Consider the following 71,185-nt stretch of genomic DNA (forward strand, 5'->3'; position numbering starts at 1 on the left):
GAGTAAATGGAAAGCATGTAAAGTGACAGAGTTTTAGAGTGTGTAATGCTGGTTCATTGACCATGAATATCAAGGAATTAAGAACACGTGTCTTCCAGTCATTCAGGCTTTTGTTTGATAGCCTTTTCTGAGGGGGCCAAATCACAATATGCACAAGTCAAGTCCTCTGTGCATGGGGCTACTGAAGCCTTTTGTCTTTACACCATTAGTATTTAGCCATTAAAGAGCCATGGAGAAGCCAGCATTCATTGTGGTTTAACTCTTCTCTCTTGCCTTTCCTTACCAGGTGCTGTTGATGGGTAAAAGTGGGTCTGGAAAGACCAGCATGAGATCCATTATCTTTGCAAACTACATCGCCAGAGACACACGGCGCCTTGGTGCCACAAGTAAGAGCTTGGTTTCTTATTGACTCCTAAAGCATCTGCTCTTGAACTCGGGTTAACGTTTAAGACCATCTGCACAGAGATGCAAGGCAGTTATCCACTGAGACTCTCACCTTTCCTCTGTGGATGGAGTAATAGAGTGTCTCCTATGTCTGCTGGGCCCCTCCATGAGGGGTCTGGCTGAAAATCTGAGCCAAAGTACCTCGGATGTGGGTGAGGTGGAATGATTCTTCCCTTTAAGCTGTGGGCCAGAAGGGGACTAAATGTTGATGCAAATAGAGTTTGCAAGCTAATGCTTTTCCACTGACCCTGCCTGCTCACAAAGAAGTGTTCAGAATGGCTGATGAACCCTCCAGAGAAGACCTGACTTCTCTATGCCAACGAGATGATTTGGGGCAGTAATAAACTGCTTGCTAGAGAGTGGGACTCAGTGGTCTTAGCAGAGAGACCTCTGCATGGATGACTCTGCAATACTCCATATCCATTGACGGTAGGACATGGAGTCTTAATCTGCAGCAAGGGAGATTTAGGTTAGATATTAGGAAAAAGTTTCTAAATATAAAGGTAGTTAAGCTCTGGAATAGGTTTCCAAAGGAGATCCCATAATTGGAAGTTTTTAAAAGCATGTTGGACAAACACCTATCAGGGATGGTCTACGTTTACTTAGTCCTGCCACAGCACAGGGGGCTGGACTTAATGACATCATGAGGTCCCTTCCAGCCCTACATTTCTATGATTCTATATTCATCCATGGCAGAATATACCTAGTAAAGCTGAGTAGCTGGAATTCCACACTTACAGCTCTGGGCTTTAAATAGTCACCATGAATCATGTTTTCAACTGTGTTGGATGGTAACTTCCCAGTAGTCCCCCTTTTCAGTTGTTCTGTGTTTCATGTACATGTGGTACAGTTACTAGACTTCTCTTGTCTCTTTCCAGTTGACGTGGAGCACTCCCATGTTCGATTTTTGGGAAATCTGGTGCTGAACCTGTGGGACTGTGGAGGGTAGGTGTCTGTTCTTTTGCTTGTGAAACCCATGGAGGTGGCTGTGGCAACTAGGATGGTGGTGTGATACGTTAGGAGGCTGTGCTTTTAGCTACAGTGAGGTGGGAATGCTTTCTGTGTATCAAGTGAACTGTTGATGAAGGCTTATAGAACTGTAGATGGTACCATATAATTAATAAACCCCACATCATAAACTCAGACATGGGGGCTGGGTGAAGGGGGCTGACTTGATAATCATGGAGCCCAAAGTAACCTCTCCATGGGACAGGGGGAGTAGACTGCCTCTCCCTTCCCTCACTGCCTCTTTCTCCTGTCAAGACAATGTCTCTGAGCCTTGCAACATGGATGAGCTACCTCTAGGGCTGCAGAAATTATTGTTGGAAATGGATTACAGAACCTTTTGTTTTGGGGTCATTGCTTCAGATTGGACCAAAGTGGTAGTGTTGGACCATTGGTTTTTGTTAAATGAATTGGGGGTGGTACTATCATTCCTGGTGGGTAGCTGTCCATAGAAAAAGCCCTCTCATTGACACTCAGCAGAGATGGGAAAGGCATAAAGGCTGAACAGCCTTCTGATGAATGGACTTGGTTTCCTGTAAAAAGTTGATATACTCAAGTGGGGCAGGGATGAGGCTCATTTGGAAGAGTAAGCTTACACCGCCCATGCTGTACCTGTTCTGTGGCTAAGGAGAGGACTTCAGTCTCTACAGTTGCTGTATTGATAGCTCAGTCCTCATACATAATAGACTTTCTTAGCAATGCAGACATATGGGTAAACCACGCTGGTCTGATTGATCTAACTGGAGTCCCTTTGCCTTGCTGCTATGCCCCTTTTCAGACAAGACACCTTCATGGAGAACTACTTCACCAGCCAGCGGGACAACATTTTCCGCAATGTGGAAGTCCTGATCTACGTCTTCGACGTGGAGAGTCGCGAGTTGGAGAAGGACATGCACTACTACCAGTCGTGTCTGGAGGCTATCCTGCAGAACTCTCCTGATGCCAAGATCTTCTGCCTAGTGCACAAGATGGATCTAGTGCAGGAGGACCAGCGTGATCTGGTAAGGAGCTGAGCATTGCCTTATCAGTGTGGGCTCTGTAACAAAGAGCATACATAATGTTGTTGCCATCTTTCACTTTAAACATAGCCGCACCAGCACTTTCTCCAGAAAGCTTTTTTCAGATTTGTCTGTGGGGAAAATCTCTGAAAAGTTGAGTTGCTCCCAACCTCCAAACCTGTAGTCCCCATGCTACTCCTGGCCCATTTTGTATAATGCCTGTCTAATGGCCTACATAGAGAAGAGACTCTCTATGCCAAATTACCTGTAATCTTCTCCTTTATGGTGTCAGTTTTAGCATCGTTACCAATTTTTGGGATATGGGGGACAAAGGAAAACCCAAAAGGTTTAACCTCCCTGTTGTACTTCAAAGGATTAGGTGATCAACTCTGTCACTACTATGCTGCTGGTTCAAATCCAGCTCAGCTGTGTATTGAATAAAAATAGTTACCATGTGTCAGCTGTTTAGCCTGTGTTGTAAATTGGGGAAGTCTCAATTCCAATCCTAGTGCACTGATGTCCACATCACAGTTGGCACTAGCCAACACAGAGACTGACAGTTGTAAGCAAAGGGGCCATGGACTATGAACTGGCGTTGAGTCTGACCTACCTTCTTGCTCAGATGTAGTCTCTTTACGGGCTGACTGAAGTACAGCCAAGTATTTCCAGCACTCAGTGCAAAACCTGCAGCGACACTTAGGGATGGAGTTCCAAAGTGCCCAGCAGCTCCTGTTATTCCTAGGACGAGTGAGATTCCCCAATGTCCTCAGTGGGTGCTGTTGGCTGCTGAGCTCACTCTTCAATCTGGGCCATCGTAATCTTTAAGCCAGAAAGCTATACCCAGCTCCTGGTGTTGATGAGAAATTAACTTTGTGGGTTAGATACGTTTCTTTATGACACATGCAGTCCCCTAGCTCTGTGGTTCATCATCAACCTGGATCAGACCTGGAGATCACTTCTTTGGTCTAGTGCAGTGGTTCTCAAACTTTAGTAACCCGAAGACCCCCATTTTGATTTAAAAATTTTGCCACGGACCCCCAAGCCTGCTGCTCAGTCCCAGGTCCCGTCCCATCTCCACTCCATCCCCCAAAGCCCCACCCCACCTCTTCCTGCCCCTCCTCTTCCCTGCCTCTTTCTGCCCCCTCCCACAAGTGCCCCCATCTTCCCCCCCCCCTCCCAGCACCTCCTGCACCCTGGGAGGGAGGGGGAGGAGTTGATCAGTGGGGTCAGTGGCCCCGGACATGATTCTTCCCCCTCCCTCCCAGCGCCTCCTGCACGCCGGGAACAGTTTTTCCCCAGCATGCAGGAGGCACTGGGAGGGGAGGAGGAGTTGTTGATCAGCAGGGCCTGCGGACCTCCTGGAGTACCCTCACGGACCCCAGTTTGAGAAACGCTGGTCTAGCCTACTCAACACACTGAACTCTTTCTTGTCACTTCCAGCTTGATACATCCCTGTCCAGATGTGCAACGAAGGGCTCAGAAAAGAGCAAGGAGGCCACGTGGGTGAAGCCACAGGCTGGTCTTCCCTGGGTAGACAAACTTCAATGAAACAAATTGGCTCATAACTCAGCAGATACTGGCTAGTGTTCTGAGCCTCATTTTGTCACTCTAGCTCGATCTGGCTGTAACTTAAAGCATTTTCCTTCTGGAGCTTGTTTGAATATTACCTTCCATCCTCCCCAGGAAGGGGTCAGGAATGTCCTGGACTCTGCATAAGTTAAATGAAAGCTAGTTCCATAGGGCTGTGATGCTTGGTATTTCAGTTTGCTGTCCAGTAACTATTAACGTCAGTATCCATATGCAGTTGGTTGGTGTGAATTCTAAGCATTCCCTGAAATAAGGAAGGGCATGGAGGAGTGGAATCATGCAGTGACACAACTTGAAAGCATTGCAACCCCTCTAGTAGGAACTGCTTTGAGGTATCTGCTAGTCTCCTTTGAGTCAGGGATTCTGTCTGCTTGCTTGGGCCTAACTGTTGACCTGACTTGAAAGTAGTGCCAAATTGTGGACCTTGGCATCTTGTGTGTATTGGGTTACGTAGTCAGTCAGGAGGTTTCTATATGTTCCCTGCTTTCATGCTCCTGAAAACAGATTAAAAATAGCTTGTGGAAATCAGGAAGATAAACACTGTGACATGGGTCAGCTTTCACGTTGGGGTTCTTTAAGTGTACGAATCTCAAATGTCTTCTTAAGGTTGGGGTCTCTTGTGAATTGGAATATCAGAGAAAGAGAGGAGAAACCTCAAAGAAATCAAAATGCTGTTAATCTTCAGCATGTTGTTAACACAGTGGGCTGGGACAGAAATGATTTTTCCCTATCCCTGTTCATTCCTAATGTCCACTTCTGAGACTTCCTGCCTCATAGATGTGGGTGGAACAGACAGTCTGGATTTTGCTAGTGAATTTACTGTGAATAATTTATTTTTTCACACCAGGGGTTCACTGCTAGCTGTTTACCTTGCTTTTGTCATGATTTCTTAAGTTCTGATGTCTTGGAAAGTCTTATTTTGACCCATCTCAGCTATTTTTAAACCATAACCTATAAGAGCAGAGTAAGGAGTGGGACTGTGGGGTTATACAGTGACTGCTTAACCCATGGCAGCTTAGTTAATGCAGCACACTTCATTGTCGGGTTTTTTCCCCATCCTCTTTTAACCTCAACGCCTATTAAGTCCTTGTTCACATTCATAAGTCTATGCGCAGGGCCCTACCAAATTCACGGTCCATTTTCACAAATTTCACCGTCATAGCATTTTAAAAACCTTGAATTTCACAGTTTCAGATATTTAAATCTTAAATTTCACAGTGTTGGAACAAAGCATGAATATGTATTTAAAAACGGCAAAAGATAAACATGTAAAGCCCTGAAGTCAGCATTTCTCAAACTGGGGGGCCTGATCCAAAAGGGGGTCGCTGGGCGGGGGGAGTCGCAAGGCTTTTGTGGGGAGGTTGCAGCATTGCCACCCTTACTTCTGTGCTGCCTTCAGAGCTAGGTGGCTGGAGAGTGGTGGCTGCAGGCTGGGCGCCCAGCTCTGAAGGCAGCACTGCTGCCAGCCGCAGGGCAGAAGTGGAGCTGCTTTCAGAGCTGGGTGCCGAGCCAGCAGCCGCCCAGCTCTGAAAGCAGTGAAGAAGTAAGGGTGGCAATTCTGCGACCCTCCTACGATAGGCTTGAGACCCCCTTTTGGGTCAGGACCCTCAGTTTGAGAAATGCTGGTCTCCCCCGTGAAATCTATATAGTATAGGGTAAAAGTATACAAAAAACAGATTTCACGGCGGAGACTAGATTTCATGGTCCATGACGTGTTTTTCACAATAGGGTAGGGCCCTATCTATGAGTGAATTTAGAACTCATGACTAATGATCATTGCCAGAGCCAGGCATGTACAAGCAGCAATTGTGCACGCTTCTCCTGCACAGATCTGCCAGTTCACCTGGTTCCTAACCTGTAGCACCCACAATTTTTCAGTCCTGAGATCTCACCCAGCTCTGCTGATGTAACTCCGTCTTGATCTGCAGCCCCCTGTTCTTCCAGTCATGGGTCTCTCAGACAGCTCTGCTAGTGCACTTCCATCCTGGCCTGCAGCATCCTCAGCTGCTCTGGCACTGGAAAACATTGTGCACCCTTGAGTTCTGTTTTGAAATGCAAAGTTCTTACTATAAATGTGGTAAAATAACCCCAGCAGAAGCATTCACCAAAAACAGGAATGTGTGTGTTCATCTAGGACAGTGTTACTCAGACTGAGGCTCAGGAGCTGCAAGTGGCTCTTCAATGTGTCTCTTGTGGCTCTTTGCAGCACATGATATTAAAACACTGTGTGATTTTAATTATTAACCAATCTAAGCTATTAGCCAACCAGGATGCTTTCACTATGTTATTAAACAATTGTTGATAAAATAATACTTGGTCAGAATAACCAAGGAAAAAAAATAATTATATATATATATATATAATATAGTAAATGAAACAATGAATTCACACTACTGTTGCTCTTTTGGGTAATGTTAATCGCTGATTTGGCTCCTGAACCACTGAGATCTGAGTATCACTGATCTAAAAATATCAAACTTCTGTCTTCCAGATTTTTAAAGAGAGGGAGGAAGACCTGAGGCGACTGTCCCGCCCCCTGGAGTGTGCATGCTTTAGAACGTCCATCTGGGATGAAACACTTTATAAGGTTTGAATGGCTGCTTCTCTTCATGTATGGCATTTCCATTTGTCTTCCTCCTGCTCTACTGTTGTGTAAACTGCATTGGCAGTCGCTACAGAATTCCATAGCTTGACTGGACTCTCCTAGCCCTTTAACTTCGAAATGTTTTCTGAAACAGGTGGTTCCATTCTGGCTGTTCAAGGGGAGGACTGATGGCAGTTAAATTGCTGGCTTCATAAAATAAATCTACCTTTCCCTTCTCCCATCAGTATCATAGTCCTATATCTTCCTGTTAACATTGCCCACACTCTCTGCCTAATTCATTTAGAAGGAACCTCCACCCCACTTAACACAATAATGTGTACAGCCAAGTGCAGAATTGTCCATGTTATATTTTCTAGGACATTGTCAAGTATTCAGTGACTCAAGTGATTGGGCTTCCACATCTGACTGGGAGACTACTTCATACTCTCTAAGCTTGTCTTGATATCTAGCCTAAACTTTCCTTACCTTCATGCATCCCAGTTACCTATTAAGATCTCTCTCCAGATATTGGGGTGATGGATGTTAAATGGATCAGACTGAGAGCAAATTATGGTTCTCCAAGTGTCACAAATGTGCCACAACCATCTCAGTGGGCAAAGGTAGCGAGAGCCCATTAGCCTTCTTGTTAGACTGACATTCATAGGAGTTGATTTTCTGGCAATCCCTTTGACTTCAATGGGAGGTGAAGCTGGGCACGTTCTAAAATCTATCCATGAGTACAGAGAATGCCCCAGTCTACAGTATGTGGCTTCAGCCTGAATGAAGCTGGTCCAGGCTACACCCTCCTGAAAATAGTTTTTCTGTGTCTTTAGTGTGTACACTGGTCCCATACTGTAGGCAGTTAGCACGTTTCCTATTTGAGAGCCAACTAGGTACAGATTGGCTACAGGGATCCATTTAAGAAGAAAGGTTAGCCAGTCAGTCATTGTGAATGCTCTTGTTTATGCTTCATATTGACATGCCCAGAGGCAGAACTGCATCATTCTAGATACAGTCCCATAAGAGCTTGTATTGAAAATGAATATTTTGGACCTTCTGCCTTCAGACAAGGTGAAACCTCAACTGTTCCCTTGAGCACCAGAGAAATGCCTATTAAATGTATAAAAGCTTTGGTTTTGCCCAGTTTGCTTGTATGTTGGAGTTCTAATACACAAGCAAATCACTGCTTGGCATAGGCAGTGAGGTGAAGCCCCTACAAACTGAGGGCCTGATCCTGAGATGTGCTGAACTTCACCGGAGCCAACTGTAATTGAGTGCTCGGCACCTCTTGGGATCAGTCCCTGAGTTAATGCAGTGGTTCAGAGCCTTCTGCTGTTACTTCTATGGGTATACAGCAGAGATTTTCTTATTTACAAGCAAGAAAACGGAAAACTGTGAGGCTTTAGCTGGGAGCAGTAAACAAATGCTTCTCCTCTGGAAACATGGGTTCAAATTCAGCCCAGACATCACCTGGCAATTAGATGGTATCAGACTAGTCCCTGCAAGATTTTTGCCCGTGTCACAATTTGACGTGGCTGGTAGATTGTTCAAGAAAAAGTGTGTGACTGGAACACGAGTGGGGGCCATAACCATAATTGTAGTGTGTGGGCACAGAGAGATGGGAGAAGCTTGCATAACTCATGTCTCTGCTATCATTGACTGTAGCCTGAATTCGCTGACTCTTACAAGCACTTTGCATAACAAGAGAGGGAGCATGGGGACGCCCTTATGCAATCCTCATAGCACTCACTGTTCATTTTGTTTTCTGACAGGCTTGGTCCAGTATAGTCTATCAGCTGATTCCTAATGTCCAGCAACTAGAAATGAACCTGAGGAACTTTGCTCAGATTATAGAAGCAGATGAAGTTCTTCTGTTTGAGAGAGCCACTTTCCTGGTGAGAACTGTCATCCCTGCTCTTTGCTGGGTCCATTTGCTCCTCTGCCCTGTCCCTTAAGGGGGCAGATTCATGATTCTAAAATGCATAGGGATCCTTGTATGAAAAGCACTGTAGAGTGCAAAGGACTCAGATGGGGTTGATGACCATAGCGCATGCTAGGTGGAAGTTCCAGGTTGCAGAACTTTTCATTCAGTGCCTTTATGACAAAGAGAGTAAGGGCTTGCTTACACAGGGAAGCTATTCTGAAATAAGGTAGGATATGAATTTAAAGCACAATAGCTATTTATGTGGATTAAGCTAAACCAAACAAAGGTGCACTCAGTGTGGAATAAATGGGTCCACTTGAAAAAACGAGGAGTCCTTGTGGCACCTTAGAGATTAACAAATTTATTTGGGCATAAGCTTTCGTGGGCTAAAACCCCCTTCACCCATGGGTTTTAGCCCACAAAAGCTTATGCCCAAATACATTTGTTAATCTCTAAGGTGCCACAAGCACTCCTCGTTGTTTTTGATGATACAGACTAGCACGGCTACCACTCTGAAACCTGTGTCCCCATGGAGAGTTATGGTGGAATAGCTATTCAGGGCAAGTTCCCTGTGTAGACAAGGCCTAATTCTGTTGCTTTTGACATGAACCAGGTACTCCTGTGACATTCCTGAAACATCCTCTCAGAGCAGTTAGGCTGTGAGCAATGTTAAATGCATGATTCACCTTTGCCTCCTCCAGTCTGTAAGGAAGTTTCACATCCCCAATGCCTGGTCCATTCTTGGAATTTTCAGAGAATTTCCTTCTGTACTACACAAGGGTAAAACCTTATTCTGACTTGAAAAATCTGCAGATTTTCACTTCCTCCCAGGTGGTACTTTAACCGTTCAGGGTCCCTCTGTTGCTGAGTACCTGATCCAATATAAACCTAATCCTGAGAGCTGGGTGAAAACTTTCCTCAAAACTTTCTTCCTGACATAATGTCCTACTTTTAAAGGAAAACTTTTGTAGAAATTTATTTTGTTTGAAACTTTTCAACAAAGTTGTTTTTTTTTTTTTTGAGGGGAGGGTGGGAGTTGGGGTTTTTTTTGTTTTGTTTTGGGTTTTTGGGGGGTTTTTTTGTAATGGAAAATTTAGGGAACCACATCTGTCTCTTGAAAATTTTCTTAGTAAATACTTGCCATCTTCCACCATGCTCTACTAGTTTCTGAGGGGTTTTGTAAATTAGTATGGCATTAATGATCGATGTGATTGACAGCATTGTAATATTTTCATATAACAGCTATTTTTGGGACAGAAGCTTCTCATGCTCACAGCTTAAAAGTGTCTTTTTTACAAAAAATATAAATTTCTGGATTTTTAGATTCTCTTTTCTGCACTCTCATATCTTTATAACTTCCCTGTGGACTTAGTCCTCCTCGAGGAGAAATCCTTTTGACATATTTGAAGAAACTCTGTTCAAAAACATCATTATGCATATTTGGTAATCATACTGCACATGCATACAGTGTGAGGGTTTGCTGGGTCCACATACATGCACATTTGTTTGAATATGCAATCAGATTTTTTTAATTTAAACTATTTAAATTGCATTCTTGACAGCTTTCTAAAACACATTCTGCCTATTCTTTTGGGGGCATGTTGAAGCATGGGCAATTGCAGTGCGAGAAGAGGAGATCCTCGGGACTCATTAGGAGATGTGGTGGTGGGTGGGAACTTCTGCTTTGATTGCTGAGTTATAGTGATTTTCCTTGCAGGTTATTTCCCATTATCAGTGCAAAGAACAACGCGATATCCACAGATTTGAGAAAATCAGCAATATTATTAAACAGTTCAAGCTGAGCTGCAGGTGAGATGGATTATCTGTGTATTCACATTACTAAGAAATGGAAATCTTTAGACTGTGGGTGAGTGCCATCAGCCCGACTTGGCTGTGTTGATGTCCATCTACCCTGGCTAGACATAAATGATAACTCTGTGTTAACCAGACATGCCTTGTAAATTCTCTGTAGTGCATCCTGGCCTTGAAGTGAGTAATGGTTCTATGAATAATAGGCCACCAGAGAAGTTCTCTTATTCAGAGAGGTATTAGAATGTATCCTGTTTAATCATGACTCAGTTTTTCATGCCTTTCATCATTTTTTTTTTTTTTTTTTTTTTCTGGTGTTCATTGAAAGAGGTTTGTTCTGAAACATTTTTGCTCCCATCCATTTTCTTCTGGGTTCTGCAGAGAAGTTATAGTACTGAGCTTGTGACCTAATGGCAGTTAATGACGACACTTTGTGGCACTGCAAATCTAAGATAAGCACTTAGTTATGGGGGCGAGCTCCAAAAAGCTGGTTTGAGAGAGGAAGCACTTGCTCAAACAAATTTAGCAACAGTCACAAAAGAAAGGCAGAAGACTTAAGACAAAGTTAAACTTCGAAATAGGTGTTTTTTTCAAAATTGCTCCACTGTTGCCCTTCCATCTCTAATACTTGAAAAGATTTAGAACACTCATAGGGTAGGAGCAGCTGAATAGCTACATGCATGCTTTAGTAGGCTGTTTCCAGAGTCTTCAGTTTTCTACTCTCTTCTGTTGCTGGTCCCCAGAGTCATTCTGCTATTGTTGACTTTCTGTCTGTGCTGAATGGTTCCAGTGTGCACTGCTCAGGAGACACTGACTTTTGGGGTGTAGCAAACTCAAACAGGTGTCAGTCACTATTGTGCAGTGCAAAAGCTTTTTTTATTGAGTTAAGTGTAAAAAGAGAACACAAACCCACCGTGGCTAGTCCGTACTGAACAGAGGGCCTTGCTTAAATTGTATTCAAGTTTTGTAACCATGAAGTAAATCAAAAATATAGCCACAGATTTTGTATCTGTCAAAAACAAAAAACCTAGTGTCACATACTGGCTTAGTTCTTATTTTACAAACAAAGCTGTGCAGTTCTGAACACATGATGTGACTAAAGTGATCTCTAGATATGAGGTGCTATGTAAATAAAGCGCTTGCTTTTGAAATGGTCACATAACAGGAGTTAATTCACTTTTCTTTCCTCCTCACAGTAAGCTGGCTGCTTCTTTCCAGAGCATGGAAGTCAGGAACTCTAACTTTGCTGCTTTCATTGACATTTTCACATCGAATACATATGTGATGGTGGTCATGTCTGATCCTTCCATACGTAAGTTTAATAGAGCATAGGCATCTATTGTGTCGCTTTGACAGGGACCAAGAGCTAGTTAAACTTGCATTTGGCTCTTGATACCATAAATGAGCACCCATCTACATTGTACAATCAGCTAAGCCCCCAAGATAGTTGAAACAGTTTAATTCTGGAATTGTGGGTAGGACTAACATGTGTTAACTGTGATGCACCAGATGGGAACATGGGTTAAAAGATGGCTTGATCATGCAGTGCAAACAGCACCAGACTTTGCAAATCAAGTTCTTCTCTGCTGTTTCTCAACATGGTGATTAATACAGATGGGAGTTTATTCAGGCAATGTCAGTTAACGTGTCTATTCTAGTAGAGTTGAACGCAGTAAATGTTCTTTGCCAGATCTAATCTGGCAGCTGGGCAGTGAGTTTTGGGCCTAAATTTGAATTTGGGCATTTTCTAGGTGAATTGTTGTGCTTTGTTAGTGCTCCAATTATGGCTGCATTTTCCTTTTTAACTCAAGAAGCAATTGATGGATAAAATTACATTGCTTACAGCCAAAGAGTGCAGGCCCTTGTATGTTCTTTGGTAACATGTTTTCCTATTGCTCACTATGAAACTGCTTTTTGTATTACACCATTTGAGGATTTTAAGTGAGACAGACATACGGCACATGGGCCTAGTGCTGTGATTCCCTGAGAGCAGAAAATACCTTTTTAAAACTACTTTTCTGTATTTGGTTAGCCCCATGCGTTTAATCCTACCAGACTGGGGGCTTGCTACCAGCTGTGACATCCTTTGGAATTCCACAGATGGGAAGCTAAGAAAAAGCTAAAGCAACTTCCTTCCATAATCACAATTCCTGTTAACAAACTTGCATCAGTACAGTATACCTCCCTTTGGGTCTCAGACAGCACCATTCTGGGATCATCCAGCACAGCAACCCAATCTTGCCTGCTGTGCCCCTTACAATACATCCTCAGTGGCCTGGGAGTAGCAAAACAGATCTGGTAGAGCTCGCTGTTTAGAGTAGTGGTACTTTTTCATAAGCGCTAGGCCCTTTAGGAAGAGAGGTCCTGTTTCCGTATGTTAGTTTTCCTCTCAAGAGTTTGATCAGTGAAATCTGACATTGGTCAATGTAAAATATTCCCTTTTCAGTGCTACACAAGGTGGCAACTTGCCTTGTTTGTTTCACTCCTGGTGAAACCTATAGCTATGGAGCTTTAGGGGAAACACGAACCAAAACCACACAGAGCTTTGTGGCTTCAGTCCTGCTGCTGTGAACCAAAACTCCTGCGTTTTACACTACAGGGAACCTTCCTAGCTAACCTTTCCAGGCAGCTTTTAACTCCTGGTGATCTAATTACTCACATCCTTTGTTTTTTCCTCTCTTGCCCCTTCTTCCCACTAGCTTCTGCAGCTACACTGATCAACATCCGCAACGCTAGGAAACACTTTGAGAAGCTGGAGAGAGTGGATGGACCAAAGCACAGTCTGCTCATGCGCTGAACACTGGCCAAACCACATGGTCTTTGGGGGAGAAAAGTTGGAACTGCAGTTTTTTTAGGAGAATCTAACAATGTGGGTGTCTTTGTGGGCTTTAAAATGAGTGTGCTGCTTACCACTGCAATCTTCTTTATTTTTTTCTCCTTTTAACATTGGACACTAGTCACTTGGATGATGTCTGGATACACAGTGGACCTTTGAGAGAGACTTCCTGGCACACTAGGGGTTGGGGAAGATACAAGGGCAGGTGATTTGCACTTGGCCTGATAAGCCTAGTTGCCATAGTCATGCACATTGAAGCCTTTGTGGATGTTTTCCTGTATTCCAGATGATCATATAAATCACAAGGATGGAATATTACTATTTTATCAGCAAGTTGCTAGGATACATTTATAAATTTCTCCTTGTCTTCAGTCATGAAAATAAATTTTTGCTACCAGGGACTTTGATTCCCAGAGCTCTGGAAGTGGTTATTTTTTCCTTTTTAAAATGTTGTGAAGCTTTGCCATTGGACAGGCAAACAGGTACATAGCTGCATTTCTCCTTTCTTATTACCTGGGCCTTTTTTAACCAGATCCTCATTTGAGAGAGTTTCTACTGTGTAAAAATGCATTTAATTCAGAAGAGTTGTAGTCAGAATGACTGTTTATTAGTCATCTTAATCTTTTTTTCTTTTTTTCTCTATGATTTTAGGCTTGCCAGAATGAAGATCATCCTTGTTATATGGAAGTAGCTGAAAGTAATACTCCCACTTAACAAGATAGTAGTCCTTGCATTCAGGTCTTCCTCCTCCTGAGCAGGGAGATGCTGAGAAGGGCAAGGGACAACTGTATAGAAGTCAGATGATATAACCGATCTCATTGCCCCGCTGAAAATGTTGCACTCAGTCATCTGTGATCTCAAAAAGGCAGTCTGACAATATTAGACACCAATGTGACTCTATATTATGGTCTAATTTGTTTTACTGGACTTGTGCTTGATTCTCCATTAAACATAGGAAAACAAAAGCACTGTCAATTAGGAAAATCTATAACCTGTAAGAGTTGTTGAATGGGCTGATGTTCCTTTGAGCAATTATTTCTGCATACACAGTGATCTTACTCAAGGAAAAAGAGGACATATTGAGTCTAAAACAGGTGTGGCACTTGTCTTATATAATCCCTCACTCTATCATGTTGCCTCAAAGTCAAGCTAGTAGACGGTAAGTTTTTCATGAGGTGAGCACTAAAATTTGAAGTGCGTATCTTAGCTTAAGACAAGCTAATAGGATGCCCCCAAATTTTTATCATCTCTGAATCTTTGCATTATTTTATACTAGTGTCCCAAACAGCCTACTCAACAGGCATGTTTATATAAAGATCCTGTATGACTAGCGCTATCTTCAGTCAAAGAGCTATCAAGCCAGCATCCCAGCAAGAGTGGAATTGTGTATTACCCATGTGTATATTGAAGAGTCAGACATTTGAGTACCTGGGAGACTTATGACTGGACTATAAAAGTGTACAATAAGGTTCTTAGTTGTCTATAGTGCTTGTAGGAAGAAGGATATGGAGGACAGAGGCAGGAGGTGGAATGTGAAGTGTTTGTGCGGCATATACCAGCCACTACAAACTCAGTCTGGCTCCTACTTCTAGCAGCAAGCAGTGAAATTGCCACGCCTCCCTCCATCTTATTGACTACTATCTCTGTTCTAAATTCAATCAGTGGAGTTCTTCCTGCTTTTTTTTCCACCCAAGAACTATCCTCAGTGCTCTTCTGACAAAGCGGATGGACTCAGTGCTTATCTGCTATGCTAACATGCTGGCTGAGTTCAGGAAACTTCAACTAGTGAAACCTCCAAACAATTAGCAAGAAGGATTCTGACCCTGTACTTGAGAGCCTTCCTCCTGCAAACTTCAAATATTGCTGAGGAAGCAGAAAATGGCCTGTAGCTACAAATTCTGAACATTCTCCTCTGAAGGCTGAGACATCTGTCGTTCTGACTTAGATTTACTCTCACCATCCCCTGACGCAGCTAAACAGTACTTTCTTCTGGTTAGAGCAGGTTGGAGTTGGGTGTTTGGGAAAATGTTTGAATGCTGGACCTCTAAGGATGAAATATTATGAGATGGCAGCAGGAGTAGAAAGTCCCACAGTTACTTTTCCATGATTACTAAAATGAATGCTAAAAAATGGAAAAGTAGCTCTGAGTTTGAAAACTGTTTATCTCTGGTTCCCTCGCAGGAAAGCTTAATGAGGCTGTGGCTAGCATGTGAAAGCAGAACAATATTGAAAATGTTCTCTGTCCTGGAAGTGATCCTGTGATATAAGTTCTCTTCCTCATTCCACATACCTGTGTTTACTGTACAGATCAGTGTGAGCCTGAAATGAAGCCCAGTGCTCAGCTTGGCACACTGTAAACTCCTCAGGGCAGGTGTTACGGTAGAAACCCACAGTGGTGTTAGCTGCGGCACTGTAAATCATCTGAGGTGCATTTGTGCTTAGTAAGGGTCCTTTCAAACAGGCTGCTATTCTGTGGCTGCCAGGGCCGGCTCCAGGGTTTTGGCCGCCCCAAGCAGCCAAACAAAACAAAACAAAAAAAAGCCGTGATCGTGATCTGCGGCGGCAATTCGGCGGGAGGTCCTTCGCTCCGAGCAGGAGTGAGGGACAGTCCGCCGAATTGCTGCCGAACAGCTGGACGTGCCGCCCCTCTCCGAAGTGGCCGCCCCAAGCACCTGCTTGGTAAGCTGGTGCCTGGAGCCGGCCCTGGTGGCTGCCAGGCTACTGACGCATACACTTTTCATGCTAGTATGCCAAAGCAGCAGCATCTGGACATGGATCCTTCAGCTGGAAGGGCTTTTATGTCAGTTTAACAGGTGCAAATTGCACACTGAATTGTGATGAAAGTGGACTAAACTGTGGTGATTTTTCCTTTTCTGAATGGTGCCATCCCCCAGCTGCTCCAAAGGCTGAATTGCTACTGGATTACTCTACCTATCTGTCAGTACGTTAGATGGTATTTATTTCTGCATTTAGTCCAATAGCAACCATTAGTTTAAAATCTGTTGGCACCCTTACAGTCAGAGCTAGAAGTGCTGCTGGCAGGGGGCAGTGTTTAGCTTTGGCATCTGTGAGGCCCTGCCACATGATGGCTGAAATTCCGTTACAGAAGCTGTTACAGAAGCAGTGTTTCACAGACCTGGATCGGCTCCTCACACACAGCTGTTCTAACAGCATTTAAATCACCATTTCAGTACCTCTGTGGCTAGCCTGGCTCCACCTCGTGGATGGAACAGAAGTCTTGGTGAAAGATGTAAATGCAACTCATGTTGCAGGAACTAAATTTTACAGGGCTGTCTGCTAGGGTGACCAGATGTCCTGATTTTATAGGGACAGTCCCGATATTTGGGGCTTTGTCTTATATAGGTGCCTATTACGCTCCCCCCCCCCCTTCCCGATTTTTCACCCTTGCTATCTGGTCACCCTACTCTGCTGCCTTTGTGTCTCAGGTATATGCAGGATTTAACATTACTCTGTGATGCCTGTATGCTAAGGGAACAGGTTAAAGATGAATACCATGCTGCATTGGGTTAACCACTCAGATACCGTCTATATAAAAACACTCTTAATCCTCACTGTAAAACCCCAGTGTACCTGGGTAGCTAATAACTTTTTCCTTCTAAGCTGCTCCTCCTGACCCTTTCTTCCCACATTATCTCATCTCTATGGTCCTGTGCAACCTGTCTAGATTAAAGACAGTTTTGCAAGGGCTGGGGCAGGTGTCATAGGCTCAGCTGTTCCCTTCTAAATTTAAAAATACAGGTTATAATAATCTTTTGGTACAAGTCTTAGTGCTATCACTCTTTCTGTGTTCTGTAACCACTTGCTTCCCCCTGTGCTCTGAATTAGGCTACAGCATAGAGGAAAAGACTTATTATCCAAAGTAGAACTCTTACCCTTCTTTAAATGTGGCTTATAAAAATGAGTCTTCACTTCCTATAAGAATTTTGCAAGATCAACTGATCTGATGATCACAAAGGTGTCGGTGGTGGTGCTCAGAGAACCCCTTTTATTTTATAAAGCTTCTCCTGCAGCCCCTTGTCCCTGTATGGCATGAGGCTCTGGGCATTTAATGGATGTCAAAGACTGGTCATTGTCCTTGAAATGCGGCAAACACAGTTTGCAACTTTTTTTCCCATTAGTAGGTAGGGTGCATAAAATTCTAACTTGGTTCTTGCTCCCTACCTCCTGTGATGATCAGAAGTACAAAACACTGAAAGCAGCATCTCTGGTTGGGTGATAGTGCCTTGTTTCCTGATATAACCCACCCTTGCCATGGTCTTATTGAACAATTGGCATCTCCTCCTCTTCCCCACTGAGTGTACTTGGAGATTAGCAAGTTCTGTATGGGTTGGCCTCTCACTGGGCCATTAGAACTGGCATCGAGTTTGCTGATTTTGGATGTGTGGATGTGGGCCATCCAAAGACTTACTGGCCCAGGACATGCTCTCTGCTGAACTATCAAATGGTCACTATTGTAACAATAAACCACATTCAGACTTTCACCAGCAACTGTTGGGCCTAAACTAGTACCTGGTTAGACTTCTTATTTCAGGGCGTTACAAGCAGTAGACTCTGGGTGCATAGAAAAGAACAAGCTACTATTCAGTGGTGCTGCAGAAGGGCAAATGAACTATTACATGTTTGATGTAAAAAGTTCTAGGACTCAAAGAACCTGCAAGTACTCTACGTAAAGAACAACCTTATCATTCTGCCATCAGTGTTGATTCAGCCCTTTGTCCTTCCTGGAGTTCCATGCTGTACGTGGTTTGTGACTTTAATCAAGGACTCATCTATTCCACATGGTTCTGTGGCGGTTTGCTGTGGTATCCTTGCCCCAAATTCCTCCCATGTCCTTCTGTTGTACAGTGTGCTCTGTGCTGATGGGTTACTGTGCTCTATCCTAGAGGTGGCTGCATTTCTGTCTGTGTATGAAGTTTGTGAAGCACATTTGATTCAAAGATCTTGTATAATTAGTGTAAGGAGGAAATTTACAACCTCCTTGATAGTCAAATCAGGATTTCCATGTAGGGAACAATCCCATAGCAAAGTAAGAGGCTTTCAGTACAATAGGGCAGGAGGTGGGGAATCCTAGTGAGCGTATGGCTGTGACTTTTGTACCTGGGATGGTTATGCAAATAGTGGGGTGCTGAAGAGTGGCATGTAAGCACTGTTATCAGGAAGGCTGTATCTGTGCTGTATTTGTGCTGATTTTACGACTTGCATACATGCTCAGCACACCAAGAGTTATTAGCAACGTGCTGCAGTTGGCTGGGCTAGAAGGGTCTCTGACCTGCAGAACAATCCAGTTGGAGGGGCTGAGTGGCTGTACCATAAACTGAGTTTCAAATGGCCAAAAGTAATGGCCAAATCACAACTTCAATCCACAGGTTGTGGGGGGAGGAAAGAGTAATTTATGCTGAGTTGTCCTTTGCTGTATGTTCAGTGATGATCAGATCTGTGGTTGATGTTGAAACTGGAGGCATGGCAAATGCACGTGAGGCTAGAACTAACTTGACTGGGGGAGATTAGATCAGTGAGGGATGCAGGTAAGGAGGGAGGTTTGGCCCTATTAAGTCTGAAGCTCTGTGCCACAGGAGCGGCCATTAGCAGATGCACCTATTTTGGGGTGACTTGATTGTTTTCACTTACACAGCAAAGAGGAATAATGCTCTCCACTGCAGCAAATACTAGGGGAAATTCTCTGGCTTGTGTACTGCAGAGGGTCACAGTGGTGCCTTTATTGTCTTTTCAGCCTGGACTCTTTTAATACCCACCCAGTGTTACTACCTCATATAACCATGCACTCTCTTTTCCCCAGCAATGGTGTGCAGTCAGGACTGAGCTGCTGGAAGGAGTTGTCCAGTGAAGCACAGTTGTAAAAGTTGGACATTTTGGTTTAGGAGTTGGGAGACCTGAGTTCCATTCCCAGCTCGGACACTGCCTCTCTTTGTGACCTTAGGCAGGTCACATTGTCTCTTTATGCCTCAGGTTCCCCATCTGGAACATCCGATAAGGACAGCTCTCTCCCAGCAGTTTTGTGAGTGTGAATGAATTTCTGTGAAGCGCTCTGCCCTCCTCTATGTCCTTCTGCAGGAGGATCACAGTGTGGTGTTGGGTTTGGCACACAATGGAGTGAGGGAAATGGGTTGAGATGGCCATTGAAGGAGAGGCTTAGCTGTGTAACTGTGAATCTTTTGGGTTTGTGTTGCCGCCATGTGTGGCGTTTGAACCGACTTATCTGGGAAAATGCATATTTCTAAAAGGCTACAGGAACTATGCCAAGAGGCAGGGTGGTAGTATGGGTGGGGGCTGGGAAGGAGGGGACACATGCTCTTCTACTTAATAAAACGTTTCTACTTAATAAGCAATACTGAGATACTTGTCATGCTAGTATTCAACTGCCAAGATACAATTTGGGGGGCAAAAAATCATTTAGGAAAGGCTCATCTAGTTATTTTAAAAAAAAACCAACGCCTTAGGAAGCAGCCACGCTGACACCGCCTTTATACTGCCAAGACAGATGGGCACAGTGGAGTATTGAGGTATCAAGGCAAAATGATATATGCTCTGCAGAGATGGGCATTGGAAAATAGATGGCTCTGCTCTGGGACAAAAAAAATAAAGCTCAACCCAGTTTGGCATTGCTAGGTCCATCAATGGTTATTAGCCAGGATCGGCAGGGATGTAAAACCATCCTCTAAAGTGTTCCTAGCCTCTGTTGCCAGAAGCTGGGAATGAGTGACAGGGTATGGATTGCTTGATGATTACCTGTTCTGTTCATTTGCTCTGGGGCACCTGGCATTGGCTACTGTTGGGAAACAGGATACTGGGCTAGATGGACCATTGGTCTGACCCAGTATGGCCGTTCTTATGTTGCTGACTAGCAAAGGAAGATGGCATACAGGAAAACTGAACCTTGCCAACCGTTAACAGAAGGTGCTGGGTTATGATGCAACTCAGAGTTGAGATTCACACTTAACACCAAGGTCAATGATGCTTTGTTATTTGGCGACTTCCCTACACGAGCCCAAAGGTTTGCCCATAGGACCTTCCCCCTCTGTCTGGTAAGCAGAACTTTAGACAGTTTAACAAGCGTGTTCCTAGTTTGCTGAACCAGAATGACCCATACATCACTATTTGGATGTTTTCCACACAGCTAGAACTTCTTGAAGCACATGCTGGATTTTCTGAAGTGCTTGTCACCCTGATATGATGGCTCTGACCTGGTTATCTGCACTCTAAGTAGTTTTACCACCTTTATCACTGTGGTATCTGAGCAGAGATGTCCATTCATCTCATAAGCATGCATATCTTGTGTGTCACAAATAACATTGCATAAAATCCTCCTGGTATTGCTTTGGAAAGCAGGTAACCTGGCCCAGTCAGTGGCTGCCATTCAAAGTTAACTGGTTCAGCTGTTAGCAGTACCTAGGATCATGTGCCTCAAACAGGATTTTAAATCCCTTAGTGGAATTTGGGGCTTTTAGCTGTAGGTCAGTGGTCTGGACCTAGCCAAACAGAGTCTGTAACTAGTTGTTCTCAGTCCAGTTCCTAAAGGACAACAGCCTACATCACAAACAGACTAGTGTGGCCACAACCAGCTGCCTGCTGACCACTTCTTTAGGAGGCAGAGAGAGGCCATGCAGCCAGAATTCTCCCCTAACCAGGGGACTGTTCAGGGCAGGCTTGGGGAGGTTTGCCCTGCTGCTGACCATGCTTTTGCTTCCATTGTAGGTAAATAGCATCCATCTCCAGTGCTGTGGAGCTGGTTCCTAAATCCACAGCTGTTTTTTTTAAGGAAGGGAAGAACACGTCTTTGCTCTTGTATCTTACAAGCACATAGAAAGCAGAAGAAATGAAGACATTTGTATTTATTTTATTTATTTTTAATCACTTATATAAAGTACCAACTCTATGGGATCCAGGAGATTGGTTAAAATAAATAAAGGTAACAGTTGTCCCCAGTCCTTGCTGGCTGAGTTTGAGGCTGGAGTGGGGAGCTGCTGAAATCCCTTGAGAAATTGAAGCACTGAGAAACCCTTTGCTGGAGCAGCAGCTGCACTTGGAGGCATTGCTAGAATATAGGATGACTTACAGCTAAGGACTCAAGGTGGGGTGGGGTGAACCCTTTCCAGACTCTAGCATTACCCCCCCCCCCCCCAGTGTCCAAGGGCCTTTTGTTCTCAACACTCTTCTTGATGTGGTGGGCAATGTACGTGCTTCTTGTCAAGCTTTCCCTGCCCCAGAATTACTTGCAAGGTAGATTTAAGCAGGTGATGCCCGGGAGCAAGGTGAAGCTGCTTGGATGGCTCTAAGAGATGAGCTCCAATCCAAGCACAAACCTTCCATTCTTATTTCAGTAGCTTGGAGAAAAATAGGGAGGAAGCAAGTAAATTAACTTGGGCTTCTGCTCTATGGGGCTGCTGAAACCTCAAGCCCTGATTGGTCTGAGCTATAACCAATGGAAGGCGTGGCTGCTGAAAGCATCTATGGTGTTGAAAGCATCTCCTGATGGCCTCTGCAGGAGAGCAGTGCTGGTTCCTGTGGCTGGAGACATGCATCCAGCAACAGGTGACTGCTGGAGAGACCATGTATGTTAGCTTAAGAAGTGCTGCCTGGAAGATGTATGTCTCTCCTTCCTAGTAGTCTCTGCTGAATGGGGTGCCTATGCCTCAGCATCCTGCGAGTGGTGCTTGGCACACTCCCCCTGCTTGTGGCTGTGCTTCTCACAGTGCTTGCTGCAGTTGCCTCGCTTGGATGTGGAGGAAGTGGAGTGCGCAGGCAAGGCGGGTACCACTGGCCTCTCCTGGCTGTTGCAGCGATGAACAAGGATGGGCTCCTTGGGGCTGGCCTTGCTCTTCAGGAGGCGCTGAAGCAGTTGCTTGTCCGACCGCTCCTTCCTGAAGTCATCCTCAAAGATCTTAAGCTGCAGGGAAGGCAAAGGAAAAACAAAAATTCGCAGGGAGAGGCAGGTGAGTCCAGAGGTGGCTCTGGCCAACTCTGTGCAACTTGAGGCACTAGCTATTGTGCAGCTAAAACCATGAACACTTTTGAACATAGTTTAAACTGAGTCCATGCTGATTCGGGGAGGGAATAATTCCCATCTCCTCTTTTCTGATCTGCTTTTCCCAAGTGGCCAGTACTTTCCAAAGATCAGAATAACAATTCCAGCTACTCAGCTACCTAGCACTTGGCATGGTGATTGGGTACTATATAAATACATAGGCCAGGCCTGACCCCAACTCATTCCCCTGTAGCTGTGTTGGTCCACAAAACTGGGTGACTTGGCAACCAAATCACAGATGAAATTCAATGTTGATAAATGCAAAGGAATGCACATTGGAAAACATAGTCCAAACTGTACATACAAAATGATGGGGTCTAAATTAGCTGTTACCACTCAAGAAAGAGATCTTGGAGTCATGGAGCAGATGTTTTCAGAAAACTATCCACAATATGCAGCAGAAGTCAATAAAGCTAACAGTGTTAGGAACATTAGGAAAGGGATAGACAGTAAGATAGAAAGTATCATAATTCCATTATTTAAATCCATAGTACACCAACACCTGGAATATTGTGTACAGTTCTAGTCACCCCATCTCAAAAAAGATATATTAGAAATGGAAAAGGCACAGAGAAGGGCAAGGCAACAAAAATGAATCAGACTCTGAAACAGCTTCCATATGAGGAGAAATTAAAAGGACTGGGACTTTTCAGCTTGGAAAAGAGACAACTCAGGGGGGAATATGATTGAGGTCTATAAAATCAGGAATGGTGTGGAGAAAGTGAATAAGGAAGTGTTATTTACTCCGTCACATAACATAAGAACTGGGGTCACCCAATGAAATTAATAGGCGGCAGGTTTAAAACATAAGGAAGTACTTCTTCACAGTCAACTTGTGGAACTCGTTGCCAGGGATGTTGTGAAGGCTGAAGCTATAACTGGATTCAGAAAAGAACTAAAGTTCATGGAGGACAGGTCCATCAATGGCTATTAGCCAAGATGGTCAGGGACGCAACTCCATGCTCTAGGTGTCCCTAAACCTCTGACTACCTGATGCTGGGACTGGGCGACAGGGAACAGGTCACTTGATAATTGCCCTGTTTATTCCCTTTAAAGCATTTGGCATTGGCTGCTGTTGAAAGACAGGATACTGGGCTAGATGGACCACTGGTCTGACCCAGTATGGCCGTTCTTATGTTCTAGATTGCTAGATCTTCAGGGATTAGGAAATAATCCCCTTGTAGCATCCGCATCCCTGGTTAGTGAGAATCCTCTGGCTTCAAGAGAGTGTTTCAGGACAAGTGGGACAGGCAGCCTTGTGTCATTAAACTGCATGGAGCCTGGCAGTGCACTGCAGCAATGAACGGTTGGTGCAGACTCACTAAACCCTGAAGATTGGGGGAGGTTGCAGATGATAAGAAGAGACTGGCTGGAATGAGTTTCTTACATCGCTTTCAAAAACAACCCTCTTCATTTTTTAAGTAGCCCGGGGCTGAAAGGACACTGGGACTGTGGCTGGTTCCTCCATTTGACTGCTCACAAGGAAAGGGACGTCTTTCTAACTACCAGTTCAGCCTCGTGCTGGGATTGGAAAGTCAAGCAGGGTTCTCCTCTGCACCTGTTGTATTTCTTGGGAATATTCAGCTGTAGACTGAGGGCAGAGCATGTCACTTTAGAGGGACCTTAGCTAACAAAGTTGGTGATCCATGAGCCAGACCCGACCCGAGCTCGTTCCCCGGTAGCTGTGTCGGCTCCGCGGAGCCAGCAGTAAAGTTTTGTCATCAAAAGCAGCAGATCTAATCTCTACAGCACCAATCGCCATAATATCTCTGTGGTGGCTCTAAATACATCAGGAACAGATCTGTTGAGTGGGAAGGTGCTCTTCTATCTTCACCGCCCTATAAGAAAATGGGACCTGCTAACACTTGTAACTTGCAAACCAAGAGACAATATGGAGAATCACATATCATTCAGGTTTCAGAAAGGATTCCCTTGCACATACAGCTACACTAACTGGAGGCAGAAAAACTTGCAAGGTATATCAGGGAGGGTCTTCCCCATTTTCTTATGCTTGAGGCACTGGTCAATGCGAGAGACAGGAGGCTAAATCAGCAGGATCAGTGATCTGATTCAGTATGGCAAGCCCCATGTTCCTAAATCCGTTCTGCCCTCATTGAGAGAGCCTCAAATACAGCCTAGTTGCTGGCTGTTGCTTTTCCTTCCCTGCAACTGAGTTGCATTAACAGGCTGACCAGTGCACTCAGGGGACTCACCTGCTCTTGCAGAAGTGCCATCTGCTGCCTCATCTCCTCCTCCTTCTTCCGTAGCTTCTCATTCTCTGCTTTGATTCGCTCCCGGTCTTTGTGTTCCGTCCTGTAATCTGCCTCATAAATTTCTGTCTGTGAAAGCAGGAAGAGATGCCTGTCAGTAGGGGCTTGGAAGCTCTGTCACGGCTGGGTAACCGGCCAGTACGCTAGGGAGGGATGATCATTCTACAGTCTTATGCTGATTGTCATGCAAAAGTCATTGCCACCTTTTGGGGACTGGTCATGCTAATTTCTTCCCCTTGCTACTCCAATAATACTACCTCGTTCATATAGAGCCATCTCAAAGCACTTAGGGATCATTATCCCCAATTTACAGATGGGGAAAGTGAAGCAGAGAGACAGTGCCATGCCCAAGGTTACCCAGCAACCCAGTGGCAGAGCTGGGACTAAAACCCAGGTCTCACAAGTCCTGGTCCAGCGCGCTAGCAACTAAACAACATTGTTTGAACTCTAACAAGGTGGTGCTGGAAGAATGCTTCCAGGGTCGTTCCAAGCTGGGAGGATGGGGGATTAAAATGATGCAGCGGGGTGGTGTGAGCTGGTGAAGGAGCAGAGCACAGAGCCAATACTCAGTCCCTCCTGCGAAAGGTTGGAGAGGAGTAGTGCACCACTCTTGGATGTTCGCCTGAGACTAGCTCCCTCTCCCACCTGCCTGAGCAAACATTTCAGTGAGGTTCTCTTTTCTCCTCCCCCTCCCCCCAGCAGTCCCTTTCCCCATGAGCACCCATCCTTCATGACTGATGCTGAGTTACCTGCAGGGGTCGGCACCACCATGTTGCGTGACGGACACTTGACAAAATTACCGTACTTAGTGACGGACATGGGGGGGGGGGGGGGGGCATGTCATTGTCATTCAATTTTTTGAAAAATTACCACGGACTTCAAAATTTTTACCATGGACACATTGCTGACCCCTGGTTACCTGGCATTTCAAGGCCTCCAGCTGGTCCTTCAGGTCAGTCACCTCTTTCACAGGATCCGAGCTATTATTCACCTGGGCCAAGTGCTTGCACTTCCTGAGCTTGTAGGTCTCGCCCCCTTGCACTTTCTGACTGGCTTCTTCGTGCTTTTTGGGTGAATTCTCCTTCAGGCTCTTTCTGGGAAGCGGGAACTGGGCATCTACAAATTCCTCCCAGGGCACAGATGCCAATACTTCAGAGCCCTAAGGAAGGAAAGGCTTAAAGGTCAGCTGTTGGCATCATCTAGCGCATTGGTGACCAGCTTCTTAGAAATGCTAAATGGTCACTTGTACATTGGGCCCTGGGTGTTTCATTCTCTTCCTGGTCACAATACATTAGGATAAGGGACAGTAGTTTGGTCTCTAGGTGACAATAGGGGGAGGGGCTGGGTGGGGCTGTGTTTGACACTGAATCTGTTGCTTATAGCAAAGTCATTCTTGGGTAGCAGAGCCTCACAAGCCACCCTCTCATTCCTGTAGCACTGCTGCAGGAGCCAGCAAGACAGGCCAGTTCGGAGTGGCTGCATGTGGCACCATGATATGGAAACAGCTGAGAAGCCCTAAATTAGGTCATGCCCATGGTAGCAGATGGTACCATGCATGAGTCAGCAGGTAAGAAAAGCATGAAGGTAAATTTAAGGTCTCCAGGTGCCCAGCCTAACAAAGGGGTTCTGTGCTACCAGAGAAGCTTGCTCCTGAAGACCTGCATTTACTGTCAGTCTCTCCGGGGAGATTTGAATCTCCTCTGCATTTTTCAGTTTGTTTCCGATATAATTTTGGATCATGAGCCGTTCTAACTGGAGGGCAACTGAACTGTTCAAGACCACATCTCTCTGTTACCAGCAACTCCATCTAAGAGCCACCTGAAACAATGGGCTTAGCAAAATAAGGCTATTGTATGATATAAGGAAACAGTTGGACCGTGAATAGGTGTGGCCTGGAAGTTGGGAGATGTGGATTCTAGTCTCAGTTCTGCCACTGACCTGCTGTGTGACCGTGGGCAAGTCACTGCCCCACTCTGCCTCAGTTTCCCCTCCTGTTTAGAATCTAAACTCTCTTGTGTATGGCCAGAGCTTGGCAGAACAGGGACACAACCTGGGGCCCATAAACGTTACTCTAATACAAATAACAACAAAATAAGATGTCTGCACTGGCTCTCAAGCAGTGTTTGAAAGCTTCAGCATGTCTGTAGCTGAAATAATCTAGTACAGTTTGGCTGGCCAGTGTGGATGGGGCCAATCTATAGTGGAGCCTCGATCTAGCCTCGATTCCTAGCCAGGTTTGAGCACTGTTGTTTTAACACAGTTGGATCCCCATCCATGCTGGCCAGCCAAACTCTGGAGCACATTTGGGTGCAATTGTAGTAGGTGTGGTTATCTGTACTTCAAAGCCAGGATAGATGGAACCGGAGTCCTTCGGAAAGTCAGGGGAAGAAAGAGAAATTATAGGTGCTGACAAGCTGGTGAGGTCACATGATGAGGCATATACATTGTCAATAATTCTCCCACTCTTGTTCTAGCCCCACCCAGAGAATGCTGATGTAGAGTGGGTGTTCTGATCTCCATGTCTTCTAAACCTGCTCTGAGCACCAGGCCATCCCCAGTTGTTAGAGGACGGGATTGTGGTGGGAGCTGGACTCTTTGTGCTGCTGAGAATATTTCTTTGCTTCTTTCATTCTGATTTTTGCATCCCAAAGCTCAGTAATTTCGGCTGAGTCAAACTTGCTTAGGGTAACCAGACAGCAAGTGTGAAAAATCAGGACAGGGGTGGGGGGTAATAGGAGCCTATATAAGAAAAAGCCCCAAAAATCAGGACTGTCCCTATAAAATCGGGACATCTGGTCACCCTAAACTTGCTTAGTGCGTTGTTGTTAATAGAGTTGGCTACATGCTGCAGCAACTTGCATGGCTCCGGGACATTGTCAAAGCCATGGCTGTGCATCAGCACTGACCTGGTCTCTTTCACACCTAGCAATATGACAAATGCCAAGCACAGGTGGCCTTTGAGTCTACAGCTAGGAGCTGGTCTAAAGAGTGTGGGGTTCCTTGGCCTCCCTGAGTGAGAATGGAGGTGGTGGCTGTTTTCTATGCAATAACAAAGTTGGACTCTTCCAACCCAATGAATCACTTTCAGTTGTGTTTGTAACACTGCAGCTTTGGTACAGTCCCCGTTCTTAGACTCCTTTATGGGAGGAGGAGGAGGGTTTACAGTGAACTTACAGCTGAGGTCCTCTTCTCCCTGTCGTGGTGCTGTCTGCCTTCTAGCTGCCTCACGTACTCCTGTAAATGCTGGTTCTTCTTGAGCTCCTGGATGAGGGTTTGTTCGTAGTACTCCCTCTTGTTCTGCAATGGGGATGGACACCGTCAGAACAGCATCTAACATTCAAAGGAAGCAGACAGGCCCTGGATGCTACTTGCAGCATCCTAAATTCACATGTGGTAGGAAAGGGGTTTCTGTTCACTGATCTTTCTCCACCCAGCCTTACTGCACCACTTCCTGGAAATATATGCTAAGAAGGGAGCTGCAGTGTGTCTTTCGCAAGCAGCAAACCTATGTCCTTTACCTCCCCACCTCCCTCACAGTCAGCTAACTCATTGGTGTCTTTGGTGTCACCGAGGGGGTAGTACACTGGACGAGGCTCTAGCGGTGGCCAGCTTCATGACCTTAGGCAAGTTGCTCTGCTTCTCTGTGCCTCAGTTTCCCTAACAAGGAGATAATGATACTGACTTCCTTTGTAAAGTGCTAAATAAAAAGTGTCTTCAGTGGGCTCTGAATCAGGCTCGCTGGGCTTTTCTCTGTCCCTGTACAGTTCCTCTAGATGGTATGACTCCCTGATGAATTTGATATTAGAGATGAGGAGAGTAGGTTTGGAAAAGCGAGCTGGGTATTATGTATCCCTTCCTCCTGCCACCAGTATTTTTAGGACTAGGCAAAGGCCCATCAGATTCACTTCTCTAAGACAGATTTGAATCAGGGCTTTTCCCAGTGCAGTAACCCAGGGGCTCACCTACCGCTGTAGCTCTGACTGCAGGGGAGGCTGGTGCCTCTACCCCGGTGCTTCATTTCTACACCACGTAGTCTCTCTGCATGAACACAGCATGGCACTGCTCTGCTTGGAGTGGGGGGGGGGGGGAGTAGGGAAGAGCCCCTGAGGGAGGCAAGAGAATATTGCTACTCAACGGAAAAACTGACCTGCCAAGTAAGACTCGAGGGGAGGAGATTGGCTGACTTGAAGATCTACATGGAGCCACCGTCTCAGGATTTGCTGCCTTAGTCCCTTCCCTGTGCTGGCATGTGCTCTCAATACAAGCCTAGCCCTAGGCGCTCTGCTGCATGCCCAGAAAGTAGCAGGGGCTCCTTTGCTCACCTGTTCGTGCTCAAGCTTCATGGAGAGCCTCTCCGTCTGCTGCTTGAGGATAACCACCTCCTGCTGCAGGGCCCCCATCTTCTGCTGCAGCCCCAGGGTAGTGGTATGGTAAATTTGGTCCCACTCCTGATTTAGCTTCATGAGCTGCAAGAATGGGGCAGAAAAGCCACGGGTGCGTTTAATTGCCCTTCTGGCCGCACAGGAAGCGAGTGTTCTCTGCGCCAGACTAACCCCCAACAGGTTATGTGTGCGCTAGCCCATCACAGGTGAATGTCACTCAGCCATTCTGGGCCGAGTGAGAAATAGCTTCTCCTGCTGGAGCTTCTGGGGAGATGATGGGGACAGAAGGGATTGGGGATAGGACCTGTCCAGGACACTTGTCTTAACAACTCTGCTCTGGCTATGGGCTATTTAATTATTATAGATTCTAGCCCCAGGGCACTTCCTAGGCATGTAACAATGGAAGGTCCCGGCCCCAAGGGGCTTCCATGGGAGCAGGACTGAGCCTGGGAGGTGTAAGTCTAAGGACTTGTCTTCACTAGAGCATTGGCTCCTGTTGGTACATGACGCTGGGGAGTCATGGTAGCAAACACGATGGTACCCAGTGTAGACTAGGACGAGCTGTGCTCAGCATTAATTCTGGGGGTTGTGGTTAAGTTCATGCAATTGTAACCCACACATCTCCTGGGTGTGGTGATCTGTCCCCTCTAGTGGCTCCGAGACCACTTAGAGATTAATGAGTCTGCTACAGCCTTCGCTAAGAGCCATGTGGCTTTTAATTCATGCAGTAGAGGCTCATGCATTTAGCTCCATAGGTCCCAGGTTGGATCCTGCCCGCTGACGACCGGGGTCTGTCGGTGTTACACAATGACCCAGCTGGCAGACAAGATCCACCAGGATCACAGCCTGATTTGATACGGGGCTCACCCTCTGCCAGTGCTGCTGCCTTGGACTCCGTACCCTAAGTCCAGTTGCACTGTCACCTGGTGCTGACCAGTCAGCTGCATGGTCCCATGGGAGGGAAGAGACTAAAGATGAAGACATGGCTTCTATGGGGATGTAATTGCACCCACTACTGTGATATGCGTGGGGCATGACTTGGAGATCAGAGCACAGCCGGACCCACACAGTGCTACTGGGAAGAGGGGCAGATCTGGAAGGACTCTTAGTGCGTGAGGAGGACTGTACACCTGCATGCAGGAGCTATTCTGTCCCCTACCCACCCCCCTTCCCCGCTAGCCAAGGAGATAATGAGGGAGCTGTTCATTGGACTGGAAGGGACCTTCTGGGTCATTGAGTCTGGTCCTCGCTATCATGGGCAAACCCTGGAAGGACCAACAGTTTCCTTTCGGCTGGCCCTGATTGACATAGCATAGCTCAGTACAGGGTGCTGGAAAGGAGGGGCTGAAGGTTGATCACACTGCAGGGGACAGATGGGGTGTGGATGTGCACCAGCCATGGAGAGGAGGCTCAGAGCACGCCTGTAGCTTGCATGAGGCAGTGTATGGCCCAGGGAGCTGAGGCGGGAGTGCCTGTGCTTTGTTCACCTCCTTGTTGATGCGCCGCAGCTCCGTGTTTTTGTTGAGAAGCAGCAGCTTCTCCTCATCAGCCGAGGTCACCGTCATGCTCTCCGAGATGTAGGTGACGATCTCCTCCGAGTCATGCCGATTGGAGATGACAGGCTCGCTGAGCACTCGCGGGGTGCCCTCCCTGCCAGCATCACCAAGAGTGGAGGAAAGTCAACGAGGGGGAAAGGAAGGAACGGGCACAACTCCCATTCTTCACTGAGGTGTCTGGCTCCAGAGTAGGGGCCCCGGCTGCAGCACCCACTCCTCTCTGGGGCCCTCACCCCAGGGTGCCCCTCCCCACCCACTCCCTGTGCAGGCACCCTGCCAGCACTGCCCTGATGCTCACATCAGCGTCCTCTCCAGGGAGTGACATGAGGGTCCCAGCTGATGCCCTGCTCTTCCCCCACACTGGCTTCCCAGGAGCAGCACCCAAGAAACACAGCAGGGCTAGATCTGTGCACAGAAAGCTCTCCCCTTACCCGGGTGTCAACATAGGGGCTGTGACCCAGCCTAGCTTAGCAGGCTCCTCAAAGCCTCCAGCTGGAGAACAAGTTCTCTCTGATGCATTTCCTGTTCACTAGAACACAGTCACATACTGAGGAGGGCTCAGAGTAGTAGGGTTACATTGATCTCACTCAGAAATTGGGGAAGTTCTTGGTAAGTGGTATTTGCATACGTTAGATTTGCATAAACAACTTCATTGAAAAGGGGTTTTGAAGGGGAATTCAGCTAGAGAGAAGTGTGTGTGAGACTGAGACACTATGAGCCTAGGTTCGTTCCTGCAGGCCTCATTCTGCAAGCTGCTGAGCCCTCACATCTCCCAGGGCCACCCCTCGGCCCTCGCACACAACAATGGATAGTGTGTCACCAGAAACTGTCCCTTGGAAGGTTTGAGTGGGATCCAACAGGTCACCTCTAATGAGCACGCCCTACCCACTGTTATCCTGTACAGTAATTCTCAGTGTGTTAACGTCACACTGGGTTTGCAGGTTATCTGATTAAACTATGACTATGTAGATCATTGTTGCTACCACTGTTATATAACTGCAACAAATCTTGTACAAAATGTGGCATGTAAGATGTCTATGGAAATTCTATGGTATGCTGAATATGATTGTGCTATTTGTATGCATGTATCATTTTTGTAACTGAAGTTAGGAATACTATGTACCTGTATTTTTAAGGTGTTTGCTTCTGGGTGTTTAGCCAACAAGGTGTTTAGCCAGCACGTTATGAAGGAACTATTCAAGTAGAATGGCCCATTAAAGAACACTTAACTTACAATTGAAGATGCCTATCTACTCTTAATGGACTTTCCTGCTATGACTAAGCCAAGTCATGCATGGACATGTGACTTGCCTATGTGACTCCAAACTTCATCTTTTACCTGTAATTTTCCACAGTAAGAACAACGGGATTCCCTTCCCTTGAGAGAAGCTATAAAAGACGCTGGAAACATCTCCATCAAACCTCTGGACTATGGATTTATACTAATGGGAGCATTATAACCAAAGGACTGAGGACCTTCCAATGATTTGGAAGCAACCAGAGACTTGTCAAACCAGTAGTTTATTCCATCAGGGCTACAAGCCTGATCCAAGAACTTTGCATTTATTGTATGTATTTGATTCCTTTAACCAATTTTAACTCTCATCTTTCTTTCTTTCTTTCTTTTTTTTTTATAAATAAACCTTTAGATTTTAAATGCTAAAGGATTGGCAACGGCATCATTTTTGGGTAAGATCTGACTTATATATTGACCTGGGTGTGTGGCTTGTCCTTTGGGATCAGAACAACTTTTTATCTGATTAAATTGGTTTTAAAGAACCACTCATCTATAAGGCTAGTGTTTTTGGTGGTGATACAAGGACTGGATTACCTAAGGAAACTGCTTTTCTGACTCTTAGCAAGTGTGGTGAAACAGAAAGTTGCTGGTTTGGTATATCTCATGGGAGAATAATCACCAGTTTGGGGGGGGGCTGCCCTATTTTTCGGCAGTTTGTCCTGAATTTGGTATTCTCCGTTGTGATCCACTGAGGCACGGTTACACCCAGCCTACCCGCCCCACAGCCCAGCACAGTGCTGTAGTGAAATGTCCTCTCACTGACTCCATGTGACTTTCGTAACCTAGACAGCACCGCCGTGCCTTTGCAGTTATGCTATGGGTGTACTGTAAACAACCACAGCTAGAGTGCACCTGACATAGCTGGAGTGTCAGGCTACATTTGGGGGTCAATGGGTGTTGGTGACACCTGAGGTATTGTTCAAATCTCTATTTAGCAGATCTATGGTGTTAAAAAATAAGCCCAGAAGGTCAGAAATACACACACACACACACACACGCCTTAAGTTTTCAAAGGATCCATTTGTAACTCCTTCAGGCTCCTAAACAGTTTTACTTGTAGCCTTCCCAAAAAACAACCCATCTGCTTATGAGTAAGTAAGTGGTTCTAACCAAGAGGTGTTGTCATGTCTAACAAAGGGTTAAACCTCTTTGTCACTGAGCACAAATCTTAACAAAGGATCCATGACCAATGCCTCCAGAATAGCTGTCTCCTTTCCCCACGTGCTTCCAAAAGCAGAACTAAGAGAGGATCTGTCTGTAATTTTACCTCTAAGGGGGGGAGGGGAACAGTCACAAAGTTATGAATCAAAGTCAAATCCCTTCTCAGTGCCAGCAGGGCAGTCCCATAGAATCTTTACCATGAGCTGAGCTAGCTGGGGACCATCAGCAATGGGAGAAAGCTGCCCGGTGGAAATCACAGTGTGATCTCTTTTTTCCACTTTATTTCGTTATTTCAGCTCCCCTTGATGATTGAAACTGGAACTGCTTAGGACAGCAACAGCAGCTGCCTCGTGGGACTCAAACAGCCCCTCGCAGTTCGCTGGAAGGGGGAATTGGAGCAGAAGTACAAATATTAACATATATTTGCATTTTGTGGAAACACCGAGAGGTTTGAATTTCAGTAATGGGCCAGGGCTTGAGATCATGGCACTAAAACCAGGTCTGAGGGGTAAAGCAAGATGGGAATCACAAGAATTTTATGGGCTGCTATCTCTTGGCCTTCCAGGTCTGGAAATGATTGCTTTGTACCAGCAGGGAGCTGGAAATCCCAAAAGCTTGCCAGGCAGATTCACCAATCTTTCCCGGTCCTTCTGGTTTATGTATTGTGGGACCTTGCAACCTTCATTTGTCCCTTGGACTAGCTGGCCAAATATAGCAAGTGCTAGACCATATTCCAGTGTAATCTTCAATTACTGGTGTCCCAGGCCTTTTGGGATTCAGTCAGGTGTTGATGGAAGAATGCCTTAAATTGCATACAGTGTGGACAGTGTTTTCATTAGGCACAGCTTCCCCAATGGTCACTAATGATGGACGATAATGGACGCTCTCTCAAATGAAACACACCTACTAATATCCAGCACAGTGTGTCATCCCAATTTGCCCTTTGGGTCCCAAAAGGTGCAAAGTGATCTGATGAGTGCCGAGACCTTAGGGCACTGCCAAGCTTGTGTGTCTTCCCTGGGAGAAAACCCAGCTCTTGCATTTCTAAGATATGCGTTGTGCCTAGCAAAACTGTCCTAGCACCAAAGCAGTATTTCCACCATTGATGCCCATTCTCCAGACAGGAATCTCTACTGTAGGCTATTGCTTTTGCCTTCCAGAGATAGGTGCATTGTGGGCTTGCCAAAGGCAATAGCCCATTGGTGCAGTGAGCCCATGGCTCTACTAATGTTTCTGGGCTTGTTTCTCACATGTACTGATACAAATCCTCCCTCCTTTGCTTGCAGCCCAGTGAAACCTACATTGCTTCCTTGACCTAGGCACAATGCCATGCATATAGACCAGGCATGTTGCAAGTAGACAGCGTCGTGACTCTTTCCCTTCATGCCCCTGGGATGGGGATGTCTTGAAATGTCTGTATTCCATTCCCAACTACCCTTCAAACCAGCCCAGCCTTACCCAGGTATCTTCACTGGAATAAATCAGGAGCATGGATGAAGTCTCTCCCACTCCAGGTACCAAATGCACTTGTGTATTGGATGCCAGATCAGTCCATGTAACCAAGCTCCTGGGCATGAAACCCATTTTACCCATCACTGAGTTTCTGCATTTGCTATGAGGCCACCTGGCTGGACAGGATGGGCTATGTGTGTGTTGCACTTAAACACAGATGTGCAGGCTCAACTCCGGGATCTTTACCACCATGTTTATGTTGGATCTCAGGTCCAAAGTCTCACTGCCCAATTCTTCAGTCAGGGTTTTCTCCTGGGTCCTTTAGTGGGATCGACCATGGGGATGCTTTGCCGGATCTCTCTGAAGCGTTTCTGGTACTATCTTTTCCATCGAGGAGGTGCTCAGTGCAAGCAGCATTTGTCTCATACACTTGGCAACTCTTAGAAATGAGCCAGGCCTTTCACTTCTTTCCAGGATGGTCCTTACGACCACACACCAGCCAGTCATTAGAGCCTGGGCCAGATCTATCAGAAGAATGGGAAGCAGGGTTGGGAACTGGAGCTGATCAGAACTGTGATCCTGCAGGTGTGCTGAGGGGTAGCACTGAAGCAGGTTCCTCCTCCCCTCTTCCCCCTCCTCCCCCCCACACCCTGTTCTCAAAATCAGTAGGCCCTCTGCAAGCAGGAACTCAGACACCTCTTGGACTCCCCCGCATGCCCTGTGCCTCCAGCCACCCCTAAAACTCAGAGATTACGTTAGAGGCGGCACAGCTTCCTCTGCCCAAGAATCTGTTTCCAAGGCAACGGCTTCACCAGGCCAGTCTCATGGCGGAAGGAAGTGGTGATGCTGATACAGGATGCACGGGCCCCAGTGACAGGAAACTCTGACACGAGACAGTTAGGACTTGAAAAACCCACCCTGCTCCCAGTTACTTGAACAATGATGGGGTTCCCCCTGCTGGGTGGAATGCCCCCCTACTCATCACACTTCCAGTAAGGTGCACTCACTACAAATCTTGCCAATGAGCCCAGTAAATGGGCAGGAAAAGTCCACTGGGGTGGAAAGGTTCCTGTGTAAGGGGCCAACCTTTGTTAGTTATGTGGCTAGGCGATGCAGCCTTTATCTTCTGGCTTCTAAACTAACCTAGTGCTGGAGGAAGAGATCCTTTTATCTCCATGGGGACTGCAGACCTCTCCTTATCCGCACAGCAACCTTCTCCCATGCTGCCCTGCCATGACGCCTGCGCCCTGGGATGCTGTCACCTGGTGTGACAATACTGAAATAACAGCGCTGTTAAGAAAAAGCAGCCTGTTTGCTGTTAACGGCATGGGACTGCAAACGGAGGGCAGCCCCTAGCTTGGATCACTTGCCAGATCATCCCTTGGTGGTACAAAGCCTGGCCAGCTCGCGGCCCACATGGGGAGAGTCCTCGGCAGTAATGATCGGAGCAGATCTTCCAGCAGGGGATCTCAAAGCGCTTTACAGAGGGGGCTTGGTATCGTGACTCCAATGGGAAACAGAAAGGCACAGAGAGTGACCTCATGCAGGGAGATACGGATAGAAGCCATGATGCCCAGCCCTCTGCCCACAGTCGCATCAGCAGTGTCAGTTCTCCTGCAGGGATGGAGACCGCATCGGGGACATTCTAGGAGGCAGAGGAACAGAGCTGTGTTTTGGTTTATTTTGGAGCTGGTGGGTGCTGTCTGTTTTCTCACCCCGCTGATGTGAGGAACCTGACAAAGGGGACGGGCTGTCATCAGCTGGTACGTTCTCATACTCGGGCTTTCAAACCATGGCAATAAGAGAGCATGGGAGTCTGGGTTCCCAGCAGGTGTAGCAGGCAGAGTCCAGGCAGTTGGCACTGATATCCTGTGCTGGTTTTCCAAGTCCTTATTCCCAGTGGCTGAACCCCGTCCTTCCTTCGTCACTTACGCCATGCCAGCATGGCTGGCTGGAGGGAGGCAGCTCAAGGGAAGAAGCAGAAAATGTGTGTGTGTGTGTGGGGGGGAAATACAGCAAGAAAGGCCAGCAGGGGTACTCCAGAGACAGGGGAAGGGGGCCAGTAATACAAGGAAAGACACTTTGTTTTTGGAAACATGGAGGGTGAAATCCAGGCCCCATTTCCACCTTTCTACCAAAACTCAAAGGCTCGGCGCTGGTTCTCATGTCATCCAAACCAGCTCTCCCATCCCTAAAAATAGCCTCTCTTCTTGAGTCCGTGGGGCAGGGCTGGCTCCAGGCACCAGCTTAAAAAGCAGGTGGAATAATCAGTGACATACCTGGTGGGAGGAGGTGTGTTACTAACAGGGAACTAGTTATATATATACATGTAGCTTGGTGATCCTACTATCAAACCTGATTGACCAGGGGAATTTCACTCTCTCACTGGCTCTGCATTGTTCCTGGCTGACTCACTCCAGACACAATGAGCACTCAAGTGCTTGCCTAAGAAAATCTATTTAAAATTTGAGCCAGTTAAATGGGTGCAAACCCCCAATACAGACACACAGAAACTGGTTTACCCCTTGCTTATATCGATTTTAGCTTAAATCGGTAATTTACTGGTGCACCTATATTAGGGGGCTGCCCTAGTTTGTCTAGATTGAGTTTTAAATCCTACATATCTCACTGTCCCAGTACAGACAAGGCTGCACGGTTTGTTTCTGCTCAAGTTTCTTCACTCCTGGCATGTGTGTTCTGGGCACGTTAGTTCAGATGTTTAGAGGGCTGGCAGATTAAGCCCATCTCTATCTGGGAGCTGTCATGAGACCGCTGTGTGTAGGGAGATGTAACCGTGTGTAGTTATAGAATCATAGAATCATAGAATATCAGGGTTGGAAGGGACCTCAGGAGGTCATCTAGTCCAACCCCCTGCTCAAAGCAGGACCAATTCCCAACTAAATCATCCCAGCCAGGGCTTTGTCAAGCCAGGCCTTAAAAACCTCCAAGGAAGGAGACTCCACCACCAGAGCTATCTCCCTTTCCTGGGAGTTGCACATGAACATTCAAGGAGGGCTAGGGCGAGCTCAGCTAGGTGCTGGCTCTGAACTGAGGAGCAGATAGACGCCTAGTGAGTTAGTGACTTCCAATGGGAGTTAGGTGCCACACCTGTTATCTGCACCTTGAGGCCCCTAAATCCCTTTGGAAATCTGTCTCTTAGGCCCCATCGACTAAGGTTACCATATTTAAAAAATAAAAAAAGAGGACACTCCACGGGGCCCTGGCCCCGCCCCTTTCCCACCCCCTGCCCCATCCCAACTCCGCCCCTTCCCCGCCCCTTTCCCAAAGTCCCCACCCTAACTCCGCCCCCTCCCTCCTCCCCTCCTTCCTCCCAGCCACGCGAAAAGGGCTGCCCGAGCGCTACCGTCTTCACGGTTTGCCGGGCAGCCCCCAGACCCTGCGTCCCCGGCCGGCGCTTCCCCAGCGCAGCTGGAGCCCGGGAGGGGAAGCACCCAGCCGGGGGCGCAGAGTCTGGGGGCTGCCCGGCAAACCGTGAAGCCGGTAGCGCTCGGGCTTCGGGCAGCCCCCATGCCTCCGGACCCTGCGCCCCCGCCGGGCACTTCCCCTCCCGGGCTCCGGCGGCTGCTGTGCTCCCTGAACTCCTGGGCTCTGTAAGCGCCGAGCTGCCCGAGCGCTACCGGCTTCGGGCAGCCCCCAAAGCTCCGGACCCTGCGCCCCCGGAGCCCGGGAGGGGAAGTGATACTCACATAGGGTTAGCCCTTCACGCACTACGCCACCAACCTGTGATCAAGCCCCATTGAACCACAACTGTATTTAAATTGGGCTTCAACTCAGGCTTGTAGTTTGAGACACCTCGGGCTTAATGTTTAACAGTGTGGAGCATCTTCATCCCCCACAGACTTTAGGTAGAGTTACGGGTGCTCAGCACTTCTTTGGATCAGGCCACAGTGTCTCATGTTGAGCACCCAAAATCACGGGGTCAGTTTTTTAAAATTTGGGCTTAAGTCTGTCTGCCCTGTAAAAGCAGCCTGAGTCTTTGCTTGGAAATAGCATATAGCATTTGCCCCATCAGTTCCTTAAATATCAGCTACTACTACCATGATGTAATGGGACCAGTCCTGCACACCCTGACTCTTGTGGGTAACCCTCACTCACACAAATAGACGCACTAAAATAACGCCAACTCATATGTATGAGAGTCTGCAGGATCTGGCTCTCTTTCTGTATAAGTGAAACAGGATGCTAATCAGAATGATTTGATTTTATCATCTGGCATCTTGTGATCTACTAAGATCAGAGTCACCTTGGTGCTTTGAAGATGTGCAGTAAAGCACGGTGTCAGTGCTGAGCAGTGTTAATACTACCTATGATTTCAGGAACAGTCAAGTCCTTCAATTATCAGCCCTGGAACCTGTGATCGGAAAGAACTAAATAATTGCTGGTTGCAGGTAAGATTTCACCTGTGCAAATGAATCTCTGTTGTTGTTCAAATAGCCTTGGAGACCAGAGCTGGGAAATCCCCCCGACAGGTGCTAGAGCTTTAATTGCAATGATGTCATGGTGTCTATTTGTAACTCTGCATATTCTCAGAAGCGCTCTAGCTAGCTTCCCCCCAGCATACCCTGCATGGGAGTAGCATGGACTACATCTCTAGCTAGATTAGCATCGCTGTGGGTTATTTGCCCAGGCATAAACCAGTCCAATCTGAGAACTAGGACCCATGTGAGGGCCTTTGATTTTTGGATTGGGCTGTGAGGTTCAGTCCCTGCTATGGGCAGGAGGCTTAGACAATGACTCCCATGTCCACAGGGTTCAGCGAAAAGCTGGAAGGTAAGAAATGTCAATGCGTATTAAACAGATCAGTGAGTGCATGTCCAGTGAGCCCTATGATTATGCACTGTCACAGGAGAGGCCTAGATGTGGGTTGTTTTTTGGGGGGGAAGGGTGGGTCTCACCACAATTAGCACTGACCCTCCCACACACACACACACCACATACATGCCTTATAAGCAGTCCCAGCAAGGAGGACAAAGATCGAACTGGCTATGAAGACAGAATTCCCCTGTCATTCTCAAAGGGTCTGTCCACACCAGGATAAAAGGTGTTTTTAAAATGAGTAGGCTGTTGGCAATAGGGAAAGAACCTAGCACCTCTGGATGTACAGGCATGAGCCTCTACTTGCCTGAGCTAAAAGGCTTTGTTGGGCAAGTCAGGGTGTAGCAGGAGATCACCCTCTATGTGACACAGCCACCACTAGGGGGTGACACACACAGTGCCACCTTGAGTGGGAGTGGCTTACACTAATATTAGTTCATGTGTTCAAATCCCAGTGTAGTCAGGGTAAGTAGCAGTTTACCGGGATCGCAATCTGGGTGTCCCCTAAAATCCCTGCTAGGGTTTGCCTCGCCTGGGCACCAACTAACACGTGCCGTGCCTGCACTAGGATTTTATGATGTGTTAACTATCAGGTTTTACAAACACACCTAGTGTGGAGAAGCCTAATGGTGCCATTAGAGCAGGAATGATGCACACTAGTGGGGAATCTTAGACACTGCCTGCCTTTGCTGCCCCCGTTCTTGGGATCAATAGGACATCAATCTCCAGGGCTGCCCAACCGTGCAGCACCTTTTACAAGCATTGCAGTCACTCCCATGTCATCTCTTCCAGGCAAGGGGCCATTTTTTGTTATGTGTTTGCACAGCACCCAGTGCAATGGGGCGGAGGCCTTCAGCTGTGGCTACAGCACAAGCAGCAACAATAAATACAAATAGGGCTGCCGAATGTTACACAGCTCACATGGCAGCCATGCATTAGGCAGCCCTGCCACACATTCCTGCATCTCAGCTGACACCTCTCATGTTCTTCTGGGAGGATTTTTCTGCAGTTGCATCTTTTGGCCACTATAGGCTGCTGTAGCACTCACTGAGCAGTCAGCCCATCCCTCCTCCTTCTCTTTCAGCTTTGCTGCCCCCCCATACCTCCCTAGCCACAGCAGCAATCCATCCAGCTCCTCACTCGGATTCCCACTGCCCCACATCCTCAAGCCCCTACCCCAGCCACTGCTCAGGGCAGGGTGTGTTGACCATAAAAGCTTACGCATAGTCAAATTCTTTTCAACTACACACTTGATCTTGTTAAACCATTTGCATGAAATGTCACAGGTGGAGCAGAACAAAGCTTGGCAGGCGGGCTGGCTGGAGACTGGGCACCTTGGAACTGGGAATGTGTCACCACACTGGCCTGAGACAAGAACCAACCTTCCTTCCCAACCCAAGCTGCTTTCCAATTCCCAGGGCCTCCTTGAAACTAGAGGGGTGAGGAGCTGGCCGCTCCTTTTCCTCTCCCCTGCAGTAGCAGCTCCCACTGCCATCCCAGACTGGAGGAGTTGTGGGAGAAATCCTGGTGACGGTGGAATCAATGGGAAAACTCCCAATTGAAGTCAATGGAGCCAGGATTTCACCCCATGTTTTCTTTTTCTTTCTCCCATGACCTCAGCCTCTTCTAAATTTCTCCTTAACGTCTGCCTTTGCTGATCCCTACAAATCATGCCCAGCTGGCACTGCTTAGGCTAGTGGTCACTTGCGATTACTGAGACCTCCCTGACTACTAACTTATATGTACTCATCTGTCTCTAGTGGAATTTTATTCTCCCAACCTGCCCTCTATGACTGCCCATTCACCTACCACCTTCTGTCTAAATCCCAGATTGTGAGCAGTCTAGGGCAGAGGCTGCTTTTGTGTTATTTGTCTGACCAGTGCAATTGTCAGTTGTATTGCGATAGTGCCAAGGAGTCCCAAGCACGCCCCAGGACCCCATCATGTCAGGTGCTGTACACACACACAGTTCTATTGAGGCCCTTGTCCTGCCTTCATCACCGCAGTATCTGACCTTCCAGTCATGCATTAAGCATGTGGTTCGTTCTCTCTCGCATCCTCTCCCCAGGAGGAGAACTGTGGGCACAGTGGAATGGTTGGTTTGGGGAGGGGTTTGGTTTGGGTTTTGTTTTTAAATGCTGATGCTGCTCTGTATGTGCGGACAGGTAGGAGTAGTCCAAATCCCGACTCCGCCTGGCGCTTGGAGTGGAAGGTAGCTTGTGATGGCCCTTAGTTAGACCAGCCTCTGAGAAAAGTCAGTCTCCTGCATAGACAGATGGTCCCTGCCCACTGGGGCCCTGATTCCTGCCTGGGAGCCTTAAGTGCTACTGCAATCGAAATAATGATAATGTAAATCTCTGGTGATTGTGTGGTATCTTGTGTATGAAAGAAAACAGGGCAATGTGTGAATACGGGGTCTGCTAGAGTCTATGAGAACAATGGACCACCTAAACAATGCTTGTAGGTCCTGGAGGTTACCACACTCACCAATCATTGGCTCTGTGTATACTTCACAGAGGGCTTATGCAAATCACTTGCTCATTGATATGCAGAATGTACAGGCTCCATCTGCCCAGAGGCATGTAGCTGGTCAATTTTGTTTGAGTTTCAGGTCAGTAACAAACATTGCATGTGGCAGAAAGCTGCTATTTACTATCTTCAAATATCTGAACAAAAGCATATGTGTGTGTGTGAGAGAGAGAGAGAGAGAGAGAAAGAATAAAATTTTATGGGCCAAATCCTTAGCTGCTGTAAATTGACACAGCTCCATTGGAGTAATTGGAATGACACCGATGATAGAGCCAGTTCCTAAGCTGCTATATAATCTAGTGGCGCCTATTGTAAAGTAAACTAAAATGTGAATCTTGGTGTATCTAGTGCAGTATAATGGCCGTCCCAGGTTATTCCAATGCATTGTGATGCGATGTTTGTTACGGAGCCAGATTCTCAAGCCGTCAATTCCCATTCTGGTTCCTAAATAAGGATCGGTTCAGCAGCCAGGAACTCCCAGTGTAACTCTAAGGCCAGATTTTCAGACTGAGATTTTCAGCACTCAACATCCACCCAACATGCTGAGCTCTTGAAAAATCTGGTCCTAATTGTGGCCCTAAAATTCCAGCTATAGTGGTTTTGACCCAGATTCTCAAAGGTATTTAGGTGCCTCATTCCCATGTAAATCACTGGGCACCTAAATTCCTTTGGGGATCTGGGTCATTCTGCTCAGAGTGAAGCTGTTAATCAAAAATAATTTACTTCCCTGAAATGTTATCCCAACTTCCAGCAAGCTCCTGTCCATGCTGCATTTGAAGCTATGCTAGGTAGAAGAGTGTTTGATGCGTGGTTAAGAGCAGGAAAATGACTATAGAGAAAAGTTACCCTCTGATCCCACAGCACTGTCCCCTGTGTGTACTGAGAATCAGATCCGACTACAGTAATAAATACCTAGATAGATGCCTTTCCTGCAAATGACAATGCTCTGCTCCTGTCAGCTCAGCCAAGCCACCACAGCGATGGGAAGCTGAGTGAGGTTCTAGTCTGGCTCATCTGTTGTTATTGTTATTAATAACTAAGTTTCGCTCCAAGAATCCTTATTATGGGTGATGATGATGCACAATTTAGAAAGAGCCCAGGGTGATTCCCAGGTTTGTAAGACTGTCAGACAGAAAGTCATCTCTTGACTGGGAGACCAAACCAATTGAGACAAACAGGGATGTGCGTAGAGCCACTCGTTCAGTCACTTCTCAGAGCTGGGCTGTCCTTTAAAAATGGTTGCTGGAAACACGAATCTAGCACAGTCTTCCTGATAGATTCATAGGACTGGTTTTTCCTTCAAAGAGCTGGTCTCCAGCTACCCCAGCAACGTGGGTTTATATTGTGATTCTTGGAGAGGTGTGTGTGTTGGGGGCCAGCAAGCACAGGAACCATGTTAGCAGCCACTGGGGTTCAGCAATGAGCAGGGAAGCTGCCAAGCCATCCAGAATTGGATTCTGGCTCTCACAGAACAGAACTCCCAGTCCACACCTGTTTCACAGAAGCACAGATGTCACAGCTTTGGCCACAACCACCAACCAGTGCCTGTTGGCCTGGTTACATGCCTGTGTGTATCTATGTATACACACACACACACCCCTTCTGCTCTGTATATATGTCATAACCTGGCAGCCTAACTCCTTATGTCTCCCCTTCACACACAGCCACCAGCCTCAGCCCTTCTCTCAAACTTCCTGCTGCTCTCAAGACACCATGAAGCACTCCTTTAAAAAGCCCCCTGGAGGGGCTCTCTGGCCCCCCGCGCTGAAGAACAGGGCAGGGCGTTAGGAGGTGGTAAAGGCAGCCCCTGGGGCTTGTTTCACTTCCCAGCTCCCTTGCCCGCTCCCAGCTCCCCCCGTCCAGCAACTGGGGGGACGCGGTCACAGCTGATGCCTGTCGCTCCCTCCCGGCTAAAGCTCTGATGGGACCTAACACCCGCCACACGCCCCCTCCCAATAGCCCCCGGCCCCGCCGGAGCTTTACCTACCCGTTGAGAGCCAGAGCGTCTTGGGGTCTGGCCAGCCGGGGGCCCTGCTCTAGGCAGAAATCCAGCGGCGGGGCCCCTCTCTGCAGCTCCGACAGGAGCTCTGCTTTGTCGTGCGGCAGGGCGAGGAGGGGGCCCGTCTCCATGCTCGGGGCTGGGGCTGGGCTGTCCGGCACGCTGGAGGGGCGAAGCCGAGTGCCAGGCAAGGCGCCGCCGCGGGGCACGCCCCTAATGTCACGCCCCTAGCGCCCCGGTCTCTCCGTGTCGGTGGTGTCGCACATGGGTCCCGCTGCGGATCGCAACCAGGAAGCGTCGCTACTGGCTCGGCGGCGCTGTGGGAGTTTCACCGAGGAAGAGGAGTCATCGTCAGCTGTTGGGTGAGCAGAGAAAGTTACTCATGCCCGCAGCGCCGGTGAATTTCTCAATGGCAGGGAGCCTGTTCCATTCCACACACACACCCGCACAAAGGGCAGAGGGTGTCTGCCCACGCACTCAGTGTCGCAACAGTGGGAAGTTTGCAAAGAAACTCAAGGTCCCCGAGAGGCGCGCACATCCCACCTTTGGCCTTTCCAGGGGTCTGCGAGGGGAGACCCTTGTTACATTTTCCAGGGACGTCATTTCTGGGCTATATTTCTACCCTGAATATTTTCATTGAGAATTTCCCGACATAACAGTTCACACAGGATGCTGCCACATTCGCCCAATGCAAATGTACACATGTGTGGTAAAACACACGTTCATACACACAAGTCGTGCGCACATACAACGCATACCCACACACAGACTGACACAATTCATACACACATACAGTAGTACCTACAGCACCCAAAAAGTGACACACAGTGCCCCCCCCCACACACACACAATTCATGCAGAGGTGCAATGGCACAACAAGTGCACACACAGTTGATTACACAAATTATACTTGCACACTATAGACTCCACACAATTCATACACCAGATGCAGACACACAACTCATCCTCATTTCATAGCTGGGCAACATTTTTAGCTTAAACTTGCCAATCTGCAAAAAAAATGCAGATTTGGTGACACCAAACCATGTAATGAATTTTTGTTGATTCTACCAAACAGTTCATTTCTGAAAATAAATGCTTCCGAAAATCTGAAATAATTGAAGTGTTTCATGCGGGCATCTTCAAAATGAAGCTTTCATTTTTCAATTTTTCATTTGGAACTAATTTTCGTTTCAAATTCTCCTTTAATTTTATTTTTTTAAAGTCAAAAATGTTGAAAATTGGTCACAATTGAAGTGAAATGCTTCATTCAACTTGAAACTATTTTTTTTTCTTTTTGATTGGCTGAATTTTTTTTAAAAAAAACCATTTGTTTTCAATCCAACCTGAAACAATTTTTTTTTTGACATTTTGAAATTGCCCAGTGAACTGAAAAATCAGTTAGTTGCCCAGCTCCAGTCACAGACACAGAAGAGCACATGCAATTCCTGTCGTACATGTGGCCACAATCAGTGCTTAAAGTGGCCAGAGTTGTAAGGGGTCCAAGGCCTGAAAAAAACCCCAATCAAGCCGGGCCACTGAAGGGTGCACTGTAAGCCCTGTCATACCAACCGCATGAAAATTGATTTCAGCCGAGGTATGCTAGACCCTCTGCTTTTCTCACACAGTTCATCCGCCACATACTGTAACAAGCAAGCAAACAACTGAAACCAATGATGATGCAAAGAGTTCTGAGTGGAGAAAGCAGCCCAGTTACCCAGTGATAATAATCTCGGTGTGGGTAAGAGTGAAATCAACCACAAAGCAGAAAGGGGCGTCAGTGGGTGGCCGAAGAGTGTATATTGACAAGGCATAAAGGTTCGGCGGCCACAAAGGACAATCATACCAACCCCAAGCGATACGACTGCTCGGGATTTTGGTATGAGAAGAAACTCCAGTAAATGACGCATTTTCTGTAGGTTTGGCTACTCCACACACTCGGCAATCCGTGTGATCCAGGCCATCTCCAGTACCATCTGTATAGCACTCTCCCTGCTCCACAGCAGGGGCCACTTAGTGGAAGGAGCACACAGGACCATCACGCTGAGACCAGGGTGGGTCCAGTCCAAGGACAGCTGAAAGCTGTCAAGTAGGCTGGTAAAATCTAGAGATGGGTTCTAGCAGCTGATCCTGGATCCAAATTCTCTTTATTTTGAGGGGCATCTGGTTCTGGGGTTGTGGCTCAGGCCCTCCCTAGGGACTTCCCACTTCACCCCAAGTGTGGGCATTTTCCAGTACTGCCTAGAAGGGGTTAACAGAAGGAGTGGGGGTGTAGAGGGAGGGAGCTCTCCCTACCCTCACTGGGGAGGGGTATCCTTGTGCTCACTCCACTAGGTGGGGAAGGCGGAGAGGAAAACTGTGCCCCCTCTGCTCCCTCGCTCCCACCCAATTAATGCTGCTTATAGCATTTGCAGAGACATTGCTCCCCTGAGACCCTGTGAGGGGCCTTCCATGTCGTGAGCGCCTGGTGCCGATAAAGCTTCCTTTAACAGAAACCTGGAACTGCTTAAACGCTGAGGGTACATCCACACTGTACACTAAGCCCAGGCTATGACCCAAGTTTCAGCTCAAGCCCCCATTTGGTCCACACACAGATCAGTCTGACTCGGATCAGCAAGCACTCAGAACCCCTACAACCCCGCTGGAAGGGGGATGGGGGGGGGTAGAACATAAATCTTGCTGTGACTTGGGTCCAAGCCCTGTCATTTTGCAGTGTGCACCAGGAACAGCGGAAACCCCCTAAAACTGGGATCCACCAGGGCCTGAACTATAGCCCCAACCCCCATGCTGCTCCTTCCCCTGAGACCCCATCCCCACACTGTCTCTTTCCCCAAGACCCTGCTCTCACACTGCCTCTTCCACCCATGACCCCACCCGCTGCTTGCTCCTCTCTGCCCCCTCACCACAGTACCTGATCCCCCCCACAATCTTTACAGCTCTGCCCCCGCCTCCAACAGCTGTGTGAGGTAGTGCTCCCTGAGGCTCCATGGTCCCTATTGTACAGGTGGGAAACTGAGGCACAGGGTGGCTAAGGGACTTGCCGGTGGTAGAGCAGAGAACTGAACCCAGGTCCTCTAATTCCCACCCTACTACCCTAACCACTGGATCATCCTACTTCAGGACAGGAGATACCAATCACTCACTGTGTGACTGTACAGTGCCTGGCACAATGGGACCAGATCTGGGTCAGGCCTCTAGGTGCTACTGGAACATGAATACTACTAGCACTATCTAGGCAGCGACTAGCCAGGCCATCCATGATGTGGGTCAGTGGTTGCTGGCTTTGCTGCCTTTTGTTCCACTCCCGGCACATGATAGCCGGACAGCCACCAATTTCTGCTTTTGGGTTCTGCTTTCCTCCCCTGTCCAAGTCACACAAGAGCAACCCAGGGGGTTTGCATCTGATGAGTGGCCGCGGCTGGGAATTTCCAACTCAGCAGCCTCCGAGGTGAGAGCGTGCACACAGCCGAAATGCAGAAGCACCCGCACCATTTCCTGGAGCCCTGCACTCGGTGACGGCCCTTATTGGTAAATAACTCTTCACGCTGGAGCGGCTGTGGAATCAACGGGGGAGGGAAGGGAAACAAGGTCTCCACCACCCACAAACCCTCCAGGCTTTGGGGGAGTATCAAGGTGAATGAGGCAATTCCCACCAGACCACCCACCCACAAATTTGCAGCTTATAAATAGATCAGTGTGGCTTGTTCCGCTGAGCTGGGGAGTCACCCCCCTCCCCTGTCTTCTAGCAATGCCGCAAGGGGAGGGAGGGGCTGGAAGAGTCTTGGCCTTGTTTTTTATCTGTGTGTAGATATATATAAATACAGACACTTTGTATTCACATTTAACCCTTTCTGTCCTGTTCCTCCAGCTGTGTTTGGGCCCCGCCTCTTAAAGGGGAATGCCATTATTTCTTCTTGGGACCGGATGGACATTCAAGGCACTGCATTCTCTAGAGCTGATTCTCAATTACTCCAGTACTGCTTGGGGCAGGGAAGCCACCCTGTATTCTGGGCTGTGCAGGAGCCTACTCAGGCCCTGGTGCAAATTAGAGCAGCCTCAAGGCTGCGCTAACTTACACACCCTTTTCATGGTCCCTATAAGCCCTGGAGAGCTGGGAAAAGCCATAGTCCAGTGCATCCTGGCCATGTCCGCAATCCCCCCACCCCACTATGCCAGGGGCTGGTGCAGAGCCTTCATGCCAACTCTGTGCTGGTTGGGGACCTGCACCGGGGGATCCTTAGGGAGCCATCTCTGCCTACCTTACATTCCCTTTACACTGCTGGAGTGGCATAAAGGAGCCTCATATAACTGAGACTCAGTCCCTAGGCTTGTGGACCCAGAACTGCAAAGGTATTTAGGCACCTAATGCCCTTTGATTTCAATGGGAGTTAGGTGCCTAAATATCGCTTGAGTATCTGAGCCATGCTCCTTAGCACAATGCCCCTACGACCATCTCAGCTGCTATTCAGAGCACAGTTCAAATCTCCATGGATCTGTCCCACCTACTGGGATCCGAGCTTCCCATAATCCCAAGTGAGTGTTGCGAGGCTGTGTTGTGACAGTGATCATATGAGGGTGGCATGCCCATAGGCGACCAGGCATAGTCTGTATCATAAGATTCCAGGAGTGTTGCTGTGTGTGTCACTCTGAGGCCTAGAATGTCTGTTGAGTCAGTGTGAAGCGATGGAAACAGCTAGCAGCATGGCTGAGAGCTCTTTTTGTTCTGAATATCACCAGGTTCAGTCATCACTGGGATCACGGTCTGGGCTTTCAGCTACAGTATGGCGTGAGTCTATGCCATGCCCAGAGTCCTAGAGCACTGTGATATCACAGGTGACTCCACCAGGCACCACCCTGACTCTAGAGCTAATTTGGATGCAACACATTTCATTGGTTGTGTGAAGGAGGCTCTCCCAGATGATTGCTTGACCCAATTGCCACAGTTCCTGCAGCATGGCTTTCAGTTCCAACACTTCAAGCGCTGCGCCCAGCTTCATGCAGAGCTAACACTTTGTGCCAATGCAGTTATTTTGTCCACTGTGGGAGAATTACCTCTCTGCAATCCAAGGCACAGAAGCAGCAAGACCTGATTCACAAGTTGCATGGTTGGAACTTGATCCCTAAGTCCCAGAGATCCCTAGGCAAGTCTTTCTATCCCACAACACATTGTGAAACATTCCCAGAAGGCACTGCACCAGATGGTTGCACATGGCACACTGGGATACCTACTCATGGTGCACCACACTTTGCGTCGACACGAGCACTCCTGGTGAGTACACGCAGTACCAAGTGTGCGATATGCTAACTGCAGCGGCTGTACGCCGATCTTAATTGTGTCACAGTCTGTAGTGTAGACGTGGCCTCAGAGATGCTGAGCAGCTGAAGCTCCAGTGGATTTCAGTGGGCGCTAGTGAGTGTGCAGCACTCCTGACAATCAGGTCCTTGACTAATGGCAGCTGTCGGTCCCCCACTGCATCCTGCAGCCCAATCCTCCCTGCTGCTCTCTCCTCCTACCTTCAGCTCTGGATTAGCCTCATCCCACCTGCCTCCAGAATCTGAACCCCAAGGCACAAAGCAGCTGATGGGATCCCGGACTGCAGCGAAGTGAGGTGAAGACCTCCTGGAAGTGGGAATTTCCCAGGGAGATCTAGCTCTGTGCTGAAGGCCAAACCACAGCTCCTCACACAGATTCAGACAGGGAAGTGGGTAGCTCACCTTGGAGCTGACACTAAATGTCTCTTGCATGCCAGAGCTCAGCAGAAGCCATGCTTTGCCAAAGCAAAGTTTCCCCCACGGCATGTGATCCGGCCTCGGTCTGAACAGAAACCAGGCAGGCTTCTCTGGAGTATTTCCAAAGGCAGTGACACAGAGGGGTGATTGTTAGCCGGTGTCGAGATGTTAACGAGTAATTGACGAGGGGACCCACATTTCATAGCCTGTATAGGCCAAGCTCGTGGCACATATTCTTTGTATCCCTCTGTTCCACCTGCACACGTTCCCCATGTGCCATCCTGCTGTCCCCCTCTATTTCAGGGACTCCCTGCAACTCCCCTACCCTATCCCCCATGCCAGGGGCTTTGTGTGTCCCCCATCTCTCCTTCTGTGTGCCCCTCCACCACATGCCAGGGACTCTGTTTTCTCCATGTACCCTTCCCCCATTCTCCTCCCCCGTGAGGGATTCTGTGTGCCCCCCATTTCCCCTTCCTCCCCGTGCCAAGGACTCTGCATTCCTCCTCTGCCCCCCCTGCCATTAAGGCTTGTCTATGTATGGAATTATTCCAGAATAGCCACTCCTGATTAACTCCATGTGTGGACGCTCTTATTCCAGAATAATGGTGCTGTGTTCCTATTCAGCTTAGCCTGGTTCAACGGGGGGAGGGAGGCATTCCTCAGTGGGTTATTACTTTGGAGTATAGTCAGTGCTAACTCAGAAGAGAGAGCCCCATTTTCTGGATCACCTGCCAGCCATCATCTGGCATAGGATTTCCCCTGGAGGTCTCCCATACCTATCCAAGGCCTGGCTGTGTACAGGGAGAACCTTAAGTGAAGGCACTGAGACCTGCTAGGAACTGGCATCCTGGATTAGACCAATAGTTTATCTTGCCCAGGGGCCTGGCTCTGACAGCAGACAGGCCCAGCTGTTTCAGAGGAAGGTGCAAGAAAGCCCCCGAAGGGAGTTATGGATAACCTGTCCCCAGGGAAAGTTTCTTGCCAACCTCTCTTAGTCAGAGGTTGGGGCTTATGCCTTGAAGCAGGCGAGTTTATATCCCTTCCAAAACAATTGCTTTGTTAATCCTTCCTGTTATAACTCTGGATGTTCCTATTAGCCATATAAAACCCCATTCCTTTTTAGGGAGGATTCTGCTAAGCTTTTGGCCTCCAGGAGATCTTATGGCAATGAGCTCCATTGGCTAATTATGTACCGTGTTTAAACATCCATCCTTTAATCAGCTGCCGATTTGTTAGGAGCTTTACTGATCACAACTGCACTGCCTGGGGTAGCCATGCAGGATGGATTGCTCTCCCTAAATCCTGGCTCAATGAGCAGCAGGCTCAGTGTAAACCCAGAGGTAGATTCTTTGAGGGCTGGTAAACTCCCAATCAAGATTCTGGAAAGAACACTCCCTAGCTATTGGGTAGGAAGCATGGTCTACTAGGTAGGGCACTTAGCCAAGACTTCAGAGACCTGGGTTTTATTCCCAGCTCAGCCACATGTCCTCTGTGTGACCTTGGACAAGTCAATTAAGCCACACAGTGGCCTTAGTTTCCTCATCTGTAATATGTGTACTTTCGTACCTCACCGGGCTGTTGAAAGGCTAAACTCCACTAATGGCCATACGGTGCTCAGCTGGTGATGGGGGATGGCTAAGTGTGATGGGTTCAGTCACAGAGACCCCCTTGGGACTGTCACCTGACGTGCTGAGATTACCTCTGAGCCTGTTTTCCCTGCCAGCTTGGGACTCCAGAACCCTGCCTTGTTGAGCCAGACACGTTAGCCTGCTGCAACACAGATCCAGGTCTGGTCCATGCCCCAAAAGCTGCAGACTTTAACCAAAAACTGCTCAGCAGGTCACCTATCTCCAGCACACAGACACCCAGCTCTCAGTGGGATGCAAACCCCAAATAAATCCGTTTTACTCTGTATAAAGCTTATACAGGGTGAACTCATAAATTGTCCGCCCTCTATAACACTGATAGAGAGATTTGCACAGCTTTTTGCTCCCCCAGGTATTAATCACTTACTCTGGGTTCATTAATAAACAAAAGTGATTTTATTAAATATAAAAAGTAGGATTTAAGTGGTTTCAAGTAATAACAGACAGAACAAAGTAAGTCACCAAGCAAAATAAAGCAAAAAACACACAAGTCTAAGCCTAATCCATTAAGAAACTGTTTACAGGTATCAAGTATCAGGCGGTAGCCGTGTTAGTCTGTATCTACAAAAACAACAAGGAGTCTGGTGGCACCTTAAAGACTATCTGTTAGTCTTTAAGGTGCCACCAGACTCCTTGTTGTTTTTGTTTACAGGTAAAATCTCACCCTCAGAGATGTTCCAATAAGCTTCTTTCACAGACTAGACTCCTTCCTAGTCTGGGCCCAATCCTTTCCCCTGGTACAGTCCTTGTTAACAGACATCTTAGGTGGAAACTAGGGGTTTTCTCATGACTGGAAGCCCCTTTGTTCTGTTCCACCCCCTTTTATAGCTTTGGCACAAGGCAGGAATCTTTTGTCTCTCTGGGTCCCCACCCCTCCTTCTAAATGGAAAAGCACCAGGTTTAAGATGCATTCCAGTATCAGGTGACATGTTCACATGTCCTGCGAGACCCCAGCCTCCATTCTTCCAGGGCTGGCCCGCACGCACCCAGGAAGGTTTGCAAGTAAACAGACCATTTACAACCAATTGTCCTAGTCAATGGGAGCCATCAAGCTTCCAAACCACCATTAATGGCCCACACTTTGCATAATTGCAATGGGACCTCAGAGCTATACTTCATATTTCTAGCTTCAGATACAAGAAAGATACATACGTACAAATAGGAGGAATATATTCAGTAGATTATAAGTTTTGTAATGATACTTTACAAGAGATCGTTTGCATAAAGCATATTCCAGTTACATCATATTCACACTTATAAGCATATTTCCATAAAACATATGGAGTGCAATGTCACACTAGGTATCTAGGGAGATAGCCATTGCAATGCTAACCAGCTGTGACCACATCCCAAATGGGTAGGACTGGTTACAGAGGCTATACTAACTCCAAGCCCTACGTAACAGCACTCCCAGTCCCTCTGACAACAGGACCCTGGAGCAACGCAGCAGGTAAAACCACGCTGGATCTTCTGCAGGAGGAGATGACCCTCATAGACTCATAGACTCATAGACTTTAAGGTCAGAAGGGACCAATATGGTCATCTAGTCTGACCTCCCGCATGATGCAGGCCACAAAAGCTGACCCACCCACTTTCCCTTGAAGTCTTTAAATTAAGTCGCAGAGAATCCTCCAGCCTGCGACCCCTGCCCTATGCTGCAGAGGAAGGCGAAAAACCTCCAGGGTCTCTGCCAATCTACCCTGGAGGAAAATTCCTTCCCGACCCCAAATATGGCGATCAGTAGAACCCCGAGCATACAGGCAAGATTCTACAGCCGGACCCTCATTTTACCAGCGATGGCACGTTAATGCCTAATTGACTAAAATCACGTTATCCCATGAAACCATTCCCTCCATAAACTTATCTAGCCTAATCTTGAAGCCAGAGAGGTCTTTCGCCCCCACCGTTTCCCTCGGAAGGCTGTTCCAAAATTTCACCCCTCTGACGGTTAGAAACCTTCGTCTAATTTCAAGCCTAAACTTCCCCACGGCCAGTTTATATCCATTTGTTCTCGTGTCCACATTAGTACTGAGCTGAAATAATTCCTCTCCCTCCTTGGTATTTATCCCTTTGATATATTTAAAGAGAGCAATCATATCCCCCCTCAGCCTTCTTTTGGTTAGGCTAAACAAACTGAGCTCCTCGAGTCTCCTTTCATAGGAAAGGTTTTCCATTCCTCGGATCATCCTAGTGGCCCTTCTCTGTACCCGTTCCAGTTTGAGTTCATCCTTTTTAAACATAGGAGACCAGAACTGCACACAGTACTCCAAATGAGGTCTCACCAGCGCCTTGTATAACGGAAGCAGCACCTCCCTGTCCCTACTAGAAATACCTCGCCTAACGCATCCCAAGATCGCATTAGCTTTTTTCACAGCCACGTCACATTGCCGACTCATAGTCATCCTGCGATCAACCAGGACTCTGAGGTCCTTCTCCTCCTCCGTCACTTCCAACCGATGCGTCCCCAGCTTGTAACTAAAATTCTTGTTAGTCATCCCTAAATGCATCACCTTACACTTCTCACTATTAAATCTCATCCTATTATTATTACTCCAATTTACAAGGTCATCCAAGTCTCCCTGCAGAATATCCCGATCCTTCTCCGAATTGGCAATACCTCCCAACTTTGTGCCATCCGCAAACTTTATCAGCCCACTCCTACATTCGGTTCCGAGGTCAGTAATGAATAGATTAAATAAAATCGGACCCAAAACCGAACCTTGAGGAACCCCACTGGTGACCTCCCTCCAACCTGACAGTTCACCTTTCAGTACTACCCGCTGCAGTCTCCCCTTTAACCAGTTCTTTATCCACCTCTGGATTTTCATATCGATCCCCATCTTTTCTAATTTAACCAATAATTCCTCATGCGGCACAGTATCAAACGCTTTACTAAAATCGAGGTATATTAGATCCACCACATTTCCTTTATCTAGAAGGTCTGTTACTTTCTCAAAGAAGGAGATCAGGTTGGTTTGGCACGATCTGCCTTTCGTAAACCCATGTTGTAATTTGTCCCAATTGCCATTCACCTCAAGGTCCTTAACTACTTTCTCCTTCAAAATTTTTTCCAAGACCTTGCATACTACAGAAGTTAAACTAACAGGCCTGTAGTTACCCGGGTCACTTTTTTTCCCCTTCTTGAAAATAGGAACCACATTAGCTATTTTCCAGTCCAACGGTACCACCCCCGAGTTTACAGATTCATTAAAAATTATCGCTAAGGGGCTTGCAATTTCTCGCGCCAGTTCCTTCAATATTCTAGGATGAAGATCATCCGGTCCGCCCGATTTAGTCCCATTTAGCTGGTCAAGTTTGGCTTCCACCTCTGATACTGTAATGTCAATCCCCCCTCCTTTATTCCCCAATAAATGCAGTTGGTCGTGGAATGTGGAATCAATATCATTAGATTTAAAAATACCCCTAATTACACAACAGGCTTCAACTGTGTGGCTGTGTTTAAATTGGACTGGGAGACAGAAGTAACTTTCTGGGAGATCAAGTCAATCTCTGCTGGGGATTCCCCCAAGCTAGGGGATTTTCCATCCCAGCGGCATTGGCTCTAGTAATGGCATCATTTTTAAAGCCTCTTCCAGACGCATGAAAAATACTGAATTAGATTAGACAGAAATCATAGGAACGGAACCTCATCAGACCAATCTGGTCTGGTATCTAGTCAGACCAGGGGGCCATCCAATGTGGAATTCTGCCTCTCACAGTGGCGCTGATACCTTTGGCACAAAACCTCCCAATTTCCCAACCAGGCCTCTGGGCTGCTGTGTACTGCTGTGCTGGGGGGACTGGCAAGGGGGTTGTACATTCCTTCCTGACCTCCACCATCGAGATGGTCAGCTGATGATGCCCTGAAGCATCAGGCTCGTTCATCCCATTCTTAACATGAATATCTATAATGGTCTTTTTAGAAAAAAAATCCAGACACAGTATATGGCTCTATCACTTCCTCCGAATGAGCCAGACGCTCTTCAGGCCTCTGGCCTTGTCTGTATTGGGAATTACCAGCAATCAGTGGTCAGCACTGATATAGTTACACCTGTGTCTATCCAAGCACAGACAAAGAAAACTGTGATTTGAACTGGCGGAGTTCCCTCCTGCTTGGAGCAGAAACAGTCTCTCACTATGTGTCTGCAGAAAGCCTAGTGCAATGCAGTCCTAATGTCAGTTAATAAAAGGAGGATGCACTGATGCAGCTATGTCAGTTGCCAGTCACTGATTGCTGGACTCAGAGCAAGTTCCCAGTGTAGACAAGGCACCTGCTGAGTACGTGCTGCCTGTAGGGGCATGTCCTTGGATTTCTTCTTACTGGTGGTGGATTTTATCATGGGAAACCCTCCCTCTCCCCTCACTCCCTCCCTCCACCAGGCAGCTTGGCCAAGGATGCAGCAGAGAGAGGGCCCTGAGGATGGCTTGTTCTTGGTAAGGACTGAACAGACTATTAAGCCAAAGGAAAGGCTGGAAAATTAGTTCTGAATTAAATGGTTACATGATGTTAAAAAACCAGACTCCATAAGGGGAGGGTTAAAGCAAAAACCCCAGTTGTGGGGCATATGTTTGACTGGGGCAGAAGGTAAACTGAGGCAGTAGATGGTCCTAATGCCAAACTGAGTAAACAGTAATGCCCATAATACTCACTGAGGAGTCTGTTATGGAGACAGTACCCTCTGCACTTGGTGATGTACAAGTGGAGTCTGCACAACCCAGTACAGATGGGCCCCGCTACATATCTATTGGCATTAGATCAGCATGACATCTAGATGGCAAACAAGTCTTGTCTTGCATTACTCACTTTAAAGAAGACAACCTATGAGTGGGTTTGTTTATAGGGATAGAAGTAGGGACCTCTGGATCTAAAAGTATGATTCTATTTCTTGTGCTGAAAACCCAGACCCTGGAGGCAGACTTGGGGCTTGTCTAAACAGGACAGGAAAATTAATCTGAATTAAATTTTAAAGTGGATTAGTTAAACTGTATTAAACCACTGTGTGGACTTTCTTACTTAGAATTTAAATGGCCATGATTCAGTTTAGCTGTATTCACTGAAATAAACTTAACTGAGAAAAGGCCACTTTAATTCTGAAAAAGAGTGTCCACACAGGTGTAATAAGGTTTAACTAATCCACTTAAATTTACACCTTTAGTTAATTTGGATTAATTTTCCTGAGTGTCTCTGTGTAGACAGTCCTTATAAACATCTTTATAAAGTCCAGCCACTAAAGGGGAACAAAGACACAGGGGTCAGATGCTGGAACGCAGTCTCCCAAGGACCCCACCCCAACACCCATAACTGCTGTTATCTATGCATGGAGGAGCAAGTGTGCGTCTCAAAGCTCCCATGAGCAGCTTTAGCTGATTCCTTTTTCACACAGCTCTTGGAAGTGATCTGCCAAGTAAGTTGTTTAGTTCTAAGCATTTCTCCTTCCTGGGAACCCACTCCCACTTCTTGAATTGTGCCCCTGAAAGGTGAGCCAGCAAATGTCTCCCTCTTTGCTCCCCTGAGACATCCCCTGAGACAATGTGGTAGCATCACTTTGGGTGTAACTTACACCCTGTTGAGATGATCAGATGTACCCTTGTTTGTCCAGCACACTCCAACAGGCTGTAGATGAGTTGTGTCAGATCCATCCATCCATCCAAGTAGCCCTTCCTGGCCACTCCCCCATCCCCATCTCAAACACCAGCTTTTTCTTTTTGAAATCTCTAATTCTGAGTGGTTGCCGGTGATGACCGCAAATCTGTGTTGTCCGAGCTCAGCAGAATTCCCCAGTTACTCTCAGTTTCTGGGCTTGCCATTGGAGGTCCAGCTCACACCACATGTTGGATGATGTCACTCCTTCCTCCACCATCCTAATTAAAATCACAATTCACAGAACAGAGGAAATGCCTGTCATAGCTGGGGGGGGGGGGTGTGACATTCCCCTGACTGTTATCTGGACCGGTGATCTGCTAGGTCACTCCAATTCTTGACTCTGGGAGCGAGCCTTACCCTGCTGTGCTGTGAGAACCCCCACTCCTGGACTGTTCATGCACAGCCTCTGGCATGTAACCTGCTTGGATTGTGCAACCAAATGACACTAGCCAATATCTCCGGTCCCAGACACAACCCTAGGAACCTCCGTCTTGCAGTGTACAGTTATGCCCGCTGGATGCTGCAACCTTATATGAGTTTGTCAATTTAACAAAGAAATTGATATGCACCAGGCTTTTTATTCCAAGGGGAGTCTCTGAAACACTTCAAACCCAATGCACTGCTTCAGGTAAAATAAACAAACAGATTTATTAACTACAAAAGATAGATTTTAAGTGATTATAAGTCAAAGCACAACAAGTCAGATTTGGTCAAATGAAATAAAAGCAAAACGGTTTCTAAGCTGATCTTAACACTTTCAGTGTCCTTATAAACTTAGATGCTTCTCACCACAGGCTGGCTGGTTGCCCTTCAGCCAGGCTCTCCCCTTTGATCAGCACTTCAGTCGCTTGATGGTGGTGTCTGTAGATGGAGGTGGAAGAGAGAGAGAGAGCATGGCAAACGTCTCTCCCTTTTATCATGTTTTTTCTTCTCTCTTGGCTTCCCACCCCACCCCCTTCAGATTACCTCATCGTCGTCCCTGACTGACCAAGGGAAGGGGGAGTGACTCACTCGAGAGTCCAACAGATCCTTTGTTGCTGCCTAGGCCAGTGTCCTTTGTTCCTGTGAGGCTGGGCTGGGTTTGTCCCATACATGCCCTGTTGAGGTGTGAACTGCCCCTCTGCTCCTGGACAGTTTTGCCAGGGCTTGTTTTAAGCCATGAGGACACATTTTCAACCTCATAACTATATACGTGAAATTACAACCTATAACATTACTATAACAACAGTGCTCAATGCATCGTGAGCCTTCCGAAGACACCCAATGTGACAGACTTTGCATTGTCATATTATAAGGATGAACATGGTGGTGTAGGGTGTTCCCTTGAAATACAGAGTGTCACAGGGTGAACCACAAGGCAGCATGTATGCATCTTTGTGGGGATATTCGGGGTATTCTGGGCACTGGGACAGTGACATTTGACTCTGCCTGTGTCGTTGCAACAAGGTTCTGATCTGGGGCTCTTCTCCGGTCTCTGCTTTCCTCACCCTTGCACCTTTGCTTTTGGCCAATGAAGCCTGTAGAGGTGTGGTTGCTGCATCCTCCCTACCCATTTTCTCTAGCACTGTCACCTCTCCCCAAGGTAGTGGTTGCCACCCTTACTGCCAATCCATATCGCAGGGCTGCAGGGAAACTATTTCTGCTCCAGCTGAAACATCCGTTACCAAGGAAACTACTTGCTCTGAGTGCTCCTTTCTCGGGAAATATATCCCCGCCAAGCTCTCTCGTTAATTATTGGCCTCAGGAAAAGAGATAGCATCTGCCCAGCTCCAGCTCAGATGCAGACCCTTGGGGGAGGTGGAGGGGGGGGGGGGCGGGGTGCAATTCTGAATTCTTGTCACAAAATGAACCTCTGGTACCTGCCCTGTTTGGGAGGCCATGTTGTCTAGTGGTGACAGCCAGGTGGCCAGCTGTCAAGAGTCCTGGGTTCCATTCCCACTGACTCACCATGTGATTTTGGGCAAATCACTCCACCTCTCTGTACCTTAGTGAGCTCATTGGCAGAATTACTACATTCATTTAAACCCAGCGTTGTAGCAATTGGACACACTCAGTACAGTAATGCTGACGCTGCATTTAAATGTCCACAGTCGCTTTTCAGCCTCATGGACAGTGGGATCTCCTCGCTAGCCCAGCGGCTCCTGGACTCCCTTATGTTCTGAACGACTCTGGTGCCCCCCCTGAGAATGGAAGGGCATTGTCGGGGCGGTGGGGGATGCCCTTGTGGAATGCTCTGTTAACACTGATTCCAGGCCAGCATATGGCACATATCCTCCAGCAAGGGTTGACTGCTGGGATCTCCAAGCACAGTTCCAGGTGTATCATGGGCATTGGCACTGCCTCAGAAACATCCACTGTTGGAGACAGGAGACCGGACTAGAAGAACCACTGCCCTGCTCCAGAACAGCTGTGTACCTATGCCCATCCTAGGTAAATCTATGTGGTTCAGATGCTAAAGCCAAGAAGGTAAGTCAGTAGCTAAGGACTGGGATACCCTATGTCATTGCAATGCACATGGTCTCTGCTAGGCCTGAGGTTACTCTCCTGGGATACGATGTCTGGGATATAGTTTCATGCACTTCTAAAGATAAACAGAAACCCAAACACATGGTATTACCCTGCCTGGGCCAGACCCCAGCTCTACTAGTGTCCGAGGTTGCTGAAAAGCTACACCAGGCTCGCTCTGTTCTTGAAGCTGTGCTGCTCTCTAGTGGCCATGAGCATTAACGACAGCAGGAGACCTCCCCTGTGTGGAGATGGCTTGGTTAAGGACAAGAAGGAAAGAAGCTAAATGTGCCTTGGTCAGCCATTCCCAGGAGGCACAGGGCGCTGCCATGTCTAGCAGCAGAGCTTGCCTGTCCTGACCCATCACCATGTCTGGCGTAGGGAAGGGTCCAAACACCAGATCGGAATCCCACTCCCCTGAATGTTGGGGAAATCCAGACCTGGATCCGGAACTAGATCTGACCTTTGCATTTCTGGCCATCTGAGCTCCACTGGGTCCAGATCTTCACTCCTTGACTAAGGGCCCATCGGTCCTAGCAGGCACGTCTTCGGGAGCTATTACATGGAGGTGTGTGCAGGGCCTTTTCTAACTAAGGAGGTAGAATACTCCTGCCCTCCCCTGGAGCTGGCAGGTGGCCCAGTAGAACCTGGGGTGAGCTCTGGGTGATGAAGGGCAGAAACCCTGACACCTGTGCTGAATGGTTGTGCTGTTTTTGAGGAATAACACCCCTCCACCCCCCGCTCATTGTACTGTAGAATGCAAAAGGGCCCAGGCGACAGGTTATAAACTTTCATGGCTAGGTGCTTGGGCTCAGGTGTGCCATTGGTCACATGTGGCTCTCAGTCTCTTCCTTTATCCTCACAAAACCACTCCCTAGTTTATCACGGCTGCTGTTCTGTGCTCTGGACAGGTTTGCTGGGGCAGCCGGGCAGAAGGCCAGGCCTGGAAGAGCAGGGTGGAGGCTCCCACAGCCATCCAGCCGCAGAGTTGGGGCAGGCAGGAAGCTGAGAAGGAGGGGGAGTGCAGGGGAGTGCTGGGGTGGCTCACTGTGGCACATGCAGCTTCTGAACTGCACCTGGGATGTATGGGGATGATGTGGCTTTCCAGGGGGAGGATAGTAGGACAGAAGGTCTTAAAGGGAAGCCCAAGAGAGGAAGCCAGCGTTACCCTAGGAAGCAGGATGAGTTTGGACTCTAGCTCAGGGTCTTGTCTCCGCTGAGGATGGGTAAGGACTCGGGCCCAAATCCTCAAAGGTATTGAGGTGCCTAATTCCCCTTGATTTCAACCTTTGAGGATCTGGGCCTCAGTCTGCTCCGCAGGCCATCAAGCTGCAAGATGGAGCCTTTCATGTGCTTGTGAGCTGCGTGTGAACCGCAGCCTTTGCTGCTTCCTAGTCCATGGCCCTCCGCCCCCGGGATCCTGCAGTGAGGTGGCAATGCTGAACTTGTAACGGCACAACCATTTCCATGGCAACACCAGATACAATTGGAGCTCCCTGATTGGCTGTCGGTGACATCACCTATGTGCAGTGCATGAATCTCCACATTTAGAGGGAGGTTTTCCCAAGTTGGCGCAACACTCCCGGCTTCTGCGTGGCACGTGCTGATCTGCCAGGGTGTCTGCAGCCCAGTGCGGGTCTCTGTGTCTGGGATGCACAGAGCAGAGGAGGGCATTAGGAGGTGGGAATAAAGACTGTGTGGCAGGAGGAGGCCACAGACCCCTGTACAGAGATGGGCATGAACCTGCACCTGGATCCAAACCCACTGGAACCTCAGGGAAATTCAGGTCTGCATGAGAACCGGGCAGCTCTGTCCCATCTCTGGTTTCTGGGGCTGCTGAAGTGGGTACCTGGGCTCTTGAGAAAAACTCCATGCGCTGAGCCCAACTCATGTACTGTGACGGGTAGGGATGGGTGAAATGGATCAGTGAAAATAGTGCATGCCCCAAACGGGCCCCTTCCAGATGCCAGAGTCTGCAAACACAGGGAGGGGAACATGTGGCCTAAGAATTACATAGGGGGTTTCCAGGGGTTTGTTAGCCCTGGGCCATGGTTACCTTTATTCTCTCCTGGCTAATAATCACAGATGCATTCTCACATTCAGGACTAGTTACCTACAGGGCTGAGCATCAGGGGAGCTGAGGTGCCAATCTGGTCCCCATCACGATAGCATCACTTCACAGTCAACCAATGGATTTATCCTTGCAACACTCCCACCCCATGCTGCGCTATTATCCCCATCTTACAGACGGGCAACAGAGAGACTAAGGGACTCGCCCAAGGGCAGAGTAGGGAATTGAACCCAGGTCAGCACCCAAACCACTAGGCCATCCTTCCTCTCTACCTCCCTGTGCCAGGCGAGACCAGCATGCTGCTATATTCGTGCAGAGTCCACACTACAGGATGCAGAAAGGCAGAGAGCCTGAAATTCCTGCAGGCAATTTACAGAGTCTGTTTCCCTAGCATAAAGTGGGGAAATGGGACCTCAGCCCAGGGGTGCCAGAACAGGGAACCAGGGGGCCATGGCCCCCTACTTTTTATGGGCGGAAGAGCGAGTGATGAGCGGAAAGGGGTGGAGAGGAGCAAGCAGAGGCGGGGTCTTGGGGGAAAAGGCAGTGAGGGAGTGGTGTGGGGGCAGAGTCTTGGGGGAAGAGGTGGTGTGGGGGCAGAGTCTTGGGGGAACGGGTGGTGTGGGGGCTCAGGGAGAAGGGGTGGTGTGGAGGTGGGGCAGGGCCCCGGTTCAGGCACCTGTGGCCCCCCCACTTTTAGGGTGCTTCCGCCTCTCCTCCCTCAGCCCTTCCCTGGGGATATTAAGAGGGCACAGGGACCGGCTCGTCCTATATATCTGTGATGCCCTTAGAGTGGGGAAGGCACAATTGCTGAAACTGAATATTCCTGGCAAGACTGTTGACTTTAAAATTGACTCAGGAGCTGATGTCACAGGACCATCACCTTGCCCGAAGTCATGTTCTGCTAGGCAGCAGTTCTGCAGAAAAGGACCTAGGGGTTACCATGGACAAGAAGCTGGATATGAGTCAACAGTGTGCCCTTGTTGCCAAGAAGGCTAACGGCATTTTGGGTTGTATAAGTAGGGGCATTGCCAGCAGATTGAGGGACGTGATTGTTCCCCTCTATTCGACATTGGTGAGGCCTCACCTGGAGTACTGTGTCCAGTTTTGGGCCCCACACTACAAGAAGGATGTGGAAAAATTGGAAAGAGTCCAGCAGAGGGCAACAAAAATGATTAGGGGTCTGGAGCACATGAGTTATGAGGAGAGGCTGAAGGAACTGGGATTGTTTAGTCTGCAGAAGAGAAGAAGGAGGGGGGATTTGCTTTCAACTACCTGAAAGGGGGTTCCAAAGAGGATGGATCTAGACTGTTCTCAGTGGTAGCAGATGACAGAACAAGGAGTAATGGTCTCAAGTTGCAGTGGGGGAGGTTTAGATAGGATATTAGGGAAAACTTTTTCACTAGGAGGGTTGTGAAGCACTGGAATGGGTTACCTAGGGAGGTGGTGGAATCTCCTTCCTTAGAGATTTTTAAGGTCAGGCTTGACAAAGCCCTGGCTGGGATGATTTAGTTGGGATTAGGTCCTGCTTTGAGCAGGGGGTTGGACTAGATGACCTCCTGAGGTCCCTTCCAACCCTGATATTCTATGATTCTATGTGACCCAGCTCTGACTAGTCCTGGAGGTATTCTGAACTGCTTGGGCCAGTGTGCCACAGAAACAACTTACAAACACTTTGCATTCAGCTGTGCATCCAAACCGCTGGGGGATGGAAAATTGGGTTTCTGGCAAAGGGTGGATTTTGGCAGAAGGTGTTTGCTTGCCTGGAAATCTTCGGCCTTTCGTGGAAACAAGATTTTTCTGACAAAAAGCTGACAGTTTCCCTTGGGGAAACCCCCCATTTTCTGATCAGCCCTCTTTAGCAGTCATGAATTTCACGCTGACCTGATGGCATGGAGATGGGCACTTTAGGGTTTCTGAGGGAGAGCAAGGGCTGGCTCCTCAGTTGGCTGGCTCCTCAGTTGGTGTGAGTCAGGGTAGCTCCATGGGCCCTACATGAGTGGAATTCAACAGCATTGTCTGTGGCTTCTCTCTAGATCTGTTTTCCGTTTTCCTCATCTGTTGAGCTGGTTGGATTTCCCACCCGGTGCCCTCCCTGCAGAAGGCAGAGGCTGGGATTCTCCATGGGGGTTCCCTGAGGGCATGGAGGCTTGGTCACTTGCGTTAAAGCTTCCTCACTCAGGCCTCCAGATCCCACCCATCAACCCGGTCAGCTAGGGCAACTGAGTCATCTCCATCAGGGTCCTGGGTGGAGACGATGCCCATCCAGCTCTGCTGCAGCCCATCACAAACAACGGGGACGGGGGCTCCCACAAATTCAGAGAACCCCAGGGAGCCACCAGATCAGGGTTTCCCTACTGGTGAGGCTTCTTACGAGAAGAGATGAAGCATCTTTACCCAGCCTGGATACCAGCGTTCATTCTCCTTGTTTGCCTCTTCCCTCCACTCCTCCTCCTTTGCCTCCTTGCTGTCCCACTTGCTGTCCCACTCTCTGCCTTCAACCCAGAGCTCAACAGCCCCTGCACTCTCTGGCCCTGGTGTAAATCAGGAGTGACTCCCGCTGGTGTAAATGGTAGAGTAAGAGCCTCTCAGCAGGTGAAGACTCTGTCTTTTAGTCCCACCTCTCTTTTTTTTTTTTTTTTTAAATTGAATGGAGATATCCTATCTCCTAGAACTGGAAGGGACCTTGAAAGGTCAGCAAGTCCAGCCCCCTGCCTTCACTAGCATGACCAAGTACTGATTTTGCCTCAGATCCCTAAGTTGCCCCCTCAAGGATTGAACTCACAACCCTGGGTTTAGCAGGCCAATGCTCAAACCACTGAGCTATCCCTCCCACCCATCTTCCCCATTCCCCATGTATTTGTGCCTTTTACCTTTTAAACTCTCCTCCCCCATCCGGCCCCAGTGCATTTGCACACTCCTGTGTTTCTCTTGTGCTATCTGATCATTAGCAAAAAGAATGTATAGCAACAGAGCAAAGCCAGGTGCTCTCTCTGCCCCTCCCTGCCCCACCCTTGCCCTTCCTCCAGCCCCACAGCACAGACTAATCTCGCCCTCACCCAGGGCGTGGCGAGCTTGCTAGATAGCACCAAATCCCGGAGCAGCTGCACCAGACCCAAGGCTAAGTGGCTATGACAGGCTGGGCGTGGCACTGCCACAGCTGCCAGGGCATGGGGCTAGAGTGAGAAGCTTTCACGTCAAGAACAAATGGCAAACCAAGTGGTATGGGGAGGGGACAACAGTCAGAATACTTTTGCCCCGGCCTAGGTGGCACAGGCACTGACTTTTGTTTTTGCTGGTGGGTGCTCCTCTCTGCTCTCTTCTCTGCCCCTGTGTGAGTTGAGGGGAAGAGGCTGACTGGGAGGCAGGGCAGAGCATGGGCAGGGCCTCGAGGGAAGAGGAGGAGTGGGGATGGGGTGGAGTGCAGGTGGGGCCTCAGGTGTAAGGTTGCCAGGTGTCCGGTTTTCGACCGGAACACCTGGTTGAAAAGGGACCTTGGCAGCTCGGCCATTAAAAGTCCAGTTGGCGGCGCAGGCAGGCTCCCTACCCAACTCTGCATGACTCCTGGGAAGCTGCCGGCATCACGCTCTGGCTCCTAGGCGGCCAATGGGAGCTGAGGGGGCGGCCTGCAGGTGCGGGCAGTGCACACAGCTATGTGGTCGCACCTCTTCCTAGTAGCCGGTGGGAGATGTCACTGCTTCCCAGAAGCCGCATGAAGTAAATGCAGCCTGGAGCCTGCATCCCTCTCCCCATCCTGCACCCCAACCCCCTGCCCCAGCCTGGATCCCCCTCCTGCACCATGAACCCCTCAGTTCTGACCCCACCCCCAAGCCCACACCCCCAGCCGGAGCCCTCACCCCCTCCGGCATCCCAACCCCCTGCCTCAGCCCGGAACCCCCTCCCACAACCTGAACCTCTCATCTCCAGCCCCACCCAAGAGCCCACACCCCCAGCCGGAGCCCTCACCCCCTCCTGCACCCCAACCCCAACCTTGTGAAAATGAGTGAGTGAATGAGGGTTGGGCAGAATGAGCAATGGAGGGATAGTTCAGTGGTTTGAGCACTGGCCTGCTAAACCCAGGGTTGTGAGTTCAGTCCTTAAGGGGGCCACTTAGGGATCTGGGGCAAAAATCTGTCTGGGGAGTGGGCCTGCTTTGAGCAGGGGGTTGGACTAGATGATCTCCTGAGGTCCCTTCCAACCTTGATATTCTATGATTCGAGGGAGGGGGGATGGAGTGAGCGGGGGCGTAACCTGCAAGAAGGGGTGGTGCAGGGGGCGGGGCAAGGGTGTTCAGTTTTCTGCAAATAGAAAGTTGACAACCCTACTTGGGGGAAGACGCTGAGCAGGGGAAGAGCGTGGGCAGGGCCTCGGGGGGAAGAGGCTGAGCAGGTGCAGGGCGGAGCGCGAGTGGGGCCTCTGGGGAAAGACACGTGGATGTAGGCTCAGGACAGAGTGTGGGCGGGGCCTTGGGGAGGAAGAGGGTGAGCAGGGCTGGGGGCAGGGCCATGGTCCATGCACTGAGGCTCACAAAAGATTAAGCTGGCCCTGCAGGTGCTGAGCACTCCCTATTATTTTTCGGTGTGTGCATGAGCCCCAAAGTACCCACAGAGTCAGTGCCTATGCTAGGTGGTACATTCCAATAGGGTGGGGTAAGGGACCAATCTTACAACATTCCTCAGCAGATCAATGGTCCAATTCGCCAGGTTTCCTGGCTCTGCCACTGAGCAGCACTGGAGGGTTCATGGTCAGGTGTATTATTTTTATTTCCATAGCGCTGAGCAGCCCTAGTCATGGAGCAAGTTTCCCTTGTGTTAGGCGCTGTACAGACATAGCACAAAAAGACAGCCCCTGCCCCCAAAGAGCTTGCAAGCTGCGTATAAGATAAGCGACAACAGATGGATCCAGATAGACTGACTGGAGAGTACAAGACAACCCTGAGACACTCTTGGTCAGCATGACGGGCAGTGAGCTCAGCACGCCTGCAGCCTCACTCTTGTCAAGTTTTCTCTAGGTGTCACGGCAAAGGTGAATTCTAAGGAGGGGTTTGAAGGGATGATGAGGCAGCTTTGCAGAAGTGTATGGGGCGCTCCTCCCACAAACAAAGGGGCCTGTTTGGAAATTTAACAAGCGGACAATGGAGGCTGCCATCATGGGCCCATCGGAGGTGAGCGTTGAGCGCACGTAGCCCCCTTCCCACTGCACCTGAGTGCAAAGCTGTCTCCAGGGGTGCCTCCCTCCTGACCCATGGCTGAGATCGCTACCATCGGCACCTGCCCTAGAGCACGAGGAGTGGGTCTCTGAGCCTAGCTGACCATGAATGCAGATGCTGCTCTTGTGAGTGACAGGTCCTTTCTGGAATCAGCCCAAGCTATTGGTAGCAATGACTCCCTGCAGCAGGGAGTGTCCCATGTGAATGCTGTGCTCCTGAACGTGTCCCAGGGAGCTGACTCTGCCCGCCAGGAGGGGTGTGGGTCTCTTCACATCCTCACTGAACAACCCCTCCCCAATGCCCGCAGCCTCTGTTGTTGGGACATGGAAAGACCTGGAGTGAAGTGCAGGTCCCCTGCAAAGTGGTGCTGAGCACACAGCTGCACAGTTACTGGGGACTTTCACAGGCCATGATGTTGAAGATACGGTGTCCTAGGCTTTGTGGGAACTCCACGAATCTGTGACTTGAGTCATGAGCTTTATTAATCATGGCTATCCCCACAGCATGGACCCCCCCAAATCCCATATCATCCTACACCAGGCTTAGTGTAAAACCTGGGATGGCTTCACTAAGGGCCAAGATCTTCTTTGGTTGTTCCCAGTCAGGAATCTGGATGTGACATTTCCAAGTCTGGCTCATCCCACTGTTGCTGCTAGGATGCTGCCCTCACAAACATGGCTGGATCAGCAGGCCAAGAACACAAGATAGCTGATCTGGGGGGGCAGGCTGGAAGGAAAGGGGAGTCTCTCACTCCAGACCCATGTTTGATCAACCTGCAAATATCATGCACTCTACTTACTGTTATGGCTGCATGGCGGGATTCGGAAGGTAGCACAGATTACAGAGACCCACCTAAGAGCAGTAGAGGAACTTTCCTCCTTCAAAGCCATTTCAGTCCACATGCCCCCTGTGACTGTGATCTCAATAGACCCCAGGGCACTTTTCATAAACCTGTGGTGTAGGTAATATCATTGTCCTGCCTGGATTCTCTGTGTGATTATTACTTCTGTTGAGCTGAGATTCCCCCTTCAGTTTTACCTGGAGGATTTTTTATTTACTTCCCCTCCTGAAAATCATGGAGTGTCATTGCTGTGCTGCTATGCTCCACCCCCAGAAGTGGCTGCAGTTCAGTGGTTCATGCATCAAATGACTCCCTTTTGCACGCTGAAGGGGAGGTCTTCTGGCCAGTTAGCGCTCTGCCTTATTGTCCTGGCAGACGAAGTCCGCATCAGTGGAGATCTGAGTGAAGGAATGGCCTGTTAATTACCCCAGGCAGGAGGATTTGGATGTTAAATGCAACCAAAGTTTCAATGGAGTCCAAGGGCAATATGCTGCATTAAGCGTCCGGTCCACTTAACAATAGTGTAGTGTTGGTGCCAATGCTTCCACCCAGTATCCATGGCCCATTCACTCCTTGGCCTCTCTACTGGCGTACCAAGAGAACTCCTTAGTGCCAGTAATTTTGTTATGGAGTCACCTGTCCCAGATCATTTCACATAAACTCCAAGCCGCTGCTAGATGGTCATGTCTTTAGGTCTCCACTCTCTATTGCCCAGGGCAGCAGCTGAACCAGTGATCTGGAGGTGAAAGGTTCTGTGTCCTATAGCTAATGACTGACTCCATAGTACACGGCCACTGAATGCAAATCTTTATATGAAAGGCTTGATAGAGGAATGACTGTGTCAAGTTCTCTGGCCTGTGTTATGCAGGAGGTCAGACTAGATGATCAGCATGGTTCCTTCCCATCTGAAATTCTATGAGTCTATGAAATTACAAGAAAAATTACAACAGTTTGCGGGGTTAAAAACATTTTCTCCTGCTGTGTCATAAACCCAGACAACACAGCCTGTTAGACCTTGGTCACCATAAAGTGAGATGAGCTCCCGGTGTGACCTGGGGAGAATAGCTTGCCTGCTCCTCTAAGCCTCAGTTTCCCCACTGACCACACCAAGAGAAAGGGGGAGCTGAGTTCCCACAGGTCTGTAACATGTTCTGAGTTCACCAGAGGGTGAAACTGGAAGTGAAACTGACCAGACAGCCCTGTCTGGCTTCCGCATCCCAGCCCAGCAGCTACAAAGAGTAAACTCATGGTAGGAGCGAGAAGAGCGAGCTAGAGGAGTTTAAAGTGTGTTGGGCTTAATTACTAGCAGTGGCTGGTCCTGACATAGCCTGCTCCTACTTCCGAGTGCTTTGCACACAGCACCATGATTGACAGCAGTGCAGAGCATGGACAGATCTATATGCTGTTCAGCCTGACAGTGCCCCTTTAAGCCCTCACCACTCTTGCAAACTTCCTTAGAAAAGCAACTGAACAAGCACATCTCCAAAGGCCCAGGGTGTTTGCTCACCTGGCCGGTTCCCCGAGCTCTCCTGGCTTCTCTTAGTGCGAGTTTCAGATGCTGGAAACACCCTTTGTAATGAAATGTGACTTGAGAAATGTATCCATGGCAACAATGAGCCCCCTCCCCTCACCCCACTCAGGGGCTCAAGGGCCCCAGCTGCCTCCCCGCCCAGCCATGAGAAAGAACTGTTCCTAGGGGTGAGGCCAGCTTCCCCTCCCAGCCGCAGGAGCCAGAAACTGCACTGTCAGCAGCCACATCTGTTGCACCAGTGGGACAGGGTGAGAACTCCTTCCCCCCTCTACTCAGGAGCCAGATGCCAGGAGGACAGGGGAAGCAACCCAGCTGAGCCTGCACCTGTTTACCCAGGAACCAGACACCAATGAGACAGAGAGGGAACACTCCACCCTTCCACCCAGTATCCAGACACCAGTGGGTCAGGGGAGGTGGGCAGGAAGCTGGGGATGTGGACCAGTTGGACATTCCTGAGCCCTGCAGTTTCATCCCTGGACACCTCCTCAAAAGGACAGAGGTGGTCACAGAACAGAAGGGGCAGATGGGTCCCCTCTCCTGCCACTTCCTGTGGGCAGCCTCCTCCTCAGAGCCATTGCCAGCTGGCTCTCCATGCAGGCAAGCCAGCTGGCTGGGGAAGGAGAGCAGCCTTCAGAGCCCTGGGAACCTGTGACATCAGGAGTGATGGAGGGTGGAGGGGCCAGATCCAGAGGGAGGTGTGGAGAGGTCACCGGATAACTTGCAGGGGTGGCCATGCGGAGGAAGGACTATCCCACCCAAGATGGAAATAAGTGCCCCCCACTTACCCTTTGTCGAAAGGTAATCCCATGCCCCAAGAGGACCTGTCTCATCTGATCTGGGTGGGCATTCCCTGTATGTCAGGGGTCTCAAACTGGGGGTCAGGACCCCTCAGGGGGTCCCAAGATTATTACATGAAGGGTCACGAGCTGTCAGCCTCCACCCCAAACCCCGCTTTGCCTCCCGCATTTATAATGGTGTTAATATATAAAAAATATATAAAATATATAAAAAAGTGTTTTGAATTTATAAGGGGGGGTCGCACGCAGAGGATTGCTATGTGAAAGGGGTCACCAGTACAAAAGTTTCAGAACCACTGCTGTATGTTCTACCTCAAAGGCATGCTGTCATACCTCCTGGGCTGGGGTAAGCCCTCCTCTCGGCTAGATGGGAGACTTCTGAGGGAAACTCCCCTGGTCTTCCCCTTTCTGTGGTTCAGCTCCCATCTGTGAAAGGAGATTAATCCACCTCCAGGGGGGTTGGGAGGATAAAATCCATTGACTGTGCATGGCTCAGATACTATGAGGATGATACCAATGTCTAGCTAATGGTGTCAGGGGGGTGGTGCTTCTGCCACCTTTCTGAGATGTAGAATTGAGGCATCCTCAGTGGCTAATAATGATCCCTGGGCAATTAGCACCCAGATCCTCCATTGTGTGCTGGATGGATTCCAGTTTCGGTAGTTACATGCCACTTGAGTCAAGTGCCACCTGCCGTTTCAGGTGCTCGGTTGTCTCCTGCCTGAGACAACGGTTTTGCAAGGAGCTTGCTTTCAAATAGCCACCAGGATGCACCCCAGAGGCAGGTGAAAGGAACACCTGCAAAGTGCCCTCTGCTGAAAGGGGCTACCATGGAAATCAAAGAGCTGCAGGAGAAGCCTTAGTCTTAGTACAGCTTTAACTAGAAAACCAGCTTTTAGCCCACAGGGCATTAATTCCCTCTGTCCTTCATATAGGAGATAGATCGAGGTGCTTGGAGCAACTGTCCCTATTATTCCTCTGCAGATCTGATGGCAAGTGAATCATCTGCCAGGGATGTCTCAGTTGAACTGTCTGCTCCAGCAGAAAGACTAATAAAAGACCATATATGTCTAGTTTGGTCAAGAACAGTCGCATCTATAAGGGCACAAGAGCACTCAGGGGAGGCAAAGCAATTTTTGCATGGGGGGGGGGAATAAAAAACCCATCTGATCTAGGCAATTTATTTAGCTAGCGTGAGGGCACAAGGTTGCATGGGCCATACCGCACCAACCCACTGGGCTGGGGGGAGCCATTGGGAATCGCTGCCATCCAGCCGCTCTGCAGAGAGCAGCTCCCAAGCTAGCAAGGTGTGAGCGAGCAGCCGGGCTGTTCGAACGGAGGAGAAGCAGATGGAGCTAAAGGGCTGGAAAACAACGGCCTCTCCCTGGAGTTTGCAGACACCACCCATGAGCTGGGCACAGACCAGCTTCCTGCTCCTCCCACACCCAGCCCTGGCTTCTGCTCCGTCGCACATGCCCCCT

At 48.3% G+C, this 71,185-nt stretch overlaps 2 protein-coding genes across 2 annotated transcripts in view; one reads left to right on the forward strand and one right to left on the reverse strand.

The window, feature by feature from the left end:
• LOC135883503 (ras-related GTP-binding protein A) overlaps positions 1 to 13,588 on the forward strand; it is a 16,948-nt gene extending 3,360 nt beyond the window's left edge. The window contains exons 3-10 of the mRNA XM_065410668.1: positions 287 to 386; positions 1,323 to 1,389; positions 2,228 to 2,450; positions 6,526 to 6,621; positions 8,391 to 8,513; positions 10,260 to 10,351; positions 11,548 to 11,663; positions 13,051 to 13,588. Of these exons, the coding sequence (XP_065266740.1) occupies positions 287 to 386; positions 1,323 to 1,389; positions 2,228 to 2,450; positions 6,526 to 6,621; positions 8,391 to 8,513; positions 10,260 to 10,351; positions 11,548 to 11,663; positions 13,051 to 13,148 (915 nt within the window). The 3' untranslated portion in view covers positions 13,149 to 13,588. The remainder of the gene's footprint in view (positions 1 to 286; positions 387 to 1,322; positions 1,390 to 2,227; positions 2,451 to 6,525; positions 6,622 to 8,390; positions 8,514 to 10,259; positions 10,352 to 11,547; positions 11,664 to 13,050) is intronic.
• An 8,264-nt stretch (positions 13,589 to 21,852) lies between these two features.
• On the reverse strand, positions 21,853 to 43,864 carry LOC135884026 (TNFAIP3-interacting protein 3-like). Its single transcript, XM_065411316.1, has 7 exons — positions 43,722 to 43,864; positions 30,391 to 30,553; positions 28,844 to 28,987; positions 27,696 to 27,818; positions 25,441 to 25,680; positions 24,465 to 24,590; positions 21,853 to 22,113 (listed from the first exon to the last, which is right to left on the reverse strand). The coding sequence occupies exons 1-7, from the start codon at positions 43,862 to 43,864 to the stop codon at positions 21,853 to 21,855; spliced, it is 1,200 nt and encodes a 399-aa protein (XP_065267388.1).
• Positions 43,865 to 71,185: the final 27,321 nt, after the last annotated feature.

The sequence above is a fragment of the Emys orbicularis genome, chromosome 9 (assembly GCF_028017835.1).
Source record: "Emys orbicularis isolate rEmyOrb1 chromosome 9, rEmyOrb1.hap1, whole genome shotgun sequence".
In the NCBI taxonomy this organism is placed as follows: Eukaryota; Metazoa; Chordata; order Testudines; family Emydidae; genus Emys; species Emys orbicularis.

Coding starts and splice junctions, on each gene's coding strand:
- LOC135884026 (XM_065411316.1), bottom strand. CDS start 43,864: ATGGAGACGGGCCCCCTCCTCGCCCTGCCGCACGACAAAGCAGAGCTC. Junction 24,591..25,440: donor TGGAGGCCTTGAAATGCCAG/GTAACCAGGGGT, acceptor CTGCTTTCACAG/ACAGAAATTTATGAGGCAGA. Junction 22,114..24,464: donor TGGCACTTCTGCAAGAGCAG/GTGAGTCCCCTG, acceptor CCTTCCCTGCAG/CTTAAGATCTTTGAGGATGA.